Raw genomic sequence first — 72,089 nt, 5'->3', positions numbered from 1 at the left:
GTTTTTATTTTTATTTTTTAAAAGTTGTGTGATTTTCATTATTAATAAAATTCAAAGAAAATAAACCTTACTTAAATTTTTATCCATAAATTCTACACTCTAAAACTTGTACTTCAAACCCTAAATTATAAATCATATATCCCAAACTCTAATTGTTATAATTATGGTAAGATTGTACAAACTACATACACATATAGACACGCACATACACACATGTATGCGAGTTATATTTATATATATATATATATATATATATTGTCACTACCACGAAATTTCGAATGATAAAAGTTCGAATTTGAAGCAATGAAAACTCTAAAATAATCCCAAATATATTGAAATCATCTTACAGCAACAATGTATCGAAACTGAGTTCACAGTACGACTCAGTCAACTTGAATAATACAATACCAGTTTATACCCTCAAGTATTAAAATATTTGGAAATGTAATACTCACTCAATCTTCACGCGACAGAAGTAGGAGACCCTCAGTAATCCTCCGAGTAAGCTCTCCGAGCCTGCTAATTCTCACCTGCAGAACTATCCCCTACACCATCGATTTGGTGCACCGGGATTGTAAACACAAACCCGGTAAGTTTTTCAGCCCGTATGTAAGAAATACATTTTTTTAAGATATGTGTACTTATGAAACACTGGGCATCCCATCTGGTTACCCAATATTATTTTAAAGCATATGTACTTATGAGACACTATGCAGCCCATCTGTTTACCCAATATCATTTTAAAACATGTGTACTCATGTGACTCGAGCAGCCCATCTGGTTACTCCTCATACAGTATAAGGCAGACAAACTAGAGCTCTAACTGATTTTAACCAACACCCGGCAAAGGCATGGTTCCGATTTAAATGACATCACCGTCTGAAGACTAGAAAACGTTTTAACAAAACTCAATGTTAAAACCACGTATGATATAACAATCCACGCATGTTTATATACTACAACTAAGCGACTCTTGCACAAAAATATATAAAACAAGTCTCCCAATAATCCATTATATCGGAACATTATCTCCCTTCCGGTCTCATCCGCCACAATTAATCGAAAACAAGGAAATTTCATAATTTAAATAAAGGCCATAACATTATATAATATAGTAACCTATATATATGTATTGTATTTACCATTTTTGTACACATACACAACCCACTATATTATATCGATGTCACATTACACAAACAGCCGCGCGTGGCCTCATTTTCAGCCACCAATCCACCCCCTCCTTCCATCTACATTAACCTACGGCCTAGCACCATCTCTCCGCCGCCCCACTTCCTCCCACGCGCCGCCCTAGGCGGTGGCACGTGCACCACCAACTCCTCCATCCAAACTTCATCGAACCACAAAACATTCAACACCAAAAATGTAGATCACAAGGTCTAGAACACAACCATACCTGCAGCTAGTTTTAGACCAGCCGAAGACCGCCAGAATCGCCGCCGCAAGAACCCGGATCAGAGGTAAAAGATCGGAGACGAAATGGCTCGATTTGAGCTTCACCGCCGGTCGATTCACGCCTAGAAGGAGGAGGGAGGTCCTGCGATGGTCACTCATGCCCCCACTCTTGCCGGAGACATCAAGCTCGATTGAGCCATCACTGTGCTTCCTCGAGCGCGGCTGAAACGCTGCACGGGGTGGGTCGCCTCCACCACCGATTGATGCGGCCCGGCCGTGTGGTTCCAACAACACCGGCGGTGTCGAGCACGGCCGCCAGAGGAGGGAGATCGCCGGTTGGAAAGAATCGGCTGAAAAGGGAAATTGGGTCGGGGTCGGGCCGGCTCGGTTTTCTTTTTTGGTTTTTCTGATTTTGAGTTTCCAGAAATGCCCTTTTATAGCCTTCTAAAATCGGAAACCAAACTTATGTTGCTAACAACTTCCACATACGACATCCGATTAAGGTGTACTACATGTCCACGAACTCGTATTGACGAGCTCTACAACTTTCGTGAAGGAAGTTTTTAGAGATGATCGATGTAATAAAAGTCAACTCTTGAGCCACTGAAACGTAACGTTTTTCACCCTGAAGGTTCCGTAATCAGTTTCATTTCGCAAAGACATCGACGAGAATGCGTAGAATGCGATTTCACTCGATTACCATGCATAATAATTGCAAGAAAGTAAAATAATTTAAACTTAAAAATTCAAGTTATTACATATATATATATATATATATATATATATATATTCAAGAAAGATCTTAGTGAGGAGAGATCTCCTCAATGAGGATTCAAGTAAGGAGAAAATATGTACTCAAACAAAGATCCTAAATGAGCACATCCTAATAACAGTGATCTTAGTGATCATCTAATAATGACCCTAATAATCCAAGATTCATAGTAAGTTAGAGTTCAAGGTGATCTCCATGCCAACTTAGGAATTGAACGGTTTTTGTAATTCCCTCACTAAATCACTCAATCTCATCGAGTGCATATATTCACAAATATTATATTTATATAGTTATATATATGTATATATACATAAATTATATATACTACGCAATCTTAATTAGCCACATAAGTTCTTATATTATAAAATATACTAGCCATGGGCATGTGAATCAGATTATGTTCTTACCTTTGGTGATAAGTATGTATACATTGTTCGATTGTATAGAAACATTTAATCTTTATATATATATATATATGGATGGAAAGGATCAAGAGCAGACGTTTGATTCTAATCCCGCTTGTATATATACAATCTCTATCCAGAGTGAACCTTCACTCTGAAATTACAGAGTGAAGTTCTAATTTTGGCACACTTTTCGGTCAAATGTTTTCACCATAAGTGATTCAATATTTAAGTATGCTATTCAAGATCATCTCTACAACATTTCATCCAATTCGGACATTACTAAGGTATTGAAATTAGATTAAATTAATGAACGAATGAAAGTTGTTCAACGTGAACCGTTCGTGTAAATCTCGATTTTGAAAGTTCAAACCATTGTTAAATTTGATGAAATTTTGTAAAGATGATATTGAATAACATACCTAAATATTGAAGTAATTATGGTGAAACAATTTGACCGAAAAAGTGTGCCAAAATTAGAACTTCACTCTATAATTTCAAAGTGAAGGTTCACTCTGGATAAAGACTGGTGTATATATATATATATATTACATATTCTCAAACAAATGAGAATGCGTATGTTAAATTTAGAGAGTGCCTAGATCATGAAGCGTTACAGATGTTTGTTATTTGATGATAATTAATTAAAGTGGGTGGGTTACTTTTCTTTGGGACGTAGAGACAATGGTAATGGTCTTTTGATGAACCAAGGAATTAGGAAAAAACATTTATGTTCCTTGTGAACTATTGCTCCCCTCACTTCTTCTTTTGTGTTTCTAGATTTCATGAATCTCTAGAGCCCCCTTTCTCTACCCTTCACATCCACAGAATGAACAAATTTATGTTGAGATCCAAAGATTAATAAAGCCTATGAAGGATGAAGGTTACAAACCTTCTAGTATCACCTTTTGAAGTTCATGGCAACTCATCAGAAAGCCAATATAGTGACATTTTTTTCTCAAGGTACTCATGTACAACTCATCCAACTTAAATCATGTTCCTCACTGTGATATGTATAAAAATATGCTCACTAGGCTTTTCCTACAGGGACAGCAAGACTGTGCTGACATTATGGTGGGAGATGAGATGACCAGGGATATCTCTGGTGGACAAAAGTGACTCACCACAGGTCCTGCATGTTTAGAAAATCCCCCCCCCCCCCCCCCCCCCCCCCCCGTTTAGTTAACTTTTTTCAAATCTTGCAAGTGTCACCGAAGTACTTCAAATGAGGCTGATTCTTATTATCAATTTAACAGACCGTATCTAAATGTTGCAGGGGAAATGCTGGGAGAAATTTAGAAAATAGCCTCTTTTACGACCTTGAAATATTTGTAACCATCATTTAAAAAAAGTTGAATTTTGACCTTTTTGGAATGTCAAAAGATAGAAACACCCTACATTTTGTAAACTAATGTACCGTGTAGATATGTCTACTTCATTCTTCGACATTTCGATCTTTATTACCACCTCCACCCAATTGAGCCAAGCATGGACATGATAATGATATAGATAATAAACTAATTGAACAGATCATAGAAGACTTTGTCATACCAGAATAATGTTTCTGGTGCATATGCAGCCTGAGATTGTGAAAGGAATGATCCAACCATTTTTTTTCGAAGAAATATGATCTTGCCATTGATAAGCACACTTCCTTCTTTCTACTTTTTGTATTCATTGGAGCGCAAGAGAAATAATCATGGTAATTAGAATTGATCGGTGAAGCATATGCATTTATTATTCTCATTAATCTCAACAACGCTATAATAATGGTTCTGAGAGCAATGTAGAGCTTCATCTATTTCCATGGTGTTCCAGGTTTTCTTCAGCTGTTATAGTTGTTCACTATTTGTTCTTATGTTTGAACTATTTATGTTGTTGCTTGATTCTCAAACACAATGTTTAATGCAACTATGGGTAATTTTCTGGGTAAATCAAAGGGTGTATTGAAACATCATTTCATGAGATTGCGGTCAGGCGGGTAGAAATTTTTTGAAGTTCGCTAGAGTTGAAGATATTCAAACGCAGAAACTGATTTGCAACACTAGGGTCTATTAAGGGTAAATATCTCTTTTGCTTATCATAGATGGTCAGTTTTCAATCAATTCTAAATTCTTGGTCAAAAATCAATTTAAGAGCCAAATAATGGTTATTTATCAAAATTTCTCAAATGCTGGTTAGACCAGAGAGAGTATTGTTTGGATGGTAAGTTTATTTATTTATTTGAGAGGGGTGGGGGATGAGTTTTGGGCTGGTGAGTTTTGTTTATGTCGGGGAATGCGCTTGTTACAATGTATGTGAAATGTGGGAATTTGGATGATGCGGTTAGGAGTTTTGAGCTGTGTGGTGATAAGAGTTCAATTACATCATCTGCAATGATATCTGGTTTTGCGCAGAGTGGGGATTCTCGGAAGGGTTTGGAGTTGTTTTCAGATATGCATTTTTCTGGGCTAATGCCGAGTGAGTTTCATTTGGCGGGATTGTCAGTGCGTGTGTTGACATTGGTGCTCTTGAACAAGGCAAGCAAGTGCATGGTTTTTTGCTGAAGTTGGGATTGCAGATATATATAATGTCATCTTTGGTGTTCCACATATAAAAAAATTCAAATATATCCATCAGGGCTTGAAAATTTCCATTTAGTTTTATGCTGTCAAATGCTGTTTTATTGACCTTATTCAAAATAAGTACGAGCAAAGACATATGACGTCATTGCATATTTGCATATGCCGAAACATTTATTTATCCTTCGCATAATTAGTTTATTTTGTTTATTTTTAGACATCTAAATAAATGCTACTGATTAATGAATCGTGTTCTTTGGTCTGAAGCTGCAAAACGGGGGGATATAATTTTGAATTGGTTTAAGTTTCCCAGCCCATTTTTCATCATCAGACTTTGTTTTTATTTTATAATCTTATTTTATTTAACCTAAATTGAGGTAGAGTTCAAAAAAAAAAGTGTAATATGTATCCCTCATATGCTAAGAAGTACAATAATACAACATCAACTAACAGTTAATGAAGAAAACCAGTCCTAAACGATGAAATCTGGTTGGACCAGTTGAGCTTTGAATTGAATTTCTTGGGTATTTATGCAACCTATTATACTTTGTAGTTGCCTAGTTGGACCAGTTGAGCTTTGAATTGAATTTCTGAATTTTGATCTTAACTCCAATGTGTGAAACCTTTCAAATTCCTTTTTTCTCCAAACACTATAGTTTGCATACCTATGGAATCCATCTCAAGGTCTCTTTAGTTTGTTCTCTTATAAGTTAATCAAGTTTGAGGTGGAGGCCATATTCTCTGTTCCTTTGCCGCTGAACCCGGTTCTGGACAGGCTGTAGTGGATGCTACTAGAGTAGATACACCAATGTAGTACAAAACACTGCACCTAATTTAATTCACAGATGTTCACATCTTGGCAGATTTATTTCCCCATATTCAGGTAAAGATGTTTGGTGTTATTTTGCCTAATGATCTTTTCTTTGTAAAAGAGATCGCAGGTCAGATGCCAAAAACATAGACTCGTTAAGATAAACTCGTTAATAAAAAGAGTGCTGCTAACCATGCGACGTTAATCTGAACAAATAACTATATATTTGAAGCAACTACCCTTGTACCCTTCCTGCACAAGTCAATACTTGAAAATAAGAAATAGGAAGGGATCACTGATAATTGAAAAGCCATTCACAAATCAATACTTGTGTCAGAAGTCTCTGAATTCAAGATGTTTTCCATTTTAGATAAACGTTGTCATACCTTTATCAAAAGAAGAATGAACGGGTGATTACTCTTTATTGTATTGTTGTAAAAATTGCATGATATTTTTCTAAGTAGAAATTATAAAAACAAATTTGAAATAAAAAGTGATAAAAGGGTGAATAGAGTAAGTTAAAATTTTATGTGGTACGAATATAATATAGGGTGAACAAAGTATTATTGAAAAAATGCTACTTTAGGTATTGTAATTGGGTGAACAAAGAAAATTTAAATTACAAAATATATAAGTAGGGTGTGAAGAGATTTCAAGATGAACAAAGGAGATGTTATGGTGGAAATAGCCGCACCCTTATAACATACATTTCATGTGTCATAGAAAATAGTCAATTACAATATACATGTACGTCTGAGTCATTTACGACACATAAAATTATATGTGTCGTAAAAAGCATTTACGACTTGGATTTTATGTATGTTGTAATTTATAGTATATATATAAGTCTTGTGTGTCGTAAAAGACCCATTTACACACACAGTGCGTCACTAAAAACAATTGTTCTTGTAGTGAGTGATCGATGGAAGAGCCGACACTAGAATTCAATTGAAGCAACTACATTTGGCACTTTAGGTTTAAGCAACATCAACATATTTATTATCTGTGGTCCTTGGATTTCAATTTGTTCCAACATCCAACTTCCCAAAACTTGGACATGCAAGTATTGACTACTACATTAACATAAATGTACTAGATTGGTTGGCTTATGGCATGACCAGCAATTATTTGTGTGGTAACACTATGAACCATTAAGATTTTTTTGAATTTTTGGTTAAATTATATATATGCTCAGCAAACAGTACATGAGAAAACTCACCCAAAGGCCGATAAATAGAAAAATCTCCTAAGACTCCCAAATCCAGTCTGAACAATCACACCCACAAATCTAAAGTACACTTATCTTATAAACCGTGAAGTATCAGAGCCATACAGTGTTAGAAAAATTAGAAGTAGACATTAAAAAGAACAACTAATCCACGGGCCACGCTTTGTCGCTGTTTAACACATACCACAAAAGCATAGAGAAGAAAAAGGATAATGACTTGCGCCATTGATTTGAGAAATTTTGATCCATACATAGTCGGATTAAATGTTTTGTTCTGATTCGTCTCTAGCGGCACTACAGAAAGAAGAGGAATAGAGTTTTCATTTAATTTCTATTTTTCTTCATGAACAATTAAGATTGAATCAATCAAGTCCACATGTGATTGATAATTCCATATTGTACGAGATTGTAGGGGCGTCCTCAATAGATATGTACATGAATGGTTCATAGCCTTTGCCTTGTGCCGGTCGGATCGAGTTGATTGAGATCTTCAAGATTCTTCTATACATCAACAATTTTGTGTCGGTTCTAATTCGAATTGAGTTACTGAAAAACAACTTTCACTTCGCTAACTCAATGTTTTTGTAGTGAGCTCGACTCAATCTCGAGTACAAATTAAGGTGAATGAACATACATTGTGTTTGTGTGCATATGACACCTTGTAATGTATACATGTACATAGGATAGGACAACGGGTAGAGGGTGATTAATTTATAGGTCACTGTAAAAACGTCACTGTAATGTATCGTTTTGTTATCTTGCAATATGTTGAGGAGAGTACGTAGTTGGGAGCGAGATGAAAAAGATGGGGTTAATCTAGTATACATCAATGTATGCTATATATCCCACATCCAACGGTTGACAACAGATATTATCTTTTTAACCCCACTCATAAAACAATATCGACCGTCGGATGTGGGATGTATAGCATACATTAATGTATATTAGAATTTTCCAAAAAAATGTAACCAGAAAACTTGATATGTAGTTTTTTTTTTCATCCATTACAAACCTTTCTATAAAATTTATATAAAAGAAAGATACATTGCTACATATTTCATAAATAAGATGGGTTCAACACAACTAAGAGCCAAAAAACTCCATGCAGTTTGTGTTCCTTTCCCAGCACAGGGCCATGTTAACCCCATGATGCAATTAGCCAAGATTCTGTACTCCAGAGGATTTCACATAACCTTTGTCAATACCGAGTTCAACCACGGACGTTTAATCCGAGCCAGAGGCTCCGACTCCGTCAAGGGACTACCGGACTTCCAATTCACGGCCATACCTGACGGGCTACCACCTTCAGATAAAGATGCAACTCAAGATATTCCCTCTCTATGCGACTCCATCAGGAAAACATGTCCAGGCCCTTTTAAGGAGCTGGTGGAGAAACTCAATTCCTCTTCTAAGGTGCCACAGATTACTTGCATAGTTTGTGATGGTATCATGGGATTTGTGAGGGATGTTGCCAAGGAACTAGGGATTCCTGAGGTTCAGCTGTGGACTTCTTCTGCTTGTGGCTTCATGGGGTACCTGCAATATAAAGAATTCGTCACACGAGGCATTGTTCCATTCAAAGGTACTTCATCTCTTTCTGATCAATAAATTGTTTACTTTATATTGAGATAGAGGAAATCAATTTGGCAGATGAAAGTTAGATGTGTATGTATTACTGCAAGCACCACATCGATTTTATAAAGTCTAAATCAAACTCAAGTTTAAAAAGTCTTGGTTGTCCAAAATATAATTACTGTTAAATTCAACGCACGTAAAATATCAACATTAAGTAATCATTTTTGCGCTTGCATTTCCATCAGATGAAAGTTTCATGCAAGATGGTACACTCGACAAGCCGATTGATTGGATCCCAGGCATGAAGAACATGAGACTCAAGGACATCCCGAGCTTCATCAGAGTCACTAATGTCAATGATATAATGTTCGACTACTTGGGATCTGAAGTACAAAACTGTTTGAAATCTTCTGCAATCATATTTAACACGTTTGACGAACTTGAGCATGAAGTGTTAGCAGAACTCTCAGCTATGTTTCCCAACATTTACACAATAGGTCCACTTGCTTTGCTTGCTCGGCATGTGCCTGGAAGCAAATTGGTCAAGTTCCTAAGCTCAGGCTTATGGAAAGAAGACACAAAATGCCTAGAATGGCTTGACAAACAGAAACCCGATTCGGTTGTGTATGTGAACTATGGGAGCATAGCTATGATCACAGACCAACATTTGAAAGAATTTGCATGGGGGCTTGCAAATAGCAAGCACCATTTTTTGTGGATTGTCAGACCTGATGTTCTGAAAGGCGATTCGGTAGTTTTACCCCAAGAATTTTTTGAGGAGATTGAGGATAGGGGTTACATAACAAGTTGGTGTCCACAGGAGCAAGTGCTCGCACATCCATCAGTTGGGGTTTTTCTAACACATTGTGGTTGGAATTCTACTATTGAAACCATATCAGAGGGTGTGCCTGTACTTTGCTGGCCTTTCCGTTCCGAGCAACTTACCAATTGCCGGTTCTTGTGTACTTGTTGGGGAATTGGTACGGAGGTGAACAAAGATGTTAAGCGCAATGAGGTTGAAACACTTGTTAAGGAAATGCTGGAAGGGGAGAATGGCATGAAGATGAGGCAGGAGGCAAAGGAATGGAATAAGAAAGCAATAGCAGCAACTGACATTGGAGGATCATCATACAATTATTTTGAGAGACTGATTAATGTTCTTCATCAATAAGGAAAAAGTCCATTGTGGCATTGTGTCTTTGGTGGGATTACTTCCAAATTCCTTGGCTTACAGGCTATGATCGTTTTTGATAATGTCGTTGTCTCATTGTTGTGTTTGTTAACTAAATGTTTGTGATGTGTAGCTAGGTTTCTTTTTCATGGGTCAGGTCTCATTGTATTTTTCTTCTTTTCATTAATCTGTACTAGTATGGTGGTGTTCCGGGAGAATTATTATACTACCATTGTGTGTGTCTTAGCCTAATAGGTTTCCTGTTAGGAGATAAATTAGCATCTCCGTAATAGATTAGGACTCTGAATCCTACGAGATTGTGGTTTTGTAATGCCTATATATAGGCCCCCATATCATTCAATAATACACAATTATTTCATCATGAAACACGTTATCAAAAACCCTGAACCTTTAGAGCCCTAGAATTTTTTCTCTTCTCCACTGCCGGCCACCGTCAGCGTCCCCCCCCCCCCCGCTGCTACCCCCGCAGCCCCGCACGCTGCCCCTGCAACACCTCTGCACACACCCCTGCAGCCCCCGCATCACAACCCTTGTAGCCCATGCGACCCCCCCTGCTGCCCCTGCACGCAGCCCTGTACGCAGATCCTGCCCTGCAGCCCCTGGAACCCCCTGCTGCCCCTGCACGGAGCCCCCGCAGCCCTGTACGCAGCCAGCCCCTGCGACCCCCCTGCTGCCCCTGCACGCAGCCCCCGCAGGGTCTCTTCCGCATTCGCTCCGTAAAAAAAACATCTTTTTGCCCCACAAGACCACGCATCAAAGGATTCAAAATTGCTCCTCCCGCATATCTACGCAAGAAACGCGAACTGCACAAGCAAACTCTTCGCTCAAGAGAAGCTACTCCCGTTTTTTGGGCCTATGGCCTGCCGAGAACAATAGCCATTTGAGCTTCATACTATATTTTCTTTTCCTTTTTCCTATTTCATTATTTAAATGTTCATTGGCACGTTTTTATTTCTAACGATATTTCACGTGCTCGTATAGGTAAAATCATTGCTCGTCGTACTATGATGATGACATTCATGCTGAGATGGATGATACTTTTGTCATCTACATACAATTTTGATCGTATCTTCTCACGATTTTTATGTCATCGGACGAAGATCGAAAAAGAATTCATCAAGCAACTTCATGCATGACGATCGATTTGCAGAGCAATTTAATTATATGCGGTCTATTTGGCAGACCAACAAGTATGTTTTTCTTAAAGTTGCTGCTTTTGAACATATATATATATATAAATTATCGGGCGCTATTAGCCTTTTTCATGTCTTCTTTTCCGGCCTTCTTATTACGCCGATGAGACCAAAGAGGGATATGATTCCCCTCTTGGTCGACGTTTTTCGTGTGACGGTCCTGGGGGAGTCACGTTATTATTTAAAAGGGAAGATATCGATTTTGTGTGGTCGCCTGAGTGCACCGCTGTTTTGGGTGCGATCATGAGTATCGCCAATATGTATCGATTATTTTGTGACCATATACATCACAACCCTTCTAATTCCGGTTACATACTTGACTAGTTTCGATTATTCGAAACCTATACAACCCTCGTTTTCTCATGGATGCGTCGCCATCACGACTGTTATTTGAATGTTTGAGTTTTCTTAAACTCATGTCTATAAACGATAATCTCAAGGTCTACGTACTCGTTTATTTGAGTTGAAATTCATTACTCTGAAGCAGCATAATTTGCTGATAAAGGATCCCAAAAATAACACATTCTATGGGACACACTTAAAGTGATTCAATAAACGTCTATGACGTTGTATTTCCAGAGTTGACCTTGAAGCATGCTCCACATCCGAGAAACACATGTCATTTTTGGCACCTGTATCTATTTCTTGAGGGAATTTTGGAGATGGCAACATAACATTCTTCCATTCTCAAGTAAAAACATTTTTGAGTCTCAGGCTAAGGCTCCGCCCGATCCGATAAGCAAGATTTTGTTACTACGGACTTTTGATTAGTCAATCTATTTTGACTATGTTTTTTGCTTACTATTTTTCAAGTATGACGTTGGCATTGCCATGATTCTTGCTCGACTTTAGCTTAAGTCGTTTATTGGAATTGGAAGCTTGTTTGTGTTGTATTAAATATTGGCATATTCAATAAAATTTCTCGTATTCCTTGTTTACAAGATAATCTCGTGAGAATTTTATTTGCCTTGACTTAGCATGCATGGTCAACGTTTGCAACTCATGTGGTTTTTAAATTGGCCGCTTTGGGTTACATGAGACCCCAATAGTACTACATTGTGAATTTGGACCTTAAAATTTAGAAAACGGACCTCGGAACGTCAAAATTGCCGTTGTTTTTCCTGGTTACTGTTCCGGCATTTTCGGAACGTTTTCCGGCGTATTCGCCGCCTTCCGGCCATTTCCGGCGTTTCCGGCACCGCCACCCGGTTTCTGCCGGCGTCCTCTGTCGGACCTGAAGTTTCGGCCTCCATGCCGGCCGGTTTTCCGGCAATCGGTGTCGCCGGTTTCCAGTGAGTTTTTCTGACGATTTTTTCGTCGTTTCTCGTCATTTTTCCGGCATATTTCCCGCAGTTTTTACTGTCACGTTTTCCAGTCCAAATTTCACCCGGTTTTGAGTTATTTTGACATGGTTCTCCGGTTAATTTTCCGGTTTTCTCTAAGTCGTTTCATAGGTCAAACGATTTTATTATTATTGATGACCACCCGCACCAAATGGATGGTTTTCCACCCTAATTTATTGGTATTCAGCTGCTCCAATACCATGTTTTTCCAACTCTTAAGTTGAAGCATGTAGTTCTATTGCCATGTGATACACTCGATGAGATTGCACATTTGTTTCAATCCCCCCTCTTACAATATCCTTTAGCGTATTGTCTAGAGAAGTTCACCGTGTCGTTGACTCTCTTAATTTTATTTTGAGCATGTCCCGCCGTGAAATCGCATGTCTTGCTAATTGCGTAACCACCCACACTGTCCTACGGCACATGTAGTTGTTTTACGGATCTCGTGCGAAGATGTTTTATATCTTCGTGCCTTGCTAAAGTTTTCAAAGGCCCTACATGCCAATGATGAATTTTCATCTTGATATTTATGTTAAGAATGGAGAGGAATAAATCTGTTAGATTCATTGACAGTAGCTTTTTCAAGCTTAGACAATAGCTTTGTTAGCCTGCGGACATAACTTTGCTTGCCTGCAGCAGTAGCTTTATGTAACTCAAGATTCTTTGAATCATAGGTTCGGTTTTGCTGTCTCCTCGGTTTTGACATGATCATTTTTTGGTCATTTTGAACGAAATATGATGATTCGAGTTCTTTAAAATTCACATGATTATCTATTTTTCATGTTCACGAAGCGATTGGAGGATCACCTCACCCGTGCTCCACACGGTAAGGCCGTGCATATTCGTGCCATTCACGGTGAGGCCGAGCCTGCCCCTCTCGGCAGCTCCATGGCAGTAAGGCCGTTGGTGGCGGCATCCCCTCCTTCACAGGAGCTTGTGATACCTCCCGTGTTTTCTAATGCCTCCATGACAATCTCTAATGCCCATCGCTCATTTTAAAAACTTGTTATCTTGCTAGATTTCAAGGAAGTCCTTATTTGCTAAGGCTCTAACCGAGAACATTCCATTCTTACAAAGTATTTAAGGTGACATTAGTGGACCCTATCCAACCGAATGTGGACATTGTTCGGTATTTTTATGGTATAGGTTAAGAGCATTGACGCATTGGCCACACGTCGCTTTGCTTTCCATAAGGAACGCTGCATTTGCTAAGTTTTTAGCTATGATCATCATACTAAGGGCTCACCACCCTTCCCATCCTCTCAAATCTATTTGATTGGATATTGTTGGAGAGTTCACCTCCACGACTTTGATGATTTCGTTTTGCATATTTACTGGGATCGTCGTTGAACATATTATTCCTCATGTTCATTCATTGCACGATCTAGCAAAGCTCGGACTTGGTTATGGGTACTAACCTGCCGATTTTTGCATGGAGATATGTAATGATGTTCCATGCAGCGACACTTATTCGTTTTAGACCCACAACTTGCCAAGCATTTAGTGCATACCAGATGGTTACTAGATACAATCCCAACGTTTTAGACCCACAACTTGCCAAGCATTTGGTTAAAGTTGTTTATGTGCCTTTATTGTAGTTATGTCAATGGGTATACTTGAAACGATTAAGTATTCTGGTTGGTTATGATTTATGAATCACCAACACTTGTCCGCTATTTCCAATCTACAACCATTGATCTCATCCTGCGATATTAGCAGACGATCACTTTGATGAGACATACTTCCCGTCGTTAGGGGGAGATATGGAATGCTCCAATTCCGGTTTTAACGCCAAGAATTGACGTGGTGTGACACTATGTCTCATTAAGATCCTGCACTACTCAAAGTAAGTAAATGTGCAACGCATTATCTACCTCCAAAAAGTCAAAGATTCGATGCTCAATGACTTTACCGATATTGCGAAAGTGACGAGATCGCACATAAATGTTGTGATGTGCCGATAGGTTGGAACTCTCAGAATATGAGAGAATTTCATAAGACCTGGTCCTAGCACTGTTGGCACCATCCCTGACAGTGGGAAGGAAGCCGGTGATGGCACCATCGTACGATGTGGTGTTGTCGGTGCCCGTGGTATTGAACCACAAAACAAGGGCGCCAAACGCAAAGATGGACTAATAAGGGTCATAGCTTCGGTCTTAGCTCCTACCTAGATGAGGGGGAGACCATTATTCTCTGGAATCAAAACCAGAAAGAAGCGAAGTGCGTAGGCACAAGTATTTTGCCCATCATCAAGAGATATTCTCTAAACATGTGTATCAACTAAGTTTCTGTGGGACGCTACAGACTCCTTTTGTTGATGTTAGGGAATAATAGAAATCTCACAAATTGATCGTATACAGCACGCGCGTGTGTTTAATGGATTGATCTCCCATGATTGATGATGTATTCTCTTATGCTCTTATTCTGTTATAAAGTATCAACGATGAGCAACTTGACCGAAGAGGAAAGAATCAATACATGCTGAACTAGACTTGTTATGTTGGTCGTTGTTCGTAAGTGTAATGTGAAAGATGAAGTCATGCGATATATGCAGGACTTATGGCGCAAAGATTGTCTCATTATCCTAGTATTGACTACGATGAGTTATATTCTCTCGTTATGGACATAATTGCTTTCTGCTACTTGATCAGTAGTAGTGTCCATGAAAACTGATTTGCAGCATATGATAGTGGTCATAGAATATCTGTAAAGGGATCTTGACACAGATATGAGAGTGCTCGAGGGACTTTAAATGTCTCCAGACCACGGAGAGCTTATGTAATCAGATTGCCACGTTTGAGAGAACGTACTACAATCGATTGCAAGAACTCATACCCATATGTGTTCATATGAAAGCTGATTCTTGATTCTCTATTCTGTCTAAGTATAGATGATGAAGAGATTCAATGAGCTATACATTAATATATATAAGTATTGTTTGGGACACTATTGCTTTCATTATGACGTGATTAACTCTGCGCCTATGCATCATCATTGGATGTGCATTGCTCCTTTGACATGGGTTTAGTTCTACACTTAGTGAACCAACACAAATCCTATCCACACCAACGCCGCCAGGAGCTCCAGCAACATCAACGTACGCCTTGGGATAGCAGTCAAGACTGGTAGCGTAAAGGATACGTACGGTTCTATCTCGGACCAAAATCAGTCATTCATTGGTCCATTCCCCCATTCCTTTGTGAAAGACAGATTGAATGTGACAAATCAGAATCTATCCAGTTTCTTAGGTCAACTTCAACAAGACCTATAGGACAGCTCGCTCAATGAAATATGGTGAAATTGGTACCGTTGGAAAGGCCTATGTGTCTATTTTCCAGGGACACCAACCATTTGTTCATAGCTATCATATTGAGTGCGTTATGGCCGTTTTAACAAAGTAGGACAGTTCTGTCCAGAAATTTGCAAGTTAGTCAACTTCGACAGAGCACTGTGAACTGCTCCGATCGGATTAGGTTGTGAACTTTATGTCATTGGAAAGCCACGGGTGTCTACTTTCCATATCATTTTACGGTTTGCTGATACCTATTTTGATGAAGAAGTTATGGCCATTTAAGTGAGTGAAGGTCATTCTATCCGAGAATCTGATTTTGCATTGCAAACTCTTGTTTTGAGTTGTTATGCAATCTTGTTGCCTAAGATCTAAATTTGGCTAAGTATAGCATGTATGATCTAAGGATGTGTGGCTAGATTAATGATTAATCATTAGCTCAAGACTACGTTTGAGAAGCATGTAATGAACGTTGTATACGTTGTTCTTTGTACTCCATGATTATGGCACTAATCAGGGGGAGTTATTTTGTAGACTTCAGGAGGAGTCTACCTCACATGATGATATCAAATGTAGACAGTGCGTTGTGCTCTTTTTCCTTTCGATCAAGCTTTTATTTGTACCCAAGAGGTTTTTATTTTGCTTGACAAGGTTTTTACCGAGGCAACGATGTGTGCACCATGCAACCTAGGCATGCGACACAAGGGGGGGTGTTCCGGGAGAATTACTATTCTACCATTGTGTGTGTCTTAGCCTAATAGGTTTCCTATTAGGAGATAAATTAGCATCTCCGTAATAGATTAGGACTCCAAATCCTACGGGATTGTGGTTTTGTAATGCCTATATATAGGCCCCTATATCATTCAATAATACACAATTATTTCATCCTGAAACAGGTGGCTCTATTTAGACCTCCAGATTTGCTATTTGTACCTCCAATTTTAATTTTTTGCATCTAAACTTTTAGTTTTGCTCTTAGCCTTACACTTGTATCTCCTACCTATTACGTTCATCACCGTCTTCTTCACACCGTGTTTGTTTTTTTTGGATATCTGCTTCTAATCACAATAAACCTAGATGTGTTTTCCTATTCCTTTCCGCTATATACACCAAACTCGACCATACCCTTTTTATTTAAAAATGGGGTATTTAGTTTTATATCTATTTTTGACACATGCTATTAGCATAAACCCACATATCATTTAATTATAGTTTGGGAGCTTTTATTCTGACCTACAAAACAATATTTTGATCTTGTCACTTAATAAACCTCCATTCTACTTTTACAAATACTTAAAATGTTATTTAAACCTCCATATTTTTTCGAATATGCCCATAATTAATATATTATGATTAGATATAAAATTAATATACAATTCATTAATATCTCTCAAATTCTACTTTTATTTAATTATTATAAACAAACTCGAAAAATTCATAATTAATAATTAATAATTACATAATCAATTTTCTCAAATTAATTTTCTCTTTCACTCCTAAATTCATAATTAATAATATTATTTTTTTATTCATTGATATGAAACTTACCAAATAGTAAAATCAACACGAAAAATTCTAACATCTATTAATTTTCTCTGAGGTTCTAATCGACATTTATCACAAAATTCTATGTAATTTTTTAATTGATACATGAAGATTAATAGTGTTGTTTATTGTATTGTTTAACAATAAAAAATAAAAGTAATTAAATCATCTTATTCAATTTATTATTCCGAATTGGGGTTTTCCTGAAATAAATACATAAACAAATGGAATGTTCATTAAATCGCCCGGTCAAACTGAAATTGGTTTACATTTACAAAAACAAAAACAAAATAATAAGTGTTGCCTCTCCAGCTTCGGCAACATCCCTTGCCGACTAAACACCCCTGCCCCGGCCTCGCCCAACCCCCTGGCCTGCCAGCCATTGTTTGCCGCACAAGCGAGCTCGTGTCATTCCCTCGACCAAAGGATTCTATTCCGGCTATCGCCGAGGGTGGTGGCGATATAGCCTGGGGTCGGCCATGGTCTCGTCCCGCTGAAAGAGCACTGTCCCGGGAGACGTTCCTCGGAGGGAACACATGCGGGTTTCGGCTTGACCTAGAGCCAGAGTCTGATGCTCGGTCCTGAGCCTTCTTCTTTTTCTCCTCCTCCACCCGGGCTTCTACCTCATCAAAGTAAAGCTATCATTTGGCCAAATTAACAATGCCCAGCTCCATCCTGATTTTGTAAAACTCGTCGCGCCCAAAGGTCTCTCCTTGGCGAAACGCCTTCTTCTACACTTGCTTAAAATTTGGGGACCCCCGGTAAGCCGCCACGGTGTCTTTTCTTTCCGCCTCCAGTCTCCCCACGAATTCCTTCTCCTAGGCATCCTATTTGATCTGAAAACTTCGCCGCTCCTCCCCTAACCTGGTCTTCAACGCCTCATCTGCGACAGTCTCCAACCGGGACTTCATCCCCTCCACCCTATCCTTGTAGTCCCTCCCCAACTTGGTTGTATCCACATTATTTTTCTCCACCATCACAACCTCCTCCTTCTTTACCCATTTGTATGTCTGCTGCCGTACAAAAGCCTCTGACTTCTACAACATTTCATTTTTCGCCGCCAATGCCGCTACCCCCTTTTCCTTCTATGCCAACTCCTCTCCCAAGCGCACCACTTCTGAGTCACTAGCGGATAGTGACTTCTGGCTCTTCTGGGTCGCACGCCGCAAATCCGCAACCACCTCCTCAGCCTCGGCAATACAGATCGAATCAATGGCCTGGACATCTTCCATCACCTTCAATGTTTGGGTCAGCCGTTGATTCGCCGTGAAGTATTCGATGATAATCTTCTCCTTGTCTGCCACATCATTCCGGTAATGGGCCAACAATCTTCTTGGGCATTGTAATTCCCGGACATGGCCTGCCACCACGCTTAGTTAGAAAACAAAGAACAAATGTTCTCTTTTTCCCAAAAGTTCTCCTACGGGTCGTCGCTATCCCGCAAGGTTGACCCTTGGCACCTATAGCGCATGTGCTCCATCATCCGGCGTAAGTGGGGCTTTAACTCGCTAATCTCGGACAGCCCCGCGGTGATGCTAGCCCGCGTCTCCCTAGTTGTGGAATGAGAGCTTCTCTTAGCTTTCTTGTGGACCCTCTCAGTCGCGACGTTTTCCCAGCCCCTCTTCAGCCCTTGCTCCGGTCCCGTCGTGTTGGCCTCCGCCCGCTTTGAACTTGTCTCCACATCAATTAACTTCCTGAGTGGAACATGCTCCAACACGGTTGGCACCGGCTCAGCTGTTTCTTCTACTTGGGCGCCCAAATTCTCCAACATAGTGGGCGTAACCCCAATAACTAGCTCTGAGTCAGGCGCCACAGTTTCCTCCTGAGCCTGGACATACTTTTTTTGTCCTCCCCCAAGTCCTCCACATCTCTTCCTCTTCTGGGTCCACCTCTTGCTCTTCCGGCTCCATGCCTATCTCTTCTGCTTCCTTCTTCTAGTCCACCTCTTGCTCTTCCGACGCCACGCCTATCTCTTCCACTTCCTCCTCCACATCGACTGGGGCTCCTAGAGGCTCCATAGTAGGGGTAACCCCCAGTAGGCGGCCACATCAGCCGGAAGCACGCTTACTTCTCCCAGGGAAGAAGTATTCGGAAGAACACATCCTCGTCCAGCTCTTCCAGCAACGGCACAGTACCACTCCCGATTGAGGGATTAATATCTTCAACCGCACCACACTGGACTCCTGCTCTAGCCCCCGGAGAACCTCCTCATCCGAGATAATGTCGTACACGCCCGATTTCTTCCCTCACGGCATCACACCCTCCACCGAAGCCACTACAAGAGAAATGGTTCAATTAGGGCCAAGCATACAACACAACAAAGAGTTGAGAAAACAAAACTTACTAGACTTCACTCCCATCCGGTGGTGTTCATACACCACAAATTGGCACAACCAATATGAACTCCGAGCAGTAGCGGGAAACGCCCGGATACACCGAGCCAACTGCTTCTCTATCAGCGGCGTGAGGCTGGCCGCCACGGAAACTACAAATGACCACCAGGTGTTAGTCCCAACAAAATGGGGGAATAGACCGAATGAATACTAACAAATGGGCTGGAAGTTCCCGGGAACTTTGAAAAACGTGCCCCTCTTTTGCCACGGGCCCTCAAGGACGAATACGCGGTCTCGTCACAGTGTTGGCGTGTCGCTAAGGTATTCGTTCAAGAGGGTCAAATAATTCCGCATCTGCGGGATCAACTTCACACAGCCCCTGCTCCCCGCCTTGTCGTTGTACTTCAACATCTAGCAAGTCAGGAACTCTTGCCAGTACGGCATATGCTGTTAAAGCGCCTTAAAAATGACGCCAGTCCCGAATAGCTACCTCCACATGTTCAGCGTCAATTGTCGTTGCGCCACGTGTAGGCAAGACAACATTTACTACACATAGTTGGGGAAGCAGGAACGTCAATCGCACGCTTTAGAAAACTTCTATACGCAGCAAGACCCCGACGTCAGATCATGCGCCATCTTACCCTCTGCTAACAGGCGCAAGATAATGTCCTCCGGCACTTTGAAAAAAAAGTCTAGATCGACACCAGTTCCTCTAGGGTGGCGCATATCCCGGGCAGGTCGATCACTTGGTCACCCAAGTAATATTGATTCTTCGCTCCGCTTGTCTTGGCTTCCATGTTTTTTTTTCTGCCATATATTCTATACCCTCCACCAAAAGGCTCAACGGGTTATTTGCTGACCTCGCATCACTTAGCAGGGACAAACTCCCCAGAACGCCCCCTCTCAAAGTAATAGCCTGATCTGGTGTGTTCGAACGTGGGACAGTCAAGGTCGAAACCTCGGCTCCCCTGTTCCCAAACACTCTTGGTTCGCTTTTCCATTGCTACAAACCCCCCCCCCCCCCAATATACACAGTTAGCCTAGAACCACAAAAAATCCAACTCAAACAAATACACAAACCTAGAAAAAGACCAGATTATACCTTGAATGGTTTGAATCAGAGTACTCAGTTTATTTTTGCGATTGCAAATGTCGGAATCTTCAAGCTTCGCAACAAATCCGATGGTTTTTGCTCTCTCTCTCTCTCTCTCTCTCTCTCTCTCTCTCTCTCTCTCTCTCTCTCTCTCCAAATGCAAATGCGAGCACCAGTCTTCTCCTCCTATATATATATATAGGCACAAAAGTGATATGAGCCGTAAATCCAAACAGTCTCAAACCATTGGATGAACGCCAGTGCCCCACTAACCCACGACCTTTCGGTTTCATAAACCCACGGGTTGGACGCACGCGCAACCCCCCATAAACCCTAATGTTTCAATAACACCCACTCGGTTCCCTAAACAATAATGACTGATAACGTCACCAACGTCTTTGTTCTCACAGGCCCACTACATGTCCCTTGCAATAAATACCAGACAAACCGTGATAAGTTGGCCACTTTTCGAGGCGTGCCTTTGATATTTTAGCTCCGGACCTTTCTTGGCTGAGGACTTCGGGGACTCACCAGTATGCTCCGAATCCAATGGATGCCACGACTGCTAGTTAACCTCCTGGCCTAGCACTGAAATCCTAGGTCACTCGCCAGTTTGCTCCGAATCCGTGGATGCTCCGACTGCTAGTGGGCCTCCAGGCTTTGCACTGATATCCAAGGTTGCTCGCCAATTTTCTTTAGATCCATGGATACTCCGACTGCTAGTCAGCCTCCAGGCCTAGCACTGAGATCCTAGATCGCTCGCCAATTTGGTCTGGATCCATGGACACTCCGACTGCTAGTCAGCCTCCGGGCCTAACACTGAAATCCTAGGTTGCTTGCCAATTTGCTTTAGATCCATGGATGCTCAAAGTACTAGTCAGCCTCCGGGCTTAGCACTGAGATCCTAGGTCACTCGCTAATTTGCTCTAGATCCATGGATGCTCCGACTTCTAGTCAGCCTCTGGGCTTAGCACTGAGATCCTAGGTCACTCGCCAATTTGCTCTAAATCCATGGATGCTCTGACTGCTAGTCAGCCTTCGGTCCTAGCGCTGAGATACTAGATTGCTTTAATTCGGGAATCCGCCAGCAATGGTAACTTAAACTCCCCACCCAAGAAATCTCCTTGACCGGGGACTTGGGGACTTGTTAACACCTCCCCATTGACGGGGTAATTCCCGAAGGATTCCCTCTCATTTCGACCGCTAGACTGGCCTAAGTTAACCCATCAAGGCCAGGCACTGAGTCGGCAGCGCAGGTCATGCCACCTCTAACTCAGGCATCACCGCCGGCGCTACCCAAAGTCGCTCACCAAACTAGTAAAACATGCTATACGGGCACACTTTCCCACATGGGAAAAATGAAGCAACATTCCCCCAATGCACCTATAAAAGCAACCAGAAACCTTCTAAAAATGGTAACGGTTCCTATGTCCTTAACCTACGAACTTAAGTCTCGTCCTAGAATCTAACTTAAGCTTTGGAGAGTCATAGGTCAGCGCACTGCTAGCCCTTGACCTTAACCCCGGTTTTTGTGCTGGTTAAACGGACCAGAGGTTGAATACAAGTTGTGTGAACAAGACCTCAGGACTTTGTACTCGCAACATGAACCAAACAAAAGAAAATTTTCCTTACACTTTAACTGACTGTTTCATGCTCTTGACACTCTAGGATCTACAACGAGTTATGTAAATCAAAATTTAAGATTTCATTTCTAGCAACTTAGTTGAGAAGTTTGGAACCCAGTTATAAGCATCTTATTTTACTAACAACTACAACTATAAGTAACTAATTTACAAATCAATAGTAAATAAAAGAATCCTAAACAGAGAAATACTTAACTAAATTAAAGAACCAATATCAGGGGTGTTGCTCTTTGCCATTTGCAAGCATAAACGTACAACAATATATGTAATATACTGACCAATCTTTGGATCTTCCCAAACCAAACTTTACCGATCCACTCTCCAAATTTTCCATGATCACTTATTATAGCCCACATAAAACCATCAAACAGTTCATATGGACAACAAAACAGCACATGCGGAGAAGCAGAAAACCAATGATATAGTACCAAAATGCTCCCAACTCAAATCCAAACAAACTATGTCAGCCAGCTCAATCAAATCAGGATCGTTTTCGAATTGCTCCAACAAACGTTTCTTTTTGTCTTTGAGGCCATGGTGTAAGAAAATGATGTAAACCATTCAATCAATTAATCAAAGCATGTTATATAGTTCAAACTAATCAAATCGATCATAAGAAATTTGAATTCAGATCGAGCAAAACAAAACACTACCCATGAACCAAAAGAGTGGGGTCAATAGATGAACATGGAATTCAGTCCCTAAAGAAATGAAAGACATAGTGGATATAATTTAAATCAAGAAGTGAGAGATACCTTCAAATCGGTGGAAGCAAGAGACTTGGCGGAGGCAAGAGAGTCATGACCAAGGAAAGGGCGGGTGTAATTTTTGTTGGGTTTGGTACTAGGATTTACCTTTCGTTGGGTTTTGAACTTTTCGATAGAAGAAGGGAATTATGGTAAATAATGAGGTACATTGAGTAGTTATGTGGGTGTACAAAGTATGCTAAGTATGCTAAGAAATTTGATGGGTACATTTAGCAGCACCCTCAAAACAAAAAGCATAACATAAAACTAAATCAACCTAGGCCGAGCTCAAAATAGGAGCCCAAGCACAAGCCTTTCCATAGGGAGCAAGAGAGATGCATGTAGCCAGCCAAGCCAGGCTTACACCAACTCAAATCAACGTCATCGGCTCGGCACCCACACCGTCGTGCTTGTATCACCAGAACAACGCCCTCATCAAATCGCCATTTGCAGCATCAATGTATCTACCAATCAGCGGCATTTATAGACCCAGACTAATAGACCCGACCCATATCAGATCTGTCGCTACCCCATGAATCCTCCACCACCCAACGACCTCTAGAGTCGTATGAGTCCCCTCCGCTGAGCAAGAAAACAATGGGCAAACCAAAGCCTAACCGCCTATGTGCCTTCACCTTTTCCCTTCCCGCAATTCTTCACCAAAAACTTCTTGCTTCAATCCAGATCTACGCTCAAGGAATATCGACACATCTCCACTTACCCACACAGAGGGCCAATAAACCCTATCCGACGATGGCAATGACACGCCGTCGGACAAGGACAAAACCCTAGTATTCTCTCATAGTGTTTTCTCTATGTTTTTTTTTCCTAGATATATAAAGGGGATTATAGTTGCACCTCTTAATTTCCTATTTAGACCTCTCAAATTTTTTGTAAAACTTTATTTCCCATTTTGTCACCCATCAAAACTTTTGCTTCCGGTTGATACTGATGCCAACTTTTCCACTGCCGTTGATAGCAATTTATCTAAGTACGTACCCATGCCACTTGTTTGCAATAACCAACAGCTATTAGAAACATGAAACTTGATTGATTATAGCCATTTTCAAGCAAAAGTTCTAAGCTTGCTGATTGAAAAGATAACCCAGTTTAGTTTTTCTTGCTATCAAAGTTTTGCACACTACGATATGGACTCATGGTAGTTTGATTGTGAATAGGTTTTTATTTGGTTTTGTGCCTTCTTCGATCACTTTCCTCTGGCTTTTAATTAATTATAGCCCAACCAACTTTTGTTTTTGTTTTTTATGTGCTTAAATTTGAGATCAAGCTATTTTTAACAAAGCCATATATCGTCATATAGAGCTTGAACAAGAATCAAGCTTGTTAATAACTCTTTGGCTTGTGTATAAGTTGATGGAAAGCGATTAACCGATGATATACTGGAATTGGAAAAATTTGACATGGTCCGTATATAAAAAAATTGAGGAGGTGTAGATAGTAAAATTGGAGGTACAACTAGATGATCCCGATATATAATCAATTTCATCTAAAATTTTGCAATTTTAAAGATTTACTCCTTTCCTTTTTTCTGATTTTTTTAGGGATAAAATAGTAATACAAATTATACAAAAAGATTATATGTATATATATAGAGCCCTTCCACTAATGGATTCCTTTTTTGGGGTCTTTTAAAGGGATAGCTCATTCACCAACTTTTCGATTACATTTTCACATCTCCACCGTTCATCTTTTAGGGTCTAATGTGTATATCACCTCTTTGAAATTCCAATCAAAATGGTGATCGTTAAGGTATCAAACTTGGTGAAAGCAATGGATGCACCAAATCTGTCAAACTTAAACCGTTCATGCTTATACGTTTAAATCTCAATTTTGAATGCCTTACACACCTCTATTTTGACTGAAGTTTTACAGAGGTGATCTACACATTAGAATCTAAATGTTGAACGGTGGAGATGTTGAAATGTGATCAAGAAGTTGGTCAAGTGAGTTATCCCTTTAAAGATCCAAAAAAAAAAAGATTCCTTAGTAGAATGGTCATGTGTGTGTGTGTGTGTATATATATATATATATATAAGGGTTTTCACATTAGAAGGTTCTTATCTTAGCTTAAGGTACGGATTTTCATTTTTGACCAACTTTTTGATCACGTTTTCACATCTTCACCGTCAAATATCTAGGTAATAACGTATACATCTTCTCCACAAAATTTCAGCGGATTCCATAACTGTTAAGTTACTCATAACTTCGATTTCTACTCAAAATATGAACGGTTCATGTTTGGCAAATCCAATACGTCCATTGGTTTTGATTAGTTCGATACTTTAACGATCATGAAATCCACTGAAATTTTGTGGAGATAATCTATATGTTATAACCTAGGTATTGGACGGTGGAGATGTGAAAACTCAATCGAAAAGTTAGTCAAAATGAAAATCGATACCTTAAACTAGGATATGGACCTACTTATGTTATATATATATATATATATATATATATATACGGTCCCTATCCAGAGTGAAACTTCACTCTGAAATTACAGAGTGAAGTTCCACATTTGGCACACTTTTCGGTCAAATGTTTTCACCATAAGTGATTCAATATTTAGGTATGCTATTCAAGATCATCTCTACAAAATTTCATCTAATTCGGACATCGTTAAGGTATTGAAATTAGATTAAATCAATGAATGAATTAAAACTGTTCAACGTGAACCATTCGTGTAAATCTCAATTTTGAAAGCTCAAACCATTGTCAAATTGGATGAAACTTTGTAGAGATGATCTTGAATAGCATACCTAAATATTGAATCGCTTATGGTGAAAAAATTTGACCGAAAAGTGTGCTAAAATTGGAGCTTTACTCTGTAATTTCAGAGTGAAGCTTCACTCTGGATAAGTACTATATATATATACAGTCTCTATCCAGAGTGAAGATTCACTCTGAAATTACATAGTGAAGTTCCAATTTTGGCATACTTTTCGGTCAAATTTTTTCACCATAAGCGATTCAATATTTAGGTATGTTATTCAAGATCATCTATACAAAGTTTCATCCAATTTGATAATGGTTTGAGCTTTCAAAATTGAGATTTACACGAACGGTTCACGTTAAACAATTTTAATTCATTCATTTATTTAATCTAATTTCAATACCTTAGCGATATCCGAATTGGATGAAACTTTGTGGAGATGATCTTGAATAACATACATAAATATTGAATCGCTTATGGTGAAAAAATTTGACCGAAAAGTGTGCCGAAATTGGAACTTCACTCTGTAATTTCAGAGTGAAACTTCACTCTGGATAGAGACTATATGTATATATATATATATATATATATATATATAGTTCTTATCCAGAGTAAACCTTCACTCTGAAATTTTAGAGTGAAGTTTTTTATTTTGGCACACTTTTCGGTCAAATTTTTTCATCATAAGTAATTCAATATTGATGTATGCTATTCAAGATCATGTCTACAAAATTTCATCCAATTTAACAATAGTTTGAGATTTCAAAATCGAGATTTACACTAACGGTTCACGTTGAACAACTTTAATTCGTTCATTCATTTAATTTAATTTCAATACCTTAGCAATGTCCGAATTTGATGAAATTTTGTAGAGATTATTTTGAATAGTATACCTAAATATTAAATCACTTATGGTGAAAATATTTGACCGAAAAGTGTGCCAAAATTAGAACTTCACTCTGTAATTTCATAGTGAAGGTTCACTCTGGATAGGGACTGTATATATCTGGATATGGAATATATATATATATATATAGCCCGTCTTGGCTGCGGAGGTCCGCACCACTGTTTTGGTGCGGATTTCAATTTTTGCACCACTTTTCGATCGAATTTCCTCATCTCCACCGTCTCGTATCTAGATAATATTGTGTAGATCATCTCTGCAAAAGTTCAGCCAATTTGGTGATCGTTAAGACACTCAAAATTGCGTTTTTCTGTTAAAAACATGAACGGTTCATGTTTGACAGAATATAGTCCGTCCATTTGTTTTTCGATTTTGAGGACCTTAGCGATCACCAAATTAGCTGCAATTTTGCAGAGATGATCTACACAATATTATCTAGATAGTAGACGGTGGAGATGAGGAAATTCGACCGAAAAGTAGTACAAAAATGGAAATCCGCACCAAAATCATTGGTGCGGACCTCCGAAAATCTGTATATATATATATATATATATATATATATATATATATATAACAAAGCAAGGTGATCGAAAGAAAAAGGATTTGGGCATTAAGAAAGACCTCTTTCTTCCTAGAAAGGAACAAATTGGGAACTAGGGCTTCTGCAATCGCAGTTTGCGGTAAGTAATCGGGTTCCGACTATCGTCTAATCTTAAACCCAACTTATTGAATTTAAAAACCAGTATTCTTTTTCATCATACAAATTGTTCATTTTGTAAATGGCTTTATTTGCAGCTTGAGGCTAGAAAAGAAGTTGAAAATGTTCAAGAACACATTCCAATCTGGGTTTCTGTCCATTCTCTACAGCCTCGGGTATTTCCCTTGACTTATGCTCTTGTCTTTTCAGTTTTCGTTTATCGTACTTGTGATTTGATACTTAAGCTGTGTACTTTTTTCTTGTGGTAATTAGGAGCAAACCTTTGCAGATATGGGACAAAGAAGGTGAACCCCAACAACCTTCTGACCAACTTCTGTTATGCTTTTTTTATTTCAAGTCATAAAAAGTACTTTTTGTTTCATCGTCTTGTCTCTCAAATAAGTTTGAATCTTAAATAGGTTTGAATTTGTAGGTTTAAAATGGTTTGCACTTTTGTAACCAAAAAAAAAAGGTTTGCTCTTTCTTAAGATTGATACCAGGGTGGGAAATCTGCTAGGTTAGACTATGAGAGTCGCGAGTTTGCTTAATGTGTTATAACTTATTACTCAGACTTGTAATCATGCCTCGTCTACTTCAATAATGAGGCAAAAGACTCTGGATAATTGTAGACATGATTTCATATCTGACTACAGGACATTAGTTCTTCTTACACTACAATAGAATTTGGTGCTAGTGTGAAAAGATTTATTATTCTACTCCAACCATTGTCTTTAAGATGTTTGCACCTAGTTGTAACATTTTATGTGTTTGATTTTATGTCAAGCAGTTGTTGATGGCCATATAAAGAGACCACATGATGAAGACATACAATCCAATGTCCTTGAAATTGTTGGATCGAATATCCAGTCCACATACATTACGTGCCCAGCAGATCCATCAGCAACGTTGAGTATTAAACTGCCGTTCCTTGTCATTATTGTGAAGAATCTGAAGAAATATTTCACTTTTGAGATTCAAGTTCTGGATGATAAGAATGTCAGGCGACGTTTTCGAGCTTCTAATTTTCAAGTGTGTAAGTTTGTCCCTGTTGTATTGATGTCCATCATTGACATGGCCTTTTATCTTGTTCTCTCCTTTTTTTTTTTTTGGTGTTTCAAATGAGATTCTGGTAACTACTGATTGTGCTGTCTGTATCACTTCAGAAGTTGGACAAAAGAAACCTAAAACCTCATTGGTGAGAGTATGATTTAATTATGAGCAGTGCAAGATTCTAAACCATAGATCACTCTTGTAGATTGCTTGTTGGGAATAGTGTGATAATATGTTATCTCTTCTCTTTGGTTCAATGTCTAAACATGGTGCTGTTATATATTCTTCTGCGAATGGTATACACAACTGTTGGACTACTGGGAGATTTGTTGATATCTGCACGGATATAATGGGGTTAAATAACGGTCAAGAACAACTAATCATGGTAAAGTGTTGTTGTTTTGACCAATCCTTGTGTTTGGAATCATAAAAACAGTGGCTGATATGCTCTGCATGATAATTATATGCTGCTCTGGAAATATTAAAGGGATTATATTAAAACTGAGTACTTATTTATTTATCTTTTATAGGCTGGCACCCGAGTGAAGCCGTATATCTGCACCATGCCACTGAGGATGGATGAGGGCTGGAATCAAATTCAGTTTAATCTGGCTGATTTTACCAGGAGAGCCTATGGAACAAACTATGTGGAGACATTGCGAGTTCAGGTTCATGCAAATTGCCGCCTGAGGAGGATATATTTCTCTGACCGCTTGTACTCCGAGGAGGAACTTCCTCCTGAATTTAAACTATACCTTCCAATGCAACAGGTACTTTCGTCGGTCTTACTGGTGAAACATTTAGGCTTTCTGAGCAGGTTTCACTCCGCTTGTGCTAATAATGTTTGAACTGCAGAGGACATGACTGAATGCAAGTGAGGAGGTTCAAACTGTTGGAGCTAGATGGATATCATCTTTCCTTTTCCTGGGTGTAAGAAAATACCAATTGTATCAGACCCATGTTTGTATGCTCATGGCCTCATGGGGCAGAGAATGTAGAACAGAAAAACCTTGATCTTTAATGGTTTTGTATGCACTGTGATCAAATGAGCACATTATGCTTGTCTTGGATTTATTCCAATTTTCGTAGCCTGATATATACTGTTGGTTTCTTATGTTTATATGTGGAGTTGACATCTAAGAATTTGTGGCACAAGAAAATACTAAATATCTTTTTGCTTCAGTTATGTAAGCTTGTTCGCTCTAAGTGAACCCAAAATGATAGTATATTTCATACATAACAGAAAAGCTTATGCCAACAATCCAGATGGACTGGAATTCAAGAGCTCCTTGTGAAATACCTCCAAAATGTCACTATGTCAAGAGTTGCCTGTATGTTTAACCCTGTTGAAGTAGACAAACTCTGGCACAATCTAGAGATAAATTCAGTTGTGTTTGTGTTGAAACTGCTCAGGTTGATCCTCTAAAACTATTTGTATTTTGTCATGTGACTCATGTCAAGGATCAGTGTCATTCTGTCAATCGGTTATCTAGGAGAAGTGAAGTCCTATGAACATTAATGTTTAAAGGTAATTCCCGCTAGCTCAATGGAACTCCTGCACCTCCTACAGTCAAATGTTAATATCTAACAAATCCAACTGGAAATATATATTATATATTATCACTTGTAGTACTAGCAATGATAAGATCCACTTTGCGTCTTTACTTCACTATGTCTGTGGAGTCTGACTCTCAAGCTTTAGTTAATCGAATTAAAAATGGTGAAATTGATGTGCATCTCCTAGCATCCATGATCCGAAGCTGCAGTTATTTATAGGAAGTTAGCTTCTATTCATACTTCTCAAATTGACACCTAAACCTCATTTTTTTTTCATATTAATATTGAAAAAGTCAACGCATGTGAAATGACCAAAATATATTAAGGGGGTGTATTGTATATAGATTTGTGTTGATTTATTTTAATTGACAGACTTTTTAGAAACTTCACGGACTCTTTAAAAAGTATACAAACTTTCATAGAATTATCAAAATCACTGATTTCAACCACAGACTTTAGGCTGATATCTACAGACTTTTATTGATTCATCAAATCCAGATAATTGATATTGATCGACTCTCATAGATTTCTCAGTACTCGTAAAAAAATTGAAACTACTTTTTTTTTGTTAGTTATGAAAATAATGCATGGTAACTGAATAATATGCATATCATGTCTCTAAACTACAAGTCCACGGTTCCATGATAATTTGCTTCATTCTCGGGTGCCCGAGTGCGTCCAAAGTATCTAGAAACATGGGTGTTCTCTGACGCCTCGTGGGTGTTATTGGACGGAGATTAATGCATTTTAGAAATAATTTTTTTCTAAGTAAATTTATTGGTTGTGTCTATTACAAAAATACAAAGTCATTAGTGAATCTCAATTATTTAAGAAAATTTAAAATGAACCGTTCAAAATTAATCTATCGACAAATAAGTACTAAAAAAATGGAAGTAAATAAATTGTTCAGAAGGTTTCAAGCTAAAGAAGTCGGTGTTCATGACACATTGATATAATTATTATTCTCTTTTCTTCTTACGTACTTTTTTTATCGTCATTGTTTTTATTGTTAGCATTGAATATGTGTTCACATATGAGAATAAAGTATTAATAAGTGTAAAGATACACGGTAATAACATAACATAAAGAATAAGAAAAACAATCATTGGATTATAAGAATAAACATGGGCATAACATATTAGGTTGTAAGAAAAAATTCGGTAAAAAAACAAAAAGAAAATAAAGAAAAATGTTGGAGAATGAACGCCTTTAAATACAATATTGATAAAGTCCATGAGAAAGTCCATGAAAAATTTGGTGTAGAGGCTAGAAAATTTTTGGATTGTGCTGTTTATAATTAACACTATAAAGTCCATGAGATTCCATGAATTTATATTTCCATGAGTATGAATGATATTTTTGAATACCTACATAATTCTATTCATTTTTAAAAGTCCAGATTGAATACCCCAAACTTTTATGGATTCCATAATGACTTTTAAAAATCCTAATTGAATACACCTGGACTTGTAATGATAATTAAAAGTCTATATTGAATACACCTGGACTTTTGAATTACATAGATTTTTTTTAAAATCTCACTAATTTCATATACAATACACCCCCCCCCCCCCCCCCCCCTAAGAGTACAAATATAAATTAAGAGAAATAAAAAAAATGAGTCCATAAATTATATATCCAGAATCATTTACAATCGATGATTAAGTAAACTTTTATGTTTGAAAGAATATATAATTTATAGGCAATGACTGATGTATTTTCTAAAATATGATGCTCGCGCATTCGATTAACTATATTTTTGTGGTTGTTAGCTTCTAATTACATTGAGCTTATTTTTCAGCTTTACCGCATTATTCATGATTAATGATGAGATCAAAGAACTTGGAGATAAATATATTTAATGATGCACTATAATCTAAAACAAACAGGCTTTGAATCTCGACAAAAGTTAAGGACTTATTGAATAAAAAAAATATCATTGTCGAATGTTCAAAATTAAAGGAGGTCCAATCAACAATTTTGGAGGTATGAATAACATTTTATTAAATCAATTGAACTATGGGCATTTTAGGAAAAATATGAAGGTCTAAATAGTATTTCGCTATATTGTAAAAGAGAGGTTTTAAATACACACCATATATCTCTTAATACACACCCTTTTATTTTATTTTTTATAGAATCTTATTTAAGTATGTTAAATGCCCATAATAGACGTACATATTATTATTGGACAAGAATTTAAACAAAAAAAATAGTCTAGGTTTTTCGACCTAGACGTACGTGTTTGATTATATACCTCATAATTATCAAAAACGTACTTTTAAGTTTGTTAGCTTAGTGGTTCAACTTATATTAAAAACAATTGGCTATTTTTATATCAGATTTTGGTTTTTCTTTCAACCTTATTGAACAAGTATTGCATGTGAATTGAATAATAAGTTTAGTTGAGACGTTGGGTTACAAGACTTCACTACTGAATAATAAGTTTATATATGATGTCAAACATTTCTAGCAGAAAACATGAAAGATTAAAATATCTATATTAGTTAAATTATAATTATACTAAATAATAAAATATTTCATGATATATAGATGAAGGGTAATTTTGGTATTTTTGAGGTGTGCATTCAGAGAAGAATTGACATGAAATTTTGCATTGGTAGTGTATTAAGAAGTGGGTTTGTATTAAGAGAAAGAAGTTGTATTTAAATCTTCTCATTGTAAAAACAAATTGGAGGTTCACTCATTAAAGAGGTTTAAGTGTCAATTTGAGAGATAAAAATATAGGCATTTTCTTTTTAAATAATAATCACATATTTCGAAAATCCAGCACGGCACTGGGCATTGGCTCGATGCCTAAACGGCTAAACCTAGTCTGGATGGGGATCGTGAATCAAACTCTCAAGATTTCATTACTTATGAATTCGTTCGTACTATAGGGAGCTGATCGGCTCTCTCTCGATTAACCCATGTAACAATAAAAAATAATATAACCGAAGAATTTTAATGTATAATGTACACAATCAAACTTATCAGAATTATGATCCATACATAAACACATGGTTTGCACTTCAAAAAGGATGATAAACTGAAATTTGTAAAATCTCGAGAAATGGCGAGCTTGTTGAATTTGTAACATCTCTAAATTCATAACAATAAAATTTCGAATTTGTGGATGCTAACACTCTGATATAACTTTAATAAATGAAATTATGTTACAGTAGCTGAATATCTTTTCCAAGTTTAACAAAACACTTAGATTACAAACTGTAACAGCACGTAATTACACGAGTGTAAATTGTACAGTAGTCAACTCTCATAAGTCCTCACCAAAATAAGAAAATGAACAGAACCAAAAACAACATCATGATGTTACGTTGCTCACTCCTTCCGCCTCTACAACTACAATGTACCTGCAGTGCTACCCCCTGCACTAATAATCGTACACCAGGATTGTAAACACAACCTGGTCAGCTACAAAGCTGGTATGAGTAAACTAAAAGAAATACTCAAGGATAATGTAACATATTTCTAAACTCAGAAATATATATAAAACAACATTATCATCACAACACTAATAACGTCAAACACGCAACCAATGCCACAACAAATGCCACATATCGCAACACAAGTATAATCACAATTCACAAATCACATATCGCAACACAAGCATATCATTTTGAGTTAATACGACCCTCAAGTCGCACCCAGAAGAATGACAATAATACTAGAGCTCTAGATGATCATCCCCACAACCGGTCAAGGAGTGGTTTTAACACTATGCCACTAAGACCGCCACAAAGGCAGAACATTGAAATACATTTTGCCACTTAGGCCGCCACTAAGACTAAATCATATGTATGCATATATATCATATTACCATTTAGATATACGTATATAAATCTCCAAATCTATACACATTTATATTGCAATCTCACAACAAGTAAAAATATACAAAATGTAAGTTCACACATCTAGTTACCGCCAAGGGTAACTAGACCAAACGTGAGACTTACTCACCTTAAAGCTTGCTCCAATTTCTAATTCACCAAGTATGAAAACTCATCTCACCTCAAACACCTAAGTGACAACAAAAATCACTTAGTAAGGAAAATAACCCAAGACAACCCTACAACCCTCTTATGAACCAAAGAGCTAGGTTCTTCTTCTCCTACCTCTACCTTTCTAAAAATAACCAAAAAGACAAGCTCCTAATTTACTATGGCCACCCTCTCGGTCTAACTCACCAATCGTAACAAACCGAAATCTCACTACCCCTAGTTCACCAAATTGAAACTCTAAACTCAAACATTCCACAATTTTGTTATCGGCCTTACTAAAACTAACCACCTTTCACCACTCAAATTCTCAAAAACTCACCTTCAACACAGTGGGACTGTGCACAGCCCTTCACCATTCAAACAACTTCCCACTACTACCTCTCACTACCCTCCTGACCACATGACTCTAACTCTCACTATCTAAACACAAAACCAGCACAGTCCCACAGCAAACACAGCAACCAAAACATCACCAAACTAACTCCAACTCAGCCACACCAGACTTCTACCCACATCACCACTACATCTAAAACATTGATCAAAGAAATGGGGGAGGTATTTACCTCAGTGACTGCCCAGAAAGGGCAAGGAGTTGCTGGAGTTGCAGCTGGTATCTTTTCTTTTGAAAGAGTCACAATAAGCTTAAGTTTTAGGCCCCAAACTTCCATCAAACTTGTAAGGATGCAATCCAGGGATTGCCAAGGCTAATTCCAAGTGAACACGAGCCTTAGGCTCGCCGGAAACACCACCCAGGTGGTTGTGTGATCTATTGAAATTCTAAGGCAGTGGCACAGCTCTCCAGACGATAGCGACGACTTGTCTCCACCTCAGCTTGGTACTGCTCTGCCCTGTGACGTCCACATGTCCAGAGACAGCTGCTGTAAGGTTGGAAGTGGAAGTTTCAGGGAGAAGAAGAAAAGATTAATTTGGTGGTGAAGATGAAGATATTTGAGAAAGGAAAGAAATGGGAGGTCGGTGGAGTGAGAAGAAGGAACTGATAGAGAAGAAGAAGAAGAAGAAGAAGAAGAAGAAGAAGAAGAAGAAGAAGAAGAAGAAGAAGAAGAAGAAGAAGAAGAAGAAGAAGAAGAAGAAGAAGAAGAAGAAGAAGAAGAAGAAGAAGAGAAATGGTGAGTTCGGCAGAGGGAGAGGGATAAGATAAGTGTGAAAAGATATTTTACCCCTCCGAACAACAAACTTCCGTTATCAATTTCTCGCTCCTCCGAGTTCTGAAAATTATGTGTTGAATGTCTATGCACTCGTTTTGACGAGATCTACAACTTTCATAAATGAAATTTTCTTAAACGAGCAACGAATTAAAAATCGACTCTTGAGTCGAATGAATTAAATGGTCAAACGACTTAATGGTTCTTGAACCGATTTCTACATTGAATGAAGACTATTTAAAAGACGTATAATATGGATATAACCAAAATATCATTTCATTAATCTCAATGAAATTGCAAGAAATGAATCAACCAAATTTGGGTTATTACATAATTGTTCCGAGTTATATTGATCAAGCCAACACCGGTTCCTCCATAACTTTACTGTTAGCAGAAACTGGCGCTTTGTTTGGTACATTTGGAAGGTCCAATCTCTCATCTTCTTGAACGGATGGCACTGAGGAAGGTACTTCGGGCAGATCTTTAACACCCATCTGGGATTCCAAGTTCTCAAATTCTGCTAAAATTTCCTCTTCGTCTTCTGTTGATAATTTCTCCCCCAAGATTGCATTAATTTCATCTTGGTAAGCTTTTGCTTCATCAGTATCATCCATTAGCTTTTGTACATCCTCAAGGTTGATCTCACTTTGTATAGCTTTAATTGCATTATTGCCAGCCTTCAAACTCTCAAATACAGCTTTCTGCTTGCTTGTTAGTTCAATATCTTGCAGCTGTTGTTCAACATTAATAACCCAGGTATCTACTTGCTTTAATAACTCCTCTTGTGCCTTTTTCTTCTTTAATGCCAACAATGCTCTTTCCTTCTTCTTGTCACGAATCAAGTCCCTTGCAGCTTGCTTTTCTGCTTCAACCACAGCTTCAAGCTGTTGTTGGTACTGAGCAAGTTTGCGTCTCTGGGTCTTGAGAGAGAGAATAGCTCGATCAACTTCAGTGATCTTGGGTTTCTTCACCAACAAGTTCCCCATCTATTACTAATACAACATTCCTTTCCGGCTGACTTAAAATTAATTGAGTATAAAGAATGATGAGAGATTTGAATGATAAGCTTCTTCCAACCAAATCAGAGATGTGTTCACTCCAAGCACAAAACAGAATTCAAGCTGTCTGATGAGAGAGCTGTATGGACAATAGATCTTCAAATTGATATATGCAAAGAATCCAATGATACGCGCTAAACTTTTACTGAAGAATGAGAAAGAACCTTTGGGCTTATTTCACATTAACATGTAATCCAGACAAGACCCACACCCAGTTATTGATATAATCACAATCTTTCAACTAAATTGTCAGACCCAAAGTACCAATCAACATCGATGTAATTAATAGTTTATGATTGAATAGCGAAAACTCAAAACTGAGACCAACAGAGAGGAATGGAAGTTGCAAGAGATTTCAAACCTGGTACTAAGATTGGAGTCCAATCACCCTCGAAGTTCAGTCTAGTGAAATCAAATTTTACTAAGAATACACTCGTAGGCGGGATTGTTTTGATTGAGTAGCAATTTTCTATTGACTCTCAAGAAGCATAGAATTTGCCATATTTAACTCCAAAGGGGGAAAAATAAACCAAAGGCAAACTTAAGTCGGGATGAGTGATAATCGATGAAGAAGTCGCGTTTCAAATTTAACTACGATGAGTTGGCATGATTTTATTTTTGACATAGTTAATCATACTGCTCATACATCCAAATTGAGTTAAGTCGGGCGGTGATTACAGTAACACTGTCTGTGGGGTGGGGGATTCAGAAAAGAAAGCCCAGCAAAAGCACCGGAATTCTGCCAATCCCACAATAATTTCCTCTGGTCATTCAAGCTAAATTAAAGACATGCCCTACCAATTAGGTTCTAGACAAGAAGGTGTGGATGAATAATAATTTGGATGCGGATAAGGAGCAACACGGCAAAGAAGAAACTTCTTGGTTAAAGTAAGAGTTTTGATTTTGGTTCATCATTTTAAACCCCCTGTAAATCCTTCCACACCAGACAGTACTTAAAGAACATCCTTGCAAAAAGAAACAAAACCAATGGCTCATTTAGCGAGACTGATTTATCGAACATTTCTGTGCAGCTCTGGAAGCTGTATGTTTAGCACAGAATTGAAGTGCTGCATAACACTGTTGCTGCACATATGAGGCTACATGTGCCATTAATATTTCTCCTGTAAGCTTATTTAGATATGGCTAATGAGCAGACACAATAAAACTTGATTACTGCAATTCCTTGCATCCAGAACTCCAGAAGGACAATACCCGCAATCTATCATTATAAGGATTGGGACAGTGACCTTATAATGTCAATGAAATTTAAAGCATATCTTAAGCTAGGAGAAATTTCTCTAAAACAAAGTCCTTCTCTTGATGGTCAGTCAAAAACAAGTAAACCAAAACAAAAACGCATCTCAAATTAGATGCAAAAGTTCCTAGTCCAAGTCTCCAAAAGCATACAAAAATCGTCAAAAAGGACATATATACGACCAGATCAGAGAAGAGAGAGAATATTCATCTAACCCAATAGGCCATCAGTGATAAATAATTCAAAAGATGATATACATAACATATAGGATCGGTGAATTACATATTTAACATGTTCTAACATAATAATTGAAGTCCTAACTCAACAATTACATACAAAAATACAGTAGAGATTGAAATCAGAAACAAGAGAATAGTGTAATAGAGAGAGAAAGATTGAGAAATCTTACCCAAAACTAGGTGAACAAATCCTTGTTGTTTGCTGAATTGGGACCTGAGAGCTGACTTGACTCTCAGAGAATCGCAGCAGATCAGAACCCAACAGAGAGACAGACCGCAGCCAGACAGCCAGAGTTGGATTGAGAGAGAGAGAGAGAGAGAAACCAGAGACGAGAATAATCGTATTACACGCTACACAAAGAAGGAAATATGTATCCAAAAAACAAAAAAAGGAGGAAGGAAATAAGGAGGTTTGGTCTAAGGGTAAAGCAGCAAGTTAAAAATTACAACAGTTGCAGTTTTTTTTTTAACGAGTTTTACCATAAAATTGTACGCACATGTATGATACATAATGTAATATTAATCATTAAAAATAATTTATATTTATGACATATTTGTATTTATGTAATTTTCTCTAAAATAGGCCGTTCACACAATACATTATGCATCAAAGATAATCGGGTTAAATTACTCTTTTACGATACCCAGTACATGTATTTTAATTGTTATATTTTACGAAAAAATTTAAAATTTTTAATGTGGTGTTACAATCTTAGAAAATAAATTAGAAATTCAGGATGTCAAAAACCCTTTTTATTGTATTTCATAATGTTTATATTACATGTTTTTCAAATGAGATTTCATCGGATCTTTTCATGAAACAAACTCCACTCAATTCTAAGATATAACTAACTTGTTCACCCAAAAGAATGTCTAATAAGCAACTAAACTAACTCAATAAACAAGTACTAGTTGTATTGACTTGCAAACAAACTAATTTTAAAAGTCATTTGGGATTCACATACACAATTAATTGGCATTGGATGATGACAAAGTTTTCATATTCTGATTTGAATTTCATATTGACGAACAATATGCTTCGCACTTACGCGTAGTGACTTTTCAACTTTTATACGCGTCACTGCAAAAAATTTCTACATAGTTTTGTGTGATGTGGCACCCTGCAGTAAAGAAACATGCACATGTGGAATGAGCATGATAAGGTTTTTTTGAGCCTCATCAAAAGGGCTTCTGTAAGTTTCCAAATATTTTGAACAAAAGTGCAACGACTGCAATCAAATATATAGGAGCCTGTTATCCAAATGCTATTGAAAATTTGAAATTGGTACTCACATGTAGAGTGAACAAGGATTGTTGAACGTAGGAATTTACCTGCTGATATGTTGTGAAATGATACATGGAGACCTTTTGGTCAAGGCGTAGTGTATTACATCAACCCAGACAACTAATTAGTTCAATCTGAAGCTCCGACTAGACAGATTGCTTGGATAAACTATTTGAAATAAATTATAATGTACTAGTAGATATATATCACTAGGTAGCCGCATATTGGCAGATCAGGGATCACATAAATCAACGCTAGCTAATTGATATAACAAATCGATCCTACAAAGTCACATATATCATTGCTCCACAATCAACGCTAGCTAATTGATATAACAAATGGATCCGACAAAGTCTCATATATCATTGTCAAATATGTCTCCACATGATGCTATTATGACATCTGTTCAATTACATACTGCCGCCCTTCATTTTTTAGGGGAAGCTCAGCTAACTCGATCTAATCAACCTCCGGTTCCATCTCTCCATCTATCATCCCAGCATCCCCCTCGGCATCCACCTCAGCATCCACCTCAGCATCGTCTTCCAACTGCCCTGCCTCTGGACCACCATCAGTATCAGAACTTTGCTTCTGATTTTCATCTGCCATTGGACTGCCACCTTGGGACGTATTGCCAACAGCGGTGGTGTAATCAACGTCTAATGGAGCCACGAAGGCCCCACCATCAGTTCTGAGTCCTTCACTATCTACCTCAGTTGCAGCTGCGGCAATCTTTAGCCACACCAAGGAGAATGTTACGTCACCAATAGATGTAACAAGGCATTTAAAGGAAAAGATAGAGAGAGAAATAGAAGCATGTATGATTATAGGGATGCAAGTTTTTAGCTATTATAAACTGCAGAAATCAAGGTGTACAATATCTAAGGATCTAGAGACAAATTCATTTTCCAGTATTTGTTTATGCAAACTAGTCATACAAATTTAGGTAGATTATAAGCCTAGCCTCCAAACGTGAGAAAGAATGATAAAACAGGCTAAAAGAAAATGGTACAAGTACACAGAGGATGACATTAACCAAAACTTAAACATGATCGGATACCAAACCATATAAAGAAGCCAGACAAACATCCAACAAAAGATATTCAAACAAAGAAAAGAAACTCAAACATACTTGTCTTTAACAATGATGACAAGCACCTGCTTAGTTATCGTGTCATTGGATATCACATGAAGGCAGTAAAACAAACTTTTTTCTTCTTCAATATTCCATCTACCCAATATGTGATTGAAAAAAAAACACTAGAAAATGCTAAACTGCCAATTATACCTGATTTTCTTCCACTTGATGCTCAGAACCCTTTGTATCTTCTTTTTTAGCACGTTTGGACTTGTCATTATTTTTAGGGGTGTACTTGGCACGTAGTTCAGGAGGCAGAAGTTCTAGGGGTACCACTCCTTCAATTCCATACTCTGTAAACTGTGATTATATCAATACGAACATGAAACTTCATGAATAAATTTATCTAGGATAAAAATGAAAGAAGGTAGCAAGGTTAATCATACTTTAGAAAACCCTTCCAAGTCTTGTCTAGCTGAAAATCGAAGGCCTTTCCAGCAGTAAACCTGCATAAAATTAAATAAATAATTAGTCTCCCAATCCGACAATCCAACAACAAAATTTGAAAAGCATTAATCAAACACAAACACATCGTGGCACTTTTGAGCAGAGCAAGAAGTATATATTAGCAATGATACCATCTTATATCAAGTACTTAATTGATCATATTAATGCTGATACAGCAATTTGGCACCAACACACAGCTTGAAAATATGATCCAGGTCATGAAACTTTTGCCCAATTCATTCCCAATGGTGTTATTGTGCTATCCTCTGCATTTCATTTACAGTTTAAGTTCTCCCTAATTGACCAAGAAAACTATACTGTCCTTGTACAACAGTAGTAAATATATCTGTGAGAGGTCAGGGGGTAGATGTTTGTGTTATACAGTTAAATTCTGGGCATTACTCAGGGCATAGGTTAAGATTTTTAAGGGAGTTATTCCTGAAGCCTTCTTTGAAATTCGGCCAATGGGCTCTAGTTTGGCTTTCTTTGAGCTTTCTAGTTCTCAGCTTCTTTGGGGTCATTAAGAAGGATCAGTTCCGTTTGTTGCCATTTTCAATTTTCTCCTAATACAAGTATGTTCCTTGTATTAAAACATTGCCAGCCTAAACGGCTTCCAAACAAAATTTGACGCACAGTCAGACTGCAGAAAGAAAAATTCAGGTAACTAAATGAAATAACTTTAAAGGGTATGGACAGTTACAAAGCTCAGACTAAGCCAGAGTAGGTCCTTCAGAGAAAGAAAACTCACTCGGTTATTTTTGTGGTGGTATTCAGCTTCTATTCCAGCTGCTGGATCCATCTGTGGTTCCAAAAGTACTTCTATTCAGTTTATTGGAGAACATGCAATCTCGTACAATAAGATGGGAAAATAACACACCCCCAAAAGCAAAATTTAATAGGTGCCATTGAGATGCAACAAAGGAACTTACGTCCTCAGCCAAGGGTTTCCAATACTCAGAGATGGCAGGGGTCTGGATACGTTGAGGATCAGTTAAAGCATTCTGCATGCCGTAAACACACGAGCGGAAAATTATTGCATGCAAATGAGAATTGCCAAATCTTTATAATCCGGATTGACCTGATGACCTCTACTATTATTTCCAAACTTATTTTAGGGTGACTCTAATCTCCATATGTGCAGAGTGCCAGAATTAGTGTCAAATGAAAAATTTACATGCACCCCTCATATAGAGGATAAGATCCCAGAAAATAGGTTTCGGTAAGTGTGCTTGACTTTTCAGTTAACAATCATCATGAGTGTCGTATGGATATTTCTGTGGTTAACATCTCTGACTCTACTTAGTAGACTATGTTCAATCTCGTTGCTTCAATATTAACCATATATAATCAGCTTGTTCTTGTGGCTTGTGAGTTGCAATAGAATCAAGCTTACAGAACGGGTACTATAATTCAAGACACTCTTCACCCCTTGAGTAAAGCCGTCTCATTTAAGCTATACAGAATATCACATCATATGCAGTAAGCTTGACTGACTTTCATACCTGATTCTGATCTGCCCACTTCCACAACTGTGAGAGTTCTTTATTCCCCAACCTCCACCTCGGCCTTCTGGGGAATTAGAATGAAAAGTAATGATAACTGATGCGGAAATCACAGTCAAACCTAAGTTTTATAAGCAAAAATGAGGGAAAACTCCTTTGGGGGTCCTTTCAAATTTCTGTTTCATGTCTTTTAAGGTTCATTTCAGTTCAGGAGCGTAAAGTTGTCCTATATTAGGTCTTTATGCTTCAGTTTTAGAAAATTAGGAATCCTAATGAGTCTTCAATGCTAGTTAATGTCAGTTATCTACTCTAGTATAAATAAGTGTAAAAGCCTAGTGGCTGAGGTATGTTTTGTTGAATATTATGTTATCAGACTTTCTGAGTTGTCCTGTGATGTGATTGGCGAGAAGCCTAGATTGAGGTGAGGAACCTGGGACAGATTCCTAAATTGTAGCATTCTGGGTGTGAAGCCTAGACTAGGCTGTGAAGCCTGGGAGTGAATCTTATTTTCTAAAATCAGTGTGTTCGTCCTATAAATCTTATGAGTTTGTGATCCTGGTTTCCTAGCAGCCAGTGTGCTGCATCAATCTCAAATACAGAGGGCATTCACTCAGAATTTAGGTCATCGAAAGTCTTGACTATGTAATCATGCATTTTAGCTTGTAAGGATATTGATATGAGCAAGAAGACATGAAGCCAAAATTTACTGCACATAGGGAATTCAGGATACTAAGAAGATCTAGTTGATTTGTAATTGCTGCCACATACATATGGTAATGTGTTTCTTTTTTGTCTTTACGTCTTTTTAAAAGGATAAATAAAGGATGATTTTCCTATCCTATAACATAAATTCAAGGAAATTTTTTAAAAAGAGATGATATTTTCTGTCCTATAAATTGTTCATCTTGAAACATTATAAATTAAAGAGCACAACAGACTTGAACAAACTCGCTACTACAACTGCATACCGCTTTTTGGCTCCATCTTGAACCGTTTTCTTCTCTATCGGCTGCTTCTCAAATGGCGGGCAACCATCACGTTTCCACCATACCTAAACATAGATTAAATGCAGTTTATGTCAAGCATAGTAAAAGTTTTGAAATTCTTTATAGGGGGTTGCAGATGGAGAACGAAAGTGCACACACCCAATTCTTCTCACGTTCTAGTATATGCTCAATCTTATGTAGAAAACTTTCCCCCTTTGGTGGAGTCATTTCGAGCAGTTTCTTCACGTGCTCCTCGTGAGAATTTATTTCTTCTTTCTGAAATTGACAGCAACAATTGTTTAGCCATCTTGTCAATACAGTACATGCTATAAAAGTATCCAATCACAACTGAATTTTTATAAAGCATATTTAAATTTAATTAAAGCCTCTTAACAAAATAGGCGCAAAATAAACAAAAATCGGAATGTTAAGCAGCAACAAAGCAGTCACTACTTGAGTGAGTGCTCATGTAATAGAGCAAAATATAATCTCCAATTACAATTTAATTAGCTGACGAGATCGTTTTCAGGGCATAGATGCAGACAAGGACCATTCAATTATGCAGATACACCACAAGGTTTCTTTTTAAGAAAATAACAGGTAATTGATGAAATAGACATGACAGCCAAAGCCTCCCAGGTTGACTGGATTCCAAGCCTCAACTTTAGTGAAAATAAATAGTAACTGAAAAATCAATTTGTTATTGAAAACAATACAAAGCACCTGGGTTCTTATTAAATACATAATTTTTAACATAGATGCACATGCACAAATAAATAGTTATAGTAATAATTGGGGAAAACCCTGTGGTACTTTTAGATTCATCTTTCCTCTCAATTTCTAAAATTTGGAGGTAAATAATACATGACATGTGTAAGAAAACTCAATAGTCCCCATTTCATACAGCACTAACCATGCTTTCAGAAGGCAAATCTTTTTCACTTTTTCCTGGGCCCTACAACCAGATAAGATGTGGTTAGAATATCTATCAAATTGAAGTTAAATTGAAGGTTGAGAAAGGACATTAGAACTGGTCATAAGTGGGAACTGACGTAAAATATTATCTCCTTTGATAAATTACCTTCAGATAATCGAACAATATGAGGCACTGCACAAGAATGTGTCTTCGGAAACTCGGATCCTTTAACTAATCCAACCAAAAAATTAAAATAATAAGAACCAGAGAAAATAAAGGTATTAACCATTCTAAAATGATCTCCTACCCAAACATTAAAAAGAGTAGAACATACTCATCAGAATTCTACCCTATTTTCTATTACCTTGTGCAGTATCATTATCAGAACTATACATATACACAACCATTCCTAAATTGGACATTGGTTAGTCATCAAACTGCATCAAACAAATAGACAGTTCGTCATGAGAATGACAATCCTTAGCTATACTATCCCATTTGTTCCATGCTTACCATAACCATCAGCTTTCATAAACATTATAGATGTGTTCATTCTTTCGATGAGTATATAAGATCTCTGAAACTGATTCGGTTGACTTTTTTTTTTTTTTGCAGAGAATGAACTTTAAAGGGAATATTAACAAAAGTACTGGTTCTGAAATTGATCTACACCAATAGGTACGCAAATAATGGAGAGTTTGGATGGGTGTGTCCAAACTGATTTGGAAAACACTACTCTGCAAAGAACATCAACTAATGGTCCACCATTACCAACCTCCAAACCCATCAGCTTACTGCTTGTCAGATACTTTATGCTGAAATTTGCCGACTCCTCCAAATTATTGGCATCTCCCTCTTCATCACTTAGTGGTTGAGCTTCAAAGGTATTTAGAACAACCTAAATAATAAGTTAAGAAAAGCATATGTAAATGAAAATGTAATACAGAAATAATAGACAAACTGTCTTATCATAAAGATATTTGTTTTTCTTTTCTTTTTTCAGGAAAGAAACCCAAAAATGCAAATAGAATTTATCAGGAGATATCTGCTATACCTTTAAAGTGGATGTAAATTTCTGCCACTTGGTAGGAGCAACAGTCAAGGGAGCAGGGTTACAAAAGTATTCCTGAAAAATCCAAACAGACAAGTATCTCAACAATCAAATTGGAGAACCTTCGAGCAATCTATCTCATGCCAACTGAAACAACTCCACACTGTGACTTTATACTTCTGGTTACAGGCACCCCAACGAGCTTATTACATAGGTATGAGATACTTAATGTTACAGACTCGAATGCAGCTGGAAGACATTTGATAATATTTTGGATCTTTATCTGGTGGTAAGATTAGCCCACAGTTGGCATCCATCCGATGGAAAAATAAATAGTGAGACCTTTATGTTATTCCTGTTAGCAATGATATTTTGATGAATTCAGTCAACTTACATTTATTAGACATGCAGCACTAGTTGTTCCTACTAAGGGAAGCTTTTTGTCTCATTTCAAGACATGAAAAATTGCAAACATCGTCCATCAAAAACGTCATTTGACTATTGATGTGGCTCGACTTTAACACTGGTAGCAAATTGTTTTGATGAAGTTCTTTACTTGATATCATAAACGAGTTCCACCAATTATTTGCTTTATGTTCAGAAATTTAATTTGTAAACATAAAATTGTAAAAAAAAAAAAAAAACAAGCTATTATGTACCATAACTTACCTGTAAACTCCAGAAAGTCTTGTAAAAGTTGAAATCAATTGAAATTCCTGAAAATTGTGCAGCAGATTTCAGGTATGATAACAAGATAAATATTGACAGGCAAAAATTTAGCTATATATACTGACAGTCAAATGTAAGTATTGTATGCATACCATCAGGGGCATCTTTCTCATACTTCGTTTCATTGGACGTGTTAAAAACTCCTTTGATATTCACAGCTGCAAGCATTAGCCATATAACCGAAGCAATTAATCAAAAGAGAAGATCAGAAGACAACAGTTAATCAACGTGAACAGTACAGTTGATGGCCACCAAGTACCTGAGCGCTCAGACAACGGGAAAAAGTGTGCTAGAAACATTAGAATTCGTCCACAAAAAACAACGTCATTTGCCTTCAAGTGAAATTCCAAAAAATGCGTACATGTCAAATGCTCAAAACTATTGGATGAGTTAAAAGATACTAAATACAGATGCCAGATTGCCAGTGGAGGCGCAAAATATCATATATAACTATATAAACCATATAGGGAGAATCTCTAGTAAAGGACTATAAAATGAGGGCTTTCAAGTCTATGGGTTGGATGAGTGGTCTTTAACGCACAAGTCATCCCACTGTTGATTTGAAGGTCCTCATGGAGACCTTATTTTAAAGGTCCTCACTAGAGCATCATCCAAACATAGTTATGATATAATACTATAGCAAAATAAATCTATATCCCCCGACTTTTCACCAAATGTAAATACATTCCAACCAAATAACCCAATTAGTCACTGCTTACTATTAGCTAAGAAGTCATGTGAGGAAAACAGACGTGAAGAACTTTCCTACCAAACAACATAAGAGAATGCATCACCGTCAAACTACAAGAGGAGGAAGCCACATTTATTTGAAATGTCTTTGGGTTCCAGTTTGTGAAGATTTCACAGTTCTTTATTTTTCTGATCCTACATATTTAAAAGCTGCTTCTGCATTACACTTATGATTCAGTTGTAAAGACAAGGCAGTTTGATGATATTAAGGCTCTAATTCTTGAGAATTGTGGACTCCTTTTCCACCGATTGAACTAGATTGTTTTCATTAACAAGTTATCAGGTTTGGTGGTAACTGCATATTTAATTTTTGACGATATACATTTCTGTTAATGCCAACAGTAAACATATACCTGAGCACGAATACAGTTAAGAAACTAATAAATATTGCAAACTCAGCTTTGAAAGTGACTTAGTAGATAGCATGAACAATTTCTGGTATTTATGATATAACAAAGTAAATCACACAATAAGGAAAACTATATTGATTCATTAACTAAATAATCACTAGCATGATCAGTAGCCACCTTGGATAGACGACGAAGAAGTTGATTGCATGTTCTCAACATAACAAGTTTCCCTCTGGCAAAAAGCTCTTGCTGCATATAGTCAATCCATCAAAATTAAAGAGAATCAAAAGTCCTATATTCTAAAAGTGAATCCATAAAAATTAAGGAAAAAGAAAACTGTGAAGAACATCTTCTGACAAATGTCAAAGCACAAACCTTCCCTAGTATATCTTGCTTACTCTCTATATAACCAAAAACGTCTTTACAGTTTCTCATAGTAGACATCTCTGTCAAGTCTTCCAATAGCTGAAATATCATGCCACCTTCCACATGCTCTTTCTCACAAAGATACAACACAACATCTGGTAACACAATGGTAACAATATGAAGTGAGAGAGAGAGAGAGAGAGAGAGAGAGAGAGAGAGAGAGAGAGAGAAGCTACAGAATCATAAATCATCTTCTCACTCCCTAATTCCCGAATCCCCTATTTATTGCCTACATACTTCCTCATATTCAGCATCAAGTATTCAGGACTCATCAAGGCACTGATTTGATCCATTAAGTAGGATAAAGATACATCACACCAGCCCCTTTCTTTGGTTTAGTCGTAGGCCCCCAATCCCTTCCACCACAATGAAGTTACTAAATCACACCTGGTATCGTAAAAAAACCCCTTCTATGACCCTACTATATATCAACCTGCGAATTATGTAATCCAAAAATAGCTTATCTACACTTTTTGTTCTACGTTGCAGGATATAGGGTACTACAATTGCAAATCGAAAGTTGTTGTGGATTTTACATCTCAATATTGTGTGATCTACTTGTCAAGGGAATATAAAATCATTTATTAACTGACAATACCCCAATCTTATCCAATATATGGTACAGTATGATACCCTTTCTATTAATCTACTGTAACTCAAGCCTATATTAATTTCTTAATCCAAATAGTTGATCTACATGTTTTGTCATACATTGCAGAGCATATGGTACTAGAATTGCAAATCAGCAGTCACCATGGATTTTTATCGAATTGATATTAACTGTGATCTACACGTCAAAAGACAATTATTAAATTACTATCAGACAATTTTAAGATCTATATGAGTACGCTACAACCAACAAGAAGCCCATCTACTTACATGTCAGAACACTAATTCTGAAGGATTACAAAAGAGCAAGTTTCATAGATAAAGGAATTCATGCACATTGATTACAAAGAAAAGAACTAAGTGCTTATAAAGACATGTACAGACCTAGAAGACGTGGAATATGCCCTCTTGTAGCTTCTCCATCATCAATTGATTGACCATACTCCATTATCTGCTCCCCGGACTGCACTGCAGAAGACTGTACTACAAATATCAGATACTCGGCATTAAACTTCAAAAGGAAAAACAAAAGCACTCTTGAAATATAATTATGGTGATGTAAATGATAAAAGAAAATAAAAAAATGAGCCGATGGGAGATATATTTCATCTCATTTAAGACAAGAAACAAAACTATTTAGTCTCACAAGGTAGGGGGAAAAACATACCACCAGTTCTTGAAGCAAAGTCCGGAGGATATTTTCCAACAGTTGATTCTCATCTTGCACCAACTTGGTCCCTTTCTGTCATACACAAGTCAATCAGCTTCAATAAAAATTCACCAAATCCCACAACCCCAAAACATAAAACATTCAACTTGACTCGTCGCAGATGCTTCTCATACACACTCATCAAATATATCCATGGCATACGCATAGAATACCTAATCATCTAAAAAAATTCACACACTGCAGGACTGAAGGGGCATAGGAGCCTTAAAACCCTACAATTACTAAAAGAAAGGCATCGAATTCGATCATTCGGGTGCGGTGAACTGTAAAGTTTTTAGCAATGGTGAAGATGAGAGGTGTAGAGGGACTACCTGAGGCTTAATGACTTGCTGAACAATCCGTAACGCAAAGCTTTCAGGCGGGGCTGGTTGAAGTATCGCAGTTCTGAACACTTCCTGGGGAACAAGAGAAAGACAGAAAGAGGGGAGGAGCATGAGCGTATGTGGAGCACGAACAACAATGAAACCCTAAACAATTGAGATGAAAAGAAGGGGAGGACTGACCATGTTGAATCAACCGGCGATCTTCTTCCTGAGCCCTTCGAATTTAGGGGCTTCTTTTTGTTTTATGGATTTTTTGTTGGGAGCTCCTTTCATTTATATGCGGTACTTGGTCACTTGGTTGTTACCAAACTTTCCATAACATTTGTAACAAAAAAAAAACAAAATTTACCATTACATACACTTTTTCAGACCATTATTACTGTTTTTTTTTTTTTTGATAAAAGGCTATATGAGGGCAGGCATCATGCCTTTATTGATGAAACAGATGAATACTTAAGGGGACATGTAGCCAAAACCTCATTTTTATAATGAGCCTCAATAGAACCTCCATAATAGTAACATGAGACACTATAATGTACGATGATGTATTTAAACCTACACTAATTAGCCGATAACATCATCACGACAACCTCTATTTACTTTACAAGAATGGTGGCATATTGGAAAGTTAAAGCAATGTCGTAGAACCAATAAACCAATATGTTGTCTCTCAAATTTATGTCGTTTCATCACGCAGAGGAGGGTGCAACCAATACATGAATTGCCACCTTCATAGGATGGAGAAGGCAAACTGAGTAATATCGTCAATACGGCCGGAAGTTCATTGCTAGCACAATAGCATCTTCAATCATAAGTTCAAGATAAGTCCATGGATATACTTGAATTCGTTCCTCAAGATAAGAACCTTGGCTTTTAGTCAACTAGATAAATTTAATCTATTGCTACTGAACCCACTTTCTTATTCGACCATAAACAATTGATCATCATAGAAAGTAGACCTTGATGAGGACAAACTATCAAATTGGGGTATTGATATGAATTTGGAGTTGATTGCTCATGATTGAAAATACTAGATGGAAATTAAATAAGCAGCGGAATATTGAAGTAAAATGACTTTACTATTGAATTTAATCAAATACAATTGTCAACACATAGAGTACAATTGTAATAATAATTCTCAAAAGTATATTTCACTTCACACTTGAATATACTCAGTCAAGGGTTCTACAAAGTCACACAGAGCTTTGTCGCCATAAAGGTCGTTGATGCCACGAAGGTATTGATCGCCGTGAATGTCTTGAGTTGAGCCACACAGGTTTCGAATGCCACGAAGGTCTTGATTTGAGCCACACGAGTCCTGGCCACACAAGACTTAATTCCCTCTCAATGAACCTCACCAATATATGTTCATGAGATGAATGAATGGTTTAATCTAAATGCATGAATGATTTATGCATGTGATATGTAAACCCTAGAGAGAATACAAAATGCAATGAATGCTCAATTAATATAATCAACACAAAAGAAAGCTATGACATTAGCTAATGCAACAAATGTTTTTCCCAAGTTCTGTATTTGTCTCTTTCTCTTCTCTAAATCGTTGATGCCTAATAACACAGAGGCATATATGTATGAATCATTAAACAATAATTACATAAAATAGAGATGCATGGTAAACGCACTAAACAATAATTATCTTCCTCTCTTTTTCTTCATCTACCAAAATCGTTAACCCCAACTAACCCATAAGCATGTGTGTGTGTGTAACATCCCAAAATTCTGAACAATAAAATTTCAAATTTAAGGATGCTAACACTCTGATATAACTTCAATAAATGAAATTATGTTACGGCAGCTGAATATCTTTACCAAGTTTATCAAACCACTTGGATTACAAACTGTAAACATAAACATAATTACACGAATGTAAAGATGTATTGTTTTCATCTCTCACAAGCCTCACAAAAAAAATAGGAAAATGAACAGAAAGCAAAAACAACACTCTCTTGTCACGCTACCCAATCCCTACATCTCAACTACTGCGTAGTCCCTGCTATACTACCCTCTGCACCAATAATGGTACACTAGGGTTGTAAACACAAACATGGTCAGCTTCACAGTTGGTATGAGTAAACTTAATATAAATACTCAACCTAACAACATCAACGCAACGAATGTCTCAACAATCAAAACAACTCGCAACGCATGCATAAAACACACAACACATGCAGAACAACACAACTCACAACAACAACCCAACATATGCATGATAGTTTTGGGTTAAAGCGACTCTCGACTCACACTCATAAGAAAACTGGCAATAAAGACTAGAGCTCTACCTAATCATCCCCACATCCGGTCAATATGTGGTTCCTACACTGCCTACGCCACTAAGGCCGCCACTAAGGCAGAACATTTAAATCTAGTTTGCCACTTGGGCCGCCACTAAGGCAAAACAACATATATTACTTTTCTTTCGCCAATCTGGCTGCCACAAAGGCAGAACAACGCACACAAAGTCTTTCGCCAAAAGGCCGCCATAAAGGAAAAACAACTCCACACAAGGCCAAACACAACAATCATACCGGAATGTACATTTTCTTCCCTCCCGGCTACAACACAATTATCAATAATCACAATAATGTCTGAGGTACATTTTATTCCCTTATGGCCAAACAACATATATATATATATATGTATACACACTTCAATTATACAATTATTTCATCCATAACCTCCAATTTACCGAGAGATACATTTTATTCCCCTTTGGTCTCATCCTCCACAGTTTATAAACCAACAAAATTATACAAAATATCTTTCACAATTAAAATGTAACAATATATATATACAAATATACTAATCACATACTAACATGAATAAGAACAATATATACTCAATGATAATTATATGCATATCCCATTACCATTTAGATATGCATATTTAAATCACCAAACATATATATATATATATATATATATATGTGAGTATATAACAATCTCGCATTAATATAATTGATGACATTATAATAAAATCTGTCCAGTTACCGCCAAGAGTAACTAGCATATACGTGAGGTTTACTCACACTTTTCGCTCCCGCTAGTAACTTGCCACCCCAAGTGAGATTCACTCACTTAGTTCCACAATAATAAGTACTTAAGTGACAAGAAAGTATCACTTAGTAAACAAGGCCATGACAACACAAAAACGAGCATTTAATCTATAGCAAGAAATCCAAAAAAAAAAACTAAGAACACCCACCATGAGCTTGATCCTCTCTCTCTCTCTCTCTCTCTCTCTCACTATAAACCATTCCCAACACCCCTTAACCACAAAAACTAATCAAGAGGACTTGACCTTGAACTTTCTCACTCACAACAACCACCCTCCAATTTAACCAAAAACAACATCTCGGTCTCTCTCCCAAAAATAACCAAAAAGCAATAACTCAACAAAAAGCTAATATTCACAACACAAACAACTAACTAACAAAATCACTAACTTCTCCACAACTTCTAGATACTAACCACTAACCCCTGCACTCCTCTCCCTTCAAAAATCACGATTTTAACCCCAAAACTACAGCAACACAACAACAAACCGAGAATACTCCCAACAACAACCAACATCAATTTCAACCTAGAATTACTAAACCTTTAACAACAACTAACTTACTCAAGCATTAACCTAACACATGCAAATGACCTATATAAACGCTCGTATCGACGAGCACATCATAATTGAATAAACCATTACTCTGAAACATTATCCTACATGCCGCCACACGCCACCGATAGTGGCGGCACCGCCACTTTTCCTGTGACCACCAATGATCACCGAAATTCATCACCACAATCTAAACAACATTTCCAACAACTTTCTAGTTGACAAAAAAATCTAAATCCAAGCCTAAACAGTCTAGTCGATGAAGAACATAAAATCAACACTATTTACATACCCTAGAAATTAAAATTTTTTTATTCGAGTACTTACACTTTGATTTGGCTCGATTCCTTTTGTGGGAATGAGACAAGTAAAATCCCCCAAGAATCTCAAACTATAGCAGCCGGAGGAGGCGGCGCCGACACAGCAATAACTTTCGGCGGTTGTTGCGACGTGTGTGGTTGTTGCCGGCGTGCAAGGCATGGCTCAAAAGATGGAGATTGTCGAGCCCGTCAGTTTGATAGGTGGCACGACGCGAGGCGAAGTCTGACGGTGGAGAAATCGGCCGAAGAAGATTTTGAGCCAGGTGAACAGTGCCCGAGCTCGGGTGAACATTAACCGATCTGGGTTTGAAAAAAAAACTGATTTTCTTAGTCTTTAATCTCCTATACTTCCTTTTATACTATTTCTAAAATCGGAAATCAAACTTCCGTTGCTAACAAATTCCACATACGACATCTGATTAAAGCGTGTCGCGCGTCTACAAACTCGTATTGACGAGCATTACAACTTTCGTGAGTGAAGTTTTCTGAAACGAATGATGAATTAAAAGTTAACTCTTAAGTCAATAAAACTTAACCCAATATCGACTTATTGGTTCTTGAACCAATTTCTACTTTGAATGAATGTTATTTAAAAGGCATAGAATATGTATATACCCAAAATAATATTTCATTAATCTCAATAAATTACAAGAAATGTAACTCGAAATTCGGGTTATTACAATGTGTATATATATATAATGCATGAGATATTTGAATGTTTCAAACAAATCCACATATTTTGATTGAATCACAAAGATCATTGATCCTCAAGTGCAACAGTGCAAATAAGAATCAATACTTATGGTTAAGCACACAACCAAATATAAATAATGCAATATAGATTAGAGCTTTCACAAGTAGAGGTACTATAACGGGATCTCTTTACTATCATACCAAGCTAACTTGTGACAAACTCTATTACAATGAGCACTAGATCATATATGAGAGATAAGAGAGTAATATAAACTCAAAGATATCACTTCCTATTTTATATGTTCCAAATCTCTAATCTTCACAATTTCTCAAATGCCTATTTATAGGAGAAGAAATTGATCTCCCTCACTTAATGCATATCTCATACAAAATGGAAAATATTTCAATCAACAAATCTGCTATAATTTGGGAAATGTTGTAGGAAATATGGAATTGGTTCTACTCATCTCATTGATCATCCCTTTTATATAGGAGTCAAGATTACAATAGAAGTAAATAGTAATTACAATAGTCATTAAGGCTACATAATTGTGATTGAAACGTTACATCTGTTGATCATAAACATCATTAACTCATTCTTTTATTTGCTTTCACGAATGCACACTAATAGTGTTTTTTCTTCAACACTCCCCATTGTGCCGAGTTAAAGATAAAATGGTGCATAGAGTGTTGTCTCATTAAAAACATTGTCAAGTAACAAAAACCCAGTGAGTGAAAATAAAATCTTGGTCGAAGGGGAAAAGAGCACAACACACCTATTACATTTGAATTTAACATATATGTGCTAGACTCCATGTGAGCCCCTAGAAAATTTCTTCATCTTTCCGGCATTATTGTCACGCTAATCGATATTTTACCGAGATGTCAAAAATGTAGTTTAAACTACGCGTCGTCACTAGCGCGGGAGTATTCGCGGAATATTTGTCCGACGCTCGGTTAATTTCCTACGAGTTTACGAAGTTAACTCTTTAAAAACGTATTTTAAGAATTTCCTATTTTCTGTTTTTAAATCTTGACCGTCCATTTGAGCGAATTGATCTGGACCGTCAGATCAACCTTTATATACCTAACTACCATACACTCACACACACACCACCACTTCCCTCTCCCTTTTATCTCCCCCCCCCCTGTCGCACCTCTCTCTCTCTCTCTCTCTCACCTCTGTTTCAAAGCAGAGACACCACCGCGCGGCTTGTACGCCGCCTAGCGCCACTTTCCGGCATGACCCTCTATCTCTCCACTCTCCGACGGTACCAACGGAGTCGGCATGCAGCTCCGTCACGGCGAGTTCGTGATTCGAAGCGAGAAGCTCCTGCGTCGGTTCCTTTAGCTCCAGCGACCTCATCGCCCCCCCTTTTCTGGTAAATTCGAACCCCATTCTCATCTCCAACACTTTCCTTCCTCGAACCCATCGAGTTTGAGCCAAAAGCTCTAACCTTTCTTGTTTCCGAACTCGCCGGCGTGTTCTTGAGCTCCGGCGAGTGTGTTCTTCAATCCCAGGAGCTTGCAAGAGGTGTCTGGGACCCAACGGCGACACCGCTCAATAAAGAATATAAAAAGAAGAAAATCAAGTCGCAGCAGCTCGGACGAAGGCACAACATCGTCGGAGCCGACGATATTTTTCCGGTGCTCCATTGAGGTATCAATCGAACTCCAATTCCTTTGGTTTTGATGTCGTTGTGATCGTATTGTCGTTTCAATTCGTTTAGTATAATTGCATGTTGATTTTGGTTGGTTTTTCGCCGGATTTTTTAATAGGAGCCGATCAGAGATCAAAGGGTAAAAACCCTAGTTTTACCGTTTCTAAAGTTACCATTTTACCGTTTTACTACCTTTTTTGAAATTACCAAAATACCCATGTTGACTTTCAATAATTATAGTCTTACCATACATATTTTACTGTTAAGAAACTTACCTTTTTACTATTACTATTTTCCCTTATAGTAATTATTCAAATAATTCTATTTTTACTGTTACTTTTTACTATTTTAGTAATTAACCTTTTTACCTGGGCAGTTTGATTCCTCATCTTAGGGTAATTTCGTTAAAGTTTATTTGACTTTAGTAAATAGGAAAAATAACTAGTTCTTCCCAACGTTTTACCATTCTAAAATTCGGTTAAAACGCTAAACTCGATTTCCGCCCAGATCGGAAATCGAGGAGTCATAAACGTAAGAAATTAGCTTGCCGGAAAAATAAAATAACATTCAACGATTTAGTATCATTCGCATTTTCAATTTAAAATGCGAATGTACGTTAAACAGAAACTCACACTCGCAATTAAGTAAACAACCAACTATCCCGAGACCTCGACTCGAGTAGTCAAACTAGTCAAGTCGACGAGCAATTACTAAATCGACTAAAAACATCGTGACCCTTTCTTATCCCTTTTGTCTATTTGTTTAGCTATGAGACTTGCTTGCGGGACGCGATTCTACGCAGTGCACGAGGAGCGTGACTTGTGGCGCGGACTTCGACACTGCTATATCAGGTAGGGTGAGCCTCTCACTAGGGTGAGCTGGTACCTTCCGGGTTAGTGGTTTTCTATATATAAAATGTATATGTTTTACGTCTTTATTGCATGTTGCATTCATTTGCATTTTACTTTGGTCGTATTGTCTCGAGACTGACCCATTTATTTTATGCATGTTTATAAGTCAGTGATTCCGTGTACTGATGTCTGACACTGCAAGTTTATTTATTCTATGGTGAATCCCGCTTCATGATGTCTGGGCACCATCACGGTGAATTTGTTGTCCTGATGTCCAGCATCGTGTGACTTATTAATTCGGTGATAACCGTTCCCTAATGTCTGGCACCGTAGTACATTATTGGCTCTCGGTTCGCCCGAAGGCAAACCCTAGAGCCGGTCGGGTGGATATACCTCATCAGTGCATTTGTTATTTCGATCCAAGTCGCATATTTTACATCTGCATGATTTTACTTGTTTTGCCCTAAACTATATACGAATAGATGTATATATTTTTAAAAGAAAATAATATTCTAACTTTTAAGATATATCGGATAAAGCAAGACCCTTACTTGGGGCTGTTTTAGTCCATTGCACAAGTTAGCTCCTCTGCTCCACGTACCTTAAATGTTAAGATTGTGTGTGAATAAAATCAATTAAACTTAGTAATACTTTACACTTGTAAATTTTTGTAATAATAAAAAATAATAATGAAGAATAAAAGAAATAAAAATTAAAAAAACAATCAATCTATAACAAACAAAGAAAAGAACAAAGAAAGAAGAACAAAAAAAAGTTACGAAATTGAAGAGAAAGAAAAGAAAACAAAAGTGAAAGAGAAAAAGAAAGAAAGTGAAAGAAAGAAAAGTTTGTATTTATTTATATTCGTATTTCATACTTTGTAAAGTTACTAATAATTGTTCTTTTTAGGCTCATAAATGTCCAAGATTAGTGGTTGGTCCGAAGAGTTTAGTGCACGCCTGAAAAGAATTCAGCCTCAAGCTCAGTTTGATAACGTTTTCATTGAGTCAGATTCATTTTACGAATGAAGAGACTTGGGTCCATTTCGCCATTTCCAGGTTCATCAAGTTGTAGTGGGCTCAATCCATTGTTCTTTGAGGATCTAGAGTTAGAATTGTTGACAAGTCTGTGTCATTTGGGCCAATTGAATTTCAATTTACCTGATCCAGTGCCCACAGTTCAAAGCCGAACAGAGGAAAACCTAGTTCCAAAACTAGAAACGGCCAAGTAGAAGGAGCAGTTGGGGGGACATCATCCTCTAACATAGCGTACCTTGTTCCAGAGGAGGGCAAGACAAGTGATTTTGAGTTGAAGAGTGGGTTCCTACATCATTTGCCTAAGTTCCATGGACTCTCAGGAGATGAGCCCAATCAACATTTCACTATGTTCCAGTTCAACTGTGAGACCATGTGCCCTAGAGGAGCTGGTATTCATATAGTGAAGATGAGGGCGTTTCCATATTCATTAGAGGATCGAGCTCAAAAGTGGTTGTTTGAGGTACCTACTGGTAGGATTACTTCATGGACAACAATGGTGAACGAGTTTCTGTCAAAATATTTTCCATCTTCAAGGGTGACTCACATAAGGAAGCATATAACTAGTATCAAGCAAGGGCCGGATGAGTCATTTTACAACTACTATGAGAGGTTCAAATCTCTTGTAGCATCATGCCCAGCCCATGGAATTAGAGAAGGTCTGTTGCTTCAATATTTCTATGAAGGATTGCTACAAATGGAGAGAGAGTTTCTAAATTTAGCAGTTGGTGGATCATTTCTAGACAAGAGTAATGTGGTAGCAAAGGATCTATTGGAGAAAAGAGCCATGAACAATCAGCAATTTGGGACATCTGCTAGTTCCACACGGCAGGTACATGAGACCAAATTGACCAAATTGAGTTCAAGCTCTGCTCTAGAGGACAAGGTTGATAAGGTGTCCAAGATGATGAGTCATTTCATGAAGACTAGTGCAGCTCAAGTTTATGGAATCTGTATGGAGGGGCACCCTACTGATCATTGTCCTCAAGTTGCTTCTAGTGGAGGGTATGAGGAAGTCAATTCCCCTGGTTATCAAGGAGGTCAGAGGTATAATCCATTTTTGAATACCTACAACCCTGGTCTACATGATCATCCAAATTTTCGGTGGTCCAATAATGAGAATGTACTAAGGCCACATCAGAATGCTATGAAATTTGGGCCTCGTCCGGCTAATTTGTTTAGACCACAAGCTCCACTACTCAATGTTCCACCTCCCAACGTGGCTAGTACTCCTAATTATGATAAGATGTTGAAATCTTTAGCTGCTGGGCAAAGTCAATTGAATACCGTGACTCAAACTTTGGTGGTGGGTCAACAAGCGAATATCAAGAACATTACGGAGCTAAACACGCATATGGGTCAGATAGTAGACTTTATGGGCCGTTTTCTGAGCAAGGGAAGTTGCCAAGTGGTGTCATACCTTACCCAAGGAATGAGCAAGCCCAAGCTATCATGACAAGGAGTGGGCTCGAGCTAGGAAGGCCCAAATGGCCCATGTTCTTGAGGAGGGTGATGAGATGACTATGATGAATGACTTGGAGAAAGATCCAGCTACCTCCAAGAATGAGGGTGTGCCAATCCATGAAGCACACAAAGGTACAAATGCTAACTTAAATGAATTAGTTAAAACTAATTCTATTTCGTGTGTACCTTTTCCTTCTAGGTTTGAAAAGAGCAAGAAGGATAAATCTGATGATGAGGTATTGGAGGTCTTTAGGAAGGTGCAAGTTAACCTTCCATTGTTGGAGTGTATCATACATATCCCTAAATATGTGAAATTTCTTAAGGAGCTTTTCACTTCAAGAAGACAAATTAGGGAAGATAAAGGTAGTGAAGATGAATGAGACTGTTTCAGCTGTCATCCAAAAGAAGCTACCCCCTAAGATGAAGGATCCGGGAAGTTTCTTTGTCCCATGTAAAATTGGTAACACATTATTTGATAATGTATGCTTGATCTAGGTGCTTCGATAAATTTCATGCCATATAATGTTTATCAATCACTAGGATTAGGACCTTTAAAGAATGATAATATGATTATCCAATTAGCAGATCAATCTAACAAGTACACTAAGTGGTATGTTGAGGATGTCCTTGTGCAGGTCAGTCACTTGATTTTTTTTGCAAATTTTTATGTGCTAGACATGGAGGTATTACCATTGGAGACAACTCCACTGCTTTTGGGGAGACCGTTCATGAGGACTGTAAGGACATGCATTGATGTTGCAAATGGGAGTTTGACGATGGAGTTTGATGGAGATGTTATCAGCTTCAACATTTTTTAGGCAATAAAGTACCCAGTTTTTGACCTTAACTCGTTTTTTTTTTGTGTGGATGTTGTTGATTTTATTGCACAGGTTATGTCAGAGACGTTAGAAGCATATCAATTAGCTATGGAGCAAGGGGCCAGATTTGACAAGCATGGGGACCGTGTCCCAAGAGAGGAGTGGGATGATTTTGAGCCCAAAATTTTCGAAATAGTGAATGACCTTGAAGCTCAACCATACAAAAGGTATCCCTCTTTTTTGTCAATTCCCATTTTCACTAATAAATTGTTACCATCTGTGGTACAGGCCCCAAAGTTAGATTTGAAGGAGCTTCCAGACCATTTGAAATATGTGTACCTTGGAAAGGATGATACTCTACCAGTTATTATGTCATCAACACTGAGTAAGCAGCAAGAAGCTAGATTGATTGATGTGATTAAGAGGAACAAGACCGTTATTGGATGGACTTTGGCAGATATCAAGGGGATCAGCCCTACAACTTGTGTTCATATGATACTTTTAGAGGATGGCACCAAGCCTACACGTGATGCTAAGAGGATATTGCTGATAGGAACACAAAGTGTGACGTTCTTAATGTTTATATGCCCTATTCTTATGCTTTGTTACTTCTTATTTAGTTGCTTTAGGTTCATATTTGTCATATGTATGTTTGAAATAGAGCTATTTCGAACTTAGATGATTTGATGATGAAATTGTGCTAAGTATTAGAACTCCTGATTGAGCTAGGATTCCTTACTCGACTAGGACTCTACTTTCCTATTTTCATTCTTTCCTATTCCTTAATCGACGATTTCTTTTCAGGAAAGACAAATCATATTTGGAAAGAAAGGAGAGTTGCCGAGTTGCATTCCTAGTTGAACAAGGAAATCATATTCGAGTTGAAGAAGGAGAAGAGGAGGCCGGCCTAGCTACTCCTAGTTGGACCAAGAGATTGCCGAGCTGCCCTTTAGAGATCTCCCTATTGGACTTGGTTTCCTACATCAAGTTGGATATGGAGTACATAAATCAAATCCATAACAAAGAGGATTTCAGTTTCCCAATTGGATTCTATCTCCTTATGGCACGGCAAGAAGGCTTCCTAAACCTCTATATATAGAGGCCGGCCTCTCCATTCAGCAACATCATCAGCCCTACACACAAACACAGCCATAGCTTTGCCAAATTCATCCTTCATCCTTCCAAGAAATCCTAAAACCGATTCCACCATTCTCCACCTTTATCTATAGCCTTGAAGCACGATTGAGAAGAGGTTTCATCCATAGAAGTCTTGGCTACACCTTGTAGGATCGATTGATTGATAAAGTGTAACCATGATTCTCTCTTTATTTCAATTCGGTTTTTGGTTTTATTCTTGTTCTTGGATGAGTTGCGATTTGTGTAGAGTAATCTTGTTTCAATTTTGTCTATGAAATAGCTACTTGATTCAACTTATGTAAAGGATTCGAAAATTATGTTTTGGTTTTATGGAATTTCTGTTTTTGGTTTCTGCCGAACCTTGTTCTTGATCAATTTTGATTTCTAAGTGTTATGTGTACGATTGTAGCATGATATTTAGGTTGTTGGATTAAAGACTTATGCTATGAACATGTTTATTCTTTTCTATGTGATTTTCGAAATTGCATGATTGGGGATTAAGTAGGTGACATACTTAATGAATTCGATATGCATGGCTTTGGGATTATGTGGTAAGATGAACATGTTAGATTTCAATGAAGCCGAGTGGCAAGACTTGAATGTGTCAAGTGTCTATGCATATAGGTTACTGATTTGGAACTTAGATTGCATGATCCAACCTTAGTTGTTCAATATATGGTCTCGGCATGATGCTAGAAGAAAGACATAGAGCTTGGTTCGATTTCCTTTGTATGATTTGTTTTGGTGATTGATTATGTGTTGGTTGGTTGATCACATGTATATATTAGTTTAGGTTTTGTTTACTGTTTTTATGATTCAATCCAAAAACTATATCAACCTTTTATATCTTTATGAATTCGTGTAAGTGTTCTGATCCTAAGCCCTGGCTGGATCCCCGGTTTGTGAACGATACCCTCTTGCTTTATACTACTTACGATGCTTACAGGGTTAAATATTGATGTCGAGTAATCGAGCATTCATCAAATGGCGCCGTTGCCGGGGAACGTCAATGATGACAATTGTGAAAGATGAGGTGATCAAGCTGCTTGATTGTGGAGTCATCTATTCTATCTCGGACAGTGCAAGTTGTGCCTAAAAAGAGTGGGGTGACTGTTGTGAAAAATGAGGCGAATGAGTTGGTACCCCAGAGGTTGGTGACTGGTCATAGGATGTGCATTGATTATATGAAGTTGAATGCTACAACACGCAAGGATCACATGCTTTTACCGTTCATGGACCAGATGTTTGAGAGATTAGCTGGACACGAGTTCTATTGTTTTCTAGATGGGTATAGTGGGTACAACCAGATATGCATTCATCCGGAGGATCAGGTGAAGACAACATTTACATGTCCATTTGGCACTTTTACCTATCGACGCATGCCTTTTGGGTTGTGCAACGCACCAGGTACATTTCAACGATGTAGGCTTGTTATTTTCTCTGACTTTATCAAAAATATCATTGAGGTCTTTATGGATGATTTTAGTGTTTATGGAAAAGACTTTGATGCATGTTTAGAGAACTTAGAGTTAATCTTGAGAAGGTGTGTAGAAACTAACCTTGTGCTTAATTGGGGAAAATGTCATTTCATGGTGAATCAAGGGATAGTTTTGGGACATATTATATCTGCTAAGGGTATTGAGGTAGACAAGGCTAAGGTTGATATTGTGCATCACTTACCATTTCCCACAACTGTGAGAGAGGTTCGTTCTTTCCTTGGTCATGCAAGATTTGATAGGAGATTCATAAAGGATATTTCCATGGTGGCGAGACCTATGTGTACCCTATTGCAGAAGGAGGTGTCGTTCATATGAGATGATGCATGTGAGAAAGCGTTTGTGAAATTGAAAGAGTTGTTGACTAGTGCACCCATCATTTGTCATCCGGATTGGAACTTGCCCTTCGAATTGATGTGTGATGCTTCAGACTATGCAGTGTTGGGCTAAAGAAGAGAAAAGAAGCCTGCAGTGATTTACTATGCGTCTAGGACTCTTAATAAGGCCCAGATAAATTATTCCACCACGGAAAAAGAGCCTTTGGCTATAATCTTTGCTTTAGAAAAATTTCTATCATATTTTTTGTATTCTAAAGTTATTGTGTATTCTGACCACGCAGCCTTAAGATATTTGATGACTAAAAAAGATGCTAAGCCTAGGCTGATCAGGTGGATACTGCTGATTCAAGAATTTGACCTTGAGATTCAAGATAAGAAGGGAAGTAAGAATGTGGTGGCTGATCATTTGAGTAGGATTGTGCGAGATGAGGAAAGAGAGCCACTACGTGAGACTTTCTCAAATGAGCAACTCTTTCGGATAGAGGTAAGTGTGCCTTGGTATGCAGACATTGTCAATTATTTAGTTACTAAAACTTTTCCTAGTACACTTTCGCATGCTAATAAGGCTAAATTGAAGAAAATAGCTAGATATTATATGTGGGATGAACCATATTTATGGAAACAATGTAGTGATCAAGTCATTATGAGATGTGTCCTAGAAAATGAGCATAGGTCAATTCTTAACTTCTGTCATAATGAGGCATGTGGAGGTCATTTTGGGCCTCGTAGAACAGCTTTGAAGGTGTTGGAATGTGGATTTTATTGGCATACTATTTTCAAGGATGCATACATGTTTTGTGTTTCTTGTGATAGGTGTCAACGGACAAGTAAGATTGGTCCGAGAGATCAAATGCCCCTTACTCCTATTATTACTGTCGAAATTTTTGATGTGTGGGGTATAGATTTCATAGGTCTATTTCCTTTATCTAGAGGTTTCTTGTATATCTTATTGACTATTGATTATGTGTCGAAGTGGGTGGAGGCAAAGGCCACAAGGACTAATGATTCAAAAGTGGTTGCAGGTTTCTTAAGAACTAACATATTTTGCAGGTTTGGAGTACCACGTGTTTTGATAAGTGATGGAGGTTCTCATTTCTGCAACCGGACAATTGAGGTATTGCTCATGAAGTATGGAGTGACTCACAAAGTTTCGACACCATATCATCCTCAGACAAGTGGCATGGCAGAAGTGTCCAACAGAGAAATCAAGGGAATTCTGGAGAAAACTATAGGTCCAACAAGGAAGGATTTGAGTGATCATTTGGATGATGCATTATGGGCTTACAGGACCGCGTACAAGACACCCATTGGGATGTCACTATTCAGATTGGTGTATGGGAAGGCATGTCACCTTCCAATGGAGTTAGAGCACATAGCATGGTGGGCGGTGAAGAAGTTCAACATGAGCTTGGATGAAGCAGGTCTACATTGAAAGTGCAGCTCAATGAGCTTGAGGAGATTAGGAATGAGGCTTACGATGCTTCGTGGATTTACAATGAGAAAACTCGTGCTTACCATGACAAAATGATAAGAGGAAAGAAGTTCCAAGTGGGCTAGAAAGTTTTGTTATTCCATTCGAGGCTTATGTTATTTCTAGGGAAACTTCGTTCGCGTTGGGTTGGCCCATTTGTTGTTACTAACGTGTTTGCTCATGGTGCAGTTGAGATTCAAAGTGATACAACAGGGAATGCATTTAAGGTGAATGAGTATCGACTTAAGTCTTACTATGAGCCATTTGAAGAGCACACGTATGAGGAGACAATTGTGAGAGATGCGCCTAAAGGAGAATGAACATGAGATAGTCTAGGCTGAGAGACTATAAAACTCAAACATTGCATGGGAGGCAACCAATTTCAACCGTATCTGTGGAGGAGTCGTCTACGGAAGTTTGAATTTTCTAATCCCTTCACTCTTATGGTTGAATTGTATATGTGATCTTATTCTATGCTTATGAATTACATTCTTACTATTGAGCTTACATTGAAAACAATGTAATTTTCTAAGTGTGGGGTAGGGTTGGAAGATCATTGATTGTTTGTTTTTGCTTTGATTGTTTGTTTTTGCTTTGATTTATTGTTTGTGTCATGATATAAAGACAAATAAATCGGAAAAATAAATGAAAAAAGAAAAGAAAAAAATATTGTATTGCTTTATTTAGTCTTAGAATGCTCCTAAAGTCTATGATGATTATGTCTCTAAATGCATAGATGATGGTTTACATTTCATACGAATTAAATTGTAAGTTTCATTGATGATGTGGATTTGGTATGAACATGTGAGATTCAGATTGATTGATTATGGCATACATGTTTTGGTCAGTTTAAAGTCCATAACAACCTGTGAGTTTTTAAGCATATGTGTACTTTCTTCATGAGATGTAATATGAAATTTCGTTGTTGTTCATGAACCTCATTATTCTTTGCATATTCAATAACTATGTGTCATAGCTTTTAATGGACTCTAAAATTTACTAGAACTCACTTTTGTGATTGTTGAAACTTTTAAGTCATAAAATGCTATGATTTTGAACAGGATTTATGAATGAGTTTTAGGAATACCACCACTTTAGCCAAACAGCCATGTATCCCTTTATGTACCATGTTTGGGACCCCTTAGTTGAACCTCATTTGAGCCTACATTGAGCCTTTTCTTCATCAAATATGTTATCTTCATGCTTAGTACAGTTACCTCTACTTTGTCCTATAGACTTGGCAGAATTCTTGTTGAGATGATGGTGTGATGATGCATGAAATAAGTGTGGGGTGGAAGACATTTGAAAAAGAATCAACAAGCTTTTAAGCAAGCATTGCCGAAAAAAAAATAAGAAAAAAAAAGAATGATGAACTCGGCAAGAAAATAAAAAAATAAAAAAAATGATATGTTGTCTTTCATTTGTGATTTGGAGTTAAGTTGTAATTGAAGGTCTAAAAATTTTTACTTGACCTTTGTTCATGTTCACTTTGTAGTTAGAATGATGATTGTGCCCAACTTGTTATATTCGGCCCCTGATCGTGTGTGGTGTCATAAGGATGATGTTTACTCTTTACTCTGCTAAGTCTATAGAATGACCTTTGTGATTCCTTGATATTCCATGCCTTTAGCTAAGCCTAAACATTTACATTATCTAATGATCCTAATGATTTTTAAAATGAGCATATCTTGGTTTGTGGAGATGATCATAAGAGTTGAGCATATGGTTTTGGTGCATTTGTTCACTTAGTTGTTAAATGAGGTTTTCCCCTGTTATTCACAAAGTGCTTTCATTTGTTGAAAAATGCAAGTTATTTGATGCCTTAATATTCTTTCTCTTGCATATACTTGTGTGTGATTGATAACCATGAATCTGAGTGAAAAAAAAGAGTATGCCTTGTGAGGAGGATTGGATTAACTAAACATGTTAAATGTTTATTGTCTCGTATCTGACTTATTCATAGTATGACCATGTTTATGAAACTTAGAATTTATGTGCTTATATTTAAATGCTTAAACTTGAAAGCTATGTGTTTTGAGATTCTGAGGCAATCATTTAGGGGCAATAATGTCTTGTTTAGTTTTGTTTTGCTAAGGGACTAGCAAAAGCTAAGTGTGGGGTAGTTGATAGGAGCACTTTGTGCAACGATCTTAACATGTTTTTACCTCCATTTATACTTTGTTTAGCCCTTATTATTGTACTATTAAGTTATTGAGTCGTAGTAAGAGTCTTGGGCGGTATTGGATGCATTTTTCTGCTTACATGAGTTAAAAACGCAGAATTTGTCTAGAATCCTAGTTTGAGTAGGAATCCTTGTAGGACTAGGAAACCTAGTTGGATTAGGAGTCTTCATCTTTCTACATTTTGGTCGCATTGGCGATATTTTGAGAGTCCTTCTTGCACTAAGAATCCTTGTTAGACTGGGAAACGTATCATTTAGGAGAGTCATACTTGAACTGAAACTCTTTTTGTGAAACTTTCCTAAATGAACTTTCATGTTCTAGTAACTTACTTATTCTAGTAAGTTTCATTTTTGCAAATTAGAAATTTTCCTAATCTAGCTAAGCTCATATATTACATATGTCTTTTTAAGACAACAATTGTCTAGATTAGGACATAATTTTTGAAACTAATAATCTCTTACTTATGATTTTATATTCTTATTTTCAGATTGAATTTAAGAGATAATACTAGAGGAAAACAAGGAGTTTCAGCTGTGTAAAGAAGGACTAAAAGGGATAAGTCACGGATTGAGAAAATAAAGGAGAGCCGTGCCTACATAGAGAATTACTCACGGCTTGGGAGATAGAGTGGAACAAGGAGAAGCCGTGCACTATGAAGTCCTATTATCAACAAGTCATGCAACAATTAAATAGAAGAGATAATTAAGGAGAAGATGGAGGATGAGCCTTGAGAAAGATGAGAGACAACAACCAAAAAAAAATTAAAGAAAGAGAAAGAAATGAGCCTTACATATGCAACCTAAAAGCTAGAAGATGATCATTAAATGAATAAAACATGCATGATTTAGGGAATATAACATGCATGATTTAGGGAATAAAGCATGGCATGATCATTAAAGAATTAAAGCATGACATGATAATAGAAAGAAAGAGGCAACATCAAAGAGGAGACCGTGCATCATACCCTCCCTCTTTCCTCTATATATACACGTCTTCACCTCTCAAATAAGATGACTTCTCTTTTGCATGCAAGAGTCAAACATCTACCAAAATACTACCTCAAACATCCTTCACCAAAACAACAAGCCGTTCTCCCCCTATACCAATTACATCTCCACCGAAAATCACCATTGAAGACATACCTCCAAGGTTCGTACAACGTGTGATTCTCGCAACTCATCTCCATGGCTTTGTTTGTTTTTGATTTTCTGCAATACTTTGTCTATGAAGATTGTAGTATGATGTTTATGTGGAATTATTGTTTTGTATATGAATTTGAAATTTTCAGATTAATCTATTGGATTTTTGGTTCTTTGCCGAATTGATGGTTTCCTATAATTATTGAGTTTGTATTTCTATTGTTGTGTTTTAATCATCTTTCTCATACTTTTAGATAATTCTCAGATATGCGCATATGAATTTAGTGTTGGGATGCAGTCCCTAAGATTGTGTTTGAGTGCTAGATTCATCAACCATATTGACACAAATCGAATCATGCCCTAAGTAGGTTCGGTTTGTGTTGATTAAAGTAGTAAAAATTATGGAAATTTGCATGTGAAACCATGGTGGGTGACGCCATACATGAAACATGTCTCCAACAAAGATTTGGTGCTTAAATATAATCTTGTTTGATTTCTACTCTCTAAGTGTTATCATGCAAATTTAGATTAGGCCCTAAGTCAATCTAAATGTTAAATAAAATATTGCATGATTAGATGATCCCCTAAGGCTGTAATTGTATTGGTGTCTAAAAAAATTTGTAATTGGTCCAATTAGAATGCATGATATGTTCGAACTTGTAATTATGTGGTGTAATGGTAAATTTGGCTTAAATTTGTTAAAGAGAAATCGATCATGTAAATAGTAATTTATGATTTATTTTCAGTAGTAGTTTTATAATGCAACTCAAATCCCCCAATAACATAATAAGTTTTGAGGCCCTTTTAATTCCCGAGACTGAACGATCCCTACTTATTTTATACTAACGATGATGTTTTACATGGTTTATTATCAGTCTTCCCAATGATCTTTTTCATTCTCGACTTAGGATTTGCAATGGCGACATCTTTTTAGTTCATCAAAAGACTGTATATATTGAATACGCAGTGACATAATTCATCTGATCCTTATTCAAAATCAAGTATTTTACTTCGTGAACATTTCAATTCCTTTTGTAATACTACGTGGTCTAGAACCATTTCTTGGGTGGATAAAGTCTATTTTATGACTTTCATGTACATCTCTTAATTTCGATCCACATAGAGATATCTTATTACAACATTCATAACTGCATTTATCAGTTTTTCAGAAACTACTAAACTAATAACGTAGTGAACTACAATGACATCCATTATGAGAATATCTCATTGTGGTCCATTACGAATGAATATCTCATCGTAATCAATTCCAGTGCGTTAGTGAGAGACCTTGCGCCGTAAGGTGAGTCTAAACTCTTATTTCTCATACGCATCCTAACAAAGATATATGTTAGTGAACCTTAGTTCATGTTGGATCTCTTCTTTCCATTAGGCCAAAATTACTACGTTGCTATTTCTCAACGAAGTATGGTTCGATCTGAAGACTTAATATTCTACATCCTCATGTGGTTTCTATTTGTAGATATCTCTATATTTTCAAGGATTTGTTCTAACATCTGAGGCGTCCCCCAGTGATAACCAAAATCCAGGAAACTCTCATGAGGCGGATTTGAGATTATGGATCAATGGATCCAATTGTGCCAAACCCACTTTCTTCCTTTAATTGAGTATATATCGAACATAAGGTCGTCTCCCCCTCTTTCTTAGAGAGCCACGACCTATGACACCATGTATGTCACTTTATGGCGTCACCATGCCACCATCTATGAGGGCGACGCAATGCCCAATTCCTTTTGGGCAGCGTCATGTCCTCTTTTTAAGACATTGAACCTTGCAAGCATATTTGCAGCTAATATCTGTGATCTCATCACTTTGTGCAATTGTGGGGATCAAGATGAGACACAGTGGGGACAAACCACGACAATTCATGTCGTTCCACTTGAACATTATTTGTTCTTATCTCCCCCTAACGACGGGAAGATTGTCTCATCAAAGTGATATTCCACATATCTAGTGGAAAAAGAGATTGCTTGTCAAGGTTGCAATATAGCGGACTATCTGGATGCTCGTGTCCAATAAGAGCACTTATCCACATTAATTGGATTCACCATTATGCGATGTGGCGTCGCAATTTGGCACGTAAGTTAATCTAGTTGAGCTCAAGTACTGTAGATCAGTGTCAATCCTGGCAAGGTCAAGGATTTCGATCCTTCAATGTCATGAATTGTAATTTCTTTTACAATGATGATGGTAATGGCCGGGCAGTATTGAATAAGAGGTTGTGTATGCAAAAATTATATGACCCTAAATGGTATTTTAATGCGCATTACCACTATTAAGACTATTAATGTAGTCATTTTCGTGAGACCAAATGAGTTTGTAATTAGCATTGGTTTGAGTAGTGCATAGTGTGATAACACGTGACCAGCGTGTCGACACATCAACCAACACCATAAAATATTTAAGGTGTCCGTAAATTGGTTGATTTAATCCACGTAATTGTCGTTTGATTTAATGTTTGAACATAATGAGAATACATGTGTCCTATGCATAGGATGATCTCAATCCTAATTTCTTGAAGTGATAGGCTTTGAATGCACGATTCAGCCTGAGGGGGGGGCGACGAAATATGGGAATGAAATCATATCTTCAATTCCTCCATGAAATTATATTTTAAGGATTTTTACATTTCTTTGTTTCTTTTGTTCACGCTTCTATTTATCTAAAACATGAGTGTCTATATGTAATTCCTTAAATATACGGACACACATATCACGATCTGGATATCCCAGTGAATCGTGTCAAAGCCCAAATATGTCAAAATCTCAAATGTCAATTTCTTTTGACATTGTTGGATTCAATTTAGCAATTACATATATACTTGCGAAATAGACATATAAACTTCTCTAATACTCAGTTACATCTGCAGTCATTAGAGTTAATGCAAATGAAGTCAACTGTAATCTCACTTATTTATTTCACATGAAAAAGTCGTTGACATAAAAACATTTAAAAATGTATAATGGTTCGATTGTCTCTTGTCGGATCTTGTTATATAAAGTGCCAATGGACATAGTTAGGACATAAAAATTGAATATAAACCCAATTTCTTTAGAGTAATTTGATAGAATTGTAAAACGATATTCTCATCCCATAAGGTATATACCTTGTGAATCCCAAAGGTTTAGAAATTACTGATCCTTATTAATATTATTAGTTTTAACCACGTATATAGTACTATTGTTCTTTAGTACTACTGCTTTTGGGAATCACATGATGCATTTCTTTGCAATCAGTTATTCATGTCGTATTAATATTTTCTGCAACTGCTTACTTTATGCGATACTTCGTAAAGTCAAATATTGAAAATCAAACCACCGTATATTAATATTCTAATATTCTCAATTCGTTGAGAAAAATTCATAACTTTAGTTGTATGTCAACGATTGCATCAAGGTCTTGTACAATCCAAAAATATTTCAATACAGAAATTTAATGAAATATTATGCATAACAGCCATTATAATAATATCTTAGAAAAATAAGGACAGACTATGATTAAAGTCTAGAATCTCATAGTTAGATTTTTATCGCTGTTTTGAATTGAAATTATTTTCAAGTCATTTTATTCAAATATTGAATATGCCTTTTCAAATCAATGTACTATCATATTCTTTTTGTAACATGGCACTTCATTGCTCATGTCATATCCCCTAGACATTTTTCACATGGTATAATGTTACCAATTGTCATTGATCGGTTTGTATGAAACTACATATCCATAGTAATTTCCATTTGCTTTGAGGTTATTATTGCCTTATTATGCCAAGTTTGTATTGGGAAAATTTCTTTGTCCTCAGAGACCTTACTTTGTCATTCAAGATTTTAATTACGCTTCCAAGCTACGTGCATGAAACATGTTGGCATATAACTCGATGATGGTTGAGCCTTTTTGGCTTGTAGGGGAGGTTGGTATTCAAATTCTTCAGAGTCTAATATATGAAATTCATGTTGTGTTGGTATAACTAACTGTAGATAGCTAGAGTACGAGACTTATCAGTTTCGCAGTCTAAAATTTAAATAGACATACACGAAAAATAAACATACCATGATACATTATGGTCACTTTGGAGCTTTGTGAAGTTACATTATCACAGTAAATATATATAATTTAATTAATTTCTAAGAAATACAAATTGGATTGCAAGACCAAAAATTTGCGATGGTCATATTTTTCGATGTTTCGTGAAAATCTTTTATCACAATAATATGTTTGTCCATTTTTCAATTATCACGCACATAAAGTTTCGTTGTCATGGCAATGCCCATTTCGTATAACATGCTAAATAAAGTAGTTATAAAATTTATATAGACATAGCATGTGTAATAAGTAGAGCAAATTTATCAAGGTTAAGCAAAATTTGAGCGATTTATGACCTCATGATTCCATGTTGCATGTCATGTTGTTTTTGATAAATCACAACAACAATAATATTTACATGATTAGTCACTTTAATCATATGTAATGAAATTGTATTTTATTTTAATTTAGCTTATATAATGAATGTAAAATGGATTTTCGATTTTCCATTTACACACTAAAATTGCTAAATTGTAGATCAATAATAGTGAATAGTAAATATGATTCACTGATTGGTAAAGTAACAAAACAATTACTTTTGACTTTTTACCGTCAAAGGTAAAATCCTCTTTTTTCCAAGTCAAGCACCGTTCTAGACCGTCGTTGCTGGGTTGCATCAACGTTGGGATCTTGAGCCGCCGATCTGGGCAAGAAGCACTGGCCCATCGTTGAATAAAATGATTATGCCAGAGTTCTGGGC

The 72,089-nt window shown here is 37.3% G+C and overlaps 5 protein-coding genes across 8 annotated transcripts; 3 read left to right on the top strand and 2 right to left on the bottom strand.

Annotated features, from left to right (window-relative positions):
* The first annotated feature begins 8,257 nt into the window (after nt 1-8,257).
* Nucleotides 8,258-9,935, top strand: LOC126803043 (linamarin synthase 2-like). The gene is made up of 2 exons (XM_050530790.1): nt 8,258-8,771; nt 9,010-9,935. Exons 1-2 carry the CDS (start codon nt 8,258-8,260, stop codon nt 9,933-9,935), a joined length of 1,440 nt encoding a protein of 479 aa, XP_050386747.1.
* A 17,452-nt stretch (nt 9,936-27,387) lies between these two features.
* On the top strand, nt 27,388-29,586 carry LOC126802748 (uncharacterized). Its single transcript, XM_050530430.1, has 6 exons — nt 27,388-27,456; nt 27,573-27,649; nt 27,747-27,778; nt 28,261-28,502; nt 29,054-29,293; nt 29,379-29,586. The coding sequence occupies exons 2-6, from the start codon at nt 27,597-27,599 to the stop codon at nt 29,385-29,387; spliced, it is 576 nt and encodes a 191-aa protein (XP_050386387.1). The 5' UTR covers nt 27,388-27,456; nt 27,573-27,596; the 3' UTR covers nt 29,388-29,586.
* A 5,928-nt stretch (nt 29,587-35,514) lies between these two features.
* Nucleotides 35,515-38,163, bottom strand: LOC126801724 (vacuolar protein sorting-associated protein 20 homolog 2). Of its 3 annotated transcripts, none has more exons than XM_050529167.1 (2): nt 37,988-38,163; nt 35,515-36,468 (listed from the first exon to the last, which is right to left on the bottom strand). In XM_050529167.1, exon 2 carries the CDS (start codon nt 36,249-36,251, stop codon nt 35,619-35,621), a length of 633 nt encoding a protein of 210 aa, XP_050385124.1. In that variant the 5' UTR covers nt 36,252-36,468; nt 37,988-38,163; the 3' UTR covers nt 35,515-35,618. The 3 variants fall into 3 exon arrangements, with proteins under 3 accessions (XP_050385124.1, XP_050385125.1, XP_050385126.1); XM_050529168.1 differs by having other exon boundaries at nt 35,515-36,402; XM_050529169.1 differs by having other exon boundaries at nt 35,515-36,283.
* A 1,240-nt stretch (nt 38,164-39,403) lies between these two features.
* On the bottom strand, nt 39,404-49,341 carry LOC126803164 (THO complex subunit 1). Of its 2 annotated transcripts, none has more exons than XM_050530926.1 (21): nt 49,240-49,341; nt 49,048-49,131; nt 48,674-48,748; nt 48,391-48,484; nt 47,347-47,492; nt 47,149-47,220; nt 46,131-46,203; nt 45,964-46,029; nt 45,812-45,858; nt 45,146-45,217; nt 44,867-44,989; nt 44,257-44,322; nt 44,089-44,130; nt 43,335-43,451; nt 43,158-43,240; nt 42,190-42,256; nt 41,617-41,688; nt 41,436-41,486; nt 40,627-40,686; nt 40,391-40,540; nt 39,404-39,834 (listed from the first exon to the last, which is right to left on the bottom strand). In XM_050530926.1, the coding sequence occupies exons 1-21, from the start codon at nt 49,240-49,242 to the stop codon at nt 39,562-39,564; spliced, it is 1,836 nt and encodes a 611-aa protein (XP_050386883.1). In that variant the 5' UTR covers nt 49,243-49,341; the 3' UTR covers nt 39,404-39,561. The 2 variants fall into 2 exon arrangements, with proteins under 2 accessions (XP_050386883.1, XP_050386884.1); XM_050530927.1 differs by having other exon boundaries at nt 42,190-42,253.
* A 7,787-nt stretch (nt 49,342-57,128) lies between these two features.
* Nucleotides 57,129-58,701, top strand: LOC126803433 (uncharacterized). Its single transcript, XM_050531242.1, has 3 exons — nt 57,129-57,217; nt 57,381-58,292; nt 58,428-58,701. Exons 1-3 carry the CDS (start codon nt 57,129-57,131, stop codon nt 58,699-58,701), a joined length of 1,275 nt encoding a protein of 424 aa, XP_050387199.1.
* Nucleotides 58,702-72,089: the final 13,388 nt, after the last annotated feature.

The sequence above is a fragment of the Argentina anserina genome, chromosome 7 (assembly GCF_933775445.1).
Source record: "Argentina anserina chromosome 7, drPotAnse1.1, whole genome shotgun sequence".
NCBI lineage: Eukaryota > Viridiplantae > Streptophyta > Magnoliopsida > Rosales > Rosaceae > Argentina > Argentina anserina.
This window is presented reverse-complemented; position numbering and strand designations above follow the sequence as displayed.

Coding starts and splice junctions, on each gene's coding strand:
- LOC126803043 (XM_050530790.1), top strand. CDS start 8,258: ATGGGTTCAACACAACTAAGAGCCAAAAAACTCCATGCAGTTTGTGTT. Junction 8,772..9,009: donor AGGCATTGTTCCATTCAAAG/GTACTTCATCTC, acceptor CATTTCCATCAG/ATGAAAGTTTCATGCAAGAT.
- LOC126802748 (XM_050530430.1), top strand. CDS start 27,597: ATGTTCAAGAACACATTCCAATCTGGGTTTCTGTCCATTCTCTACAGC. Junction 27,650..27,746: donor TCCATTCTCTACAGCCTCGG/GTATTTCCCTTG, acceptor TGTGGTAATTAG/GAGCAAACCTTTGCAGATAT. Junction 28,503..29,053: donor TTCGAGCTTCTAATTTTCAA/GTGTGTAAGTTT, acceptor TATCTTTTATAG/GCTGGCACCCGAGTGAAGCC.
- LOC126801724 (XM_050529167.1), bottom strand. CDS start 36,251: ATGGGGAACTTGTTGGTGAAGAAACCCAAGATCACTGAAGTTGATCGA.
- LOC126803164 (XM_050530926.1), bottom strand. Junction 45,218..45,811: donor AGACTTTCTGGAGTTTACAG/GTAAGTTATGGT, acceptor TGGATTTTTCAG/GAATACTTTTGTAACCCTGC. Junction 41,487..41,616: donor GGAAACCCTTGGCTGAGGAC/GTAAGTTCCTTT, acceptor TTGGAACCACAG/ATGGATCCAGCAGCTGGAAT.
- LOC126803433 (XM_050531242.1), top strand. CDS start 57,129: ATGTCCAAGATTAGTGGTTGGTCCGAAGAGTTTAGTGCACGCCTGAAA. Junction 57,218..57,380: donor TTTGATAACGTTTTCATTGA/GTCAGATTCATT, acceptor TACCTGATCCAG/TGCCCACAGTTCAAAGCCGA. Junction 58,293..58,427: donor GGTTATCAAGGAGGTCAGAG/GTATAATCCATT, acceptor TAATTTGTTTAG/ACCACAAGCTCCACTACTCA.